General features: G+C 42.8%; 3 protein-coding genes and 1 long non-coding RNA gene across 10 annotated transcripts in view; 2 read left to right on the top strand and 2 right to left on the bottom strand.

Moving 5' to 3' along the window:
• LOC109907476 (phosphatidylinositol 4-kinase beta) overlaps window positions 1-20,356 on the bottom strand; it is a 32,617-nt gene extending 12,261 nt beyond the window's left edge. Inside the window, exons 1-2 of the mRNA XM_020505455.2 lie at window positions 20,208-20,356; window positions 10,076-11,427 (exon numbers count right to left, since the gene is read on the bottom strand). Coding sequence (XP_020361044.1) covers window positions 10,076-11,413 — 1,338 coding nt within the window. The 5' untranslated portion in view covers window positions 11,414-11,427; window positions 20,208-20,356. The remainder of the gene's footprint in view (window positions 1-10,075; window positions 11,428-20,207) is intronic.
• Window positions 20,357-30,516: 10,160 nt separating this feature from the next.
• LOC116354390 (uncharacterized) lies at window positions 30,517-31,621 on the top strand. The gene is made up of 3 exons (XR_004203579.1): window positions 30,517-30,641; window positions 30,804-31,000; window positions 31,226-31,621. It is a non-coding gene; the product is annotated as an uncharacterized LOC116354390 (long non-coding RNA).
• Window positions 31,622-42,161: 10,540 nt separating this feature from the next.
• On the bottom strand, window positions 42,162-60,333 carry LOC109907474 (DNA-binding protein RFX5). Of its 6 annotated transcripts, none has more exons than XM_031793561.1 (12): window positions 60,285-60,318; window positions 59,251-59,422; window positions 50,492-50,641; window positions 50,281-50,314; window positions 50,105-50,187; window positions 49,519-49,602; window positions 48,842-48,967; window positions 48,548-48,664; window positions 48,141-48,219; window positions 47,824-48,022; window positions 47,481-47,578; window positions 42,162-47,346 (listed from the first exon to the last, which is right to left on the bottom strand). In XM_031793561.1, the coding sequence occupies exons 2-12, from the start codon at window positions 59,280-59,282 to the stop codon at window positions 46,294-46,296; spliced, it is 2,055 nt and encodes a 684-aa protein (XP_031649421.1). In that variant the 5' UTR covers window positions 59,283-59,422; window positions 60,285-60,318; the 3' UTR covers window positions 42,162-46,293. The 6 variants fall into 6 exon arrangements, with proteins under 6 accessions (XP_031649421.1, XP_020361038.1, XP_031649423.1 ...); XM_020505449.2 differs by having other exon boundaries at window positions 47,484-47,578; XM_031793563.1 differs by lacking the exon at window positions 49,519-49,602 and having other exon boundaries at window positions 47,484-47,578; window positions 48,842-48,964; window positions 60,285-60,333.
• On the top strand, window positions 59,500-65,189 carry LOC109907475 (proteasome subunit beta type-4). Of its 2 annotated transcripts, none has more exons than XM_020505454.2 (7): window positions 59,500-59,516; window positions 61,583-61,789; window positions 63,440-63,586; window positions 64,056-64,137; window positions 64,504-64,620; window positions 64,746-64,834; window positions 65,025-65,189. In XM_020505454.2, the coding sequence occupies exons 2-7, from the start codon at window positions 61,590-61,592 to the stop codon at window positions 65,035-65,037; spliced, it is 648 nt and encodes a 215-aa protein (XP_020361043.1). In that variant the 5' UTR covers window positions 59,500-59,516; window positions 61,583-61,589; the 3' UTR covers window positions 65,038-65,189. The 2 variants fall into 2 exon arrangements, with proteins under 2 accessions (XP_020361043.1, XP_020361042.1); XM_020505453.1 differs by lacking the exon at window positions 59,500-59,516 and adding an exon at window positions 60,905-61,065.
• The last annotated feature ends 6,632 nt before the right edge of the window (window positions 65,190-71,821 follow it).

The following is a 71,821-nucleotide window of genomic DNA, read 5'->3' as shown; positions in this document are numbered from 1 at the left end:
TTGATTCATATTCCATAGGTTACCTCAAGGCAGATGTCCCAGGGACAGAATATGCATATGGCACTTTCATTTTTTTTTTAAGCAATCACAAGTAAAACCTCCCTTACTGAGCAAAGTTGATTGCATGTTCCTCACTGAAACATGGCTGTAATCATACTGTAGTGCCGCTCTTATTGAAGCCTCTCCTGTACTATCCGGTGAATTCTAATTAAATTACAAAAAATATTTAATTTTCATGAAATCACAAGTGCAATACACCAAAACACAGCTGCACTTGTTGTTAATCCAGCCGACGTGTCAGATTTCAAAAAGGCTTTACAGTGAAAGCAAACCATGTGATTATGTGAGGCCAGCTCTCAGCAGACAAAACATTACAAACAGCTAGCAGCAAAGTAGATTGCTTTTCTGAGCTTCATGACCCTTAAAATGAATGACTTACCTTCGATGATCTTCGTATGTTTGCACTCACGAGACTCCCAGTTACACACAATAAATGTTTGTTTTGTTCGATAAAGATTCTCTTAATATCCAAAAACCTCCATTTGGTTGGCGCGTTTTGTTCAGTAATCCACAGGCTCGTGCGGTCATGAAGGGCAGATGAAAATTCCAAATAGTATCCGTAAAGTTCGTAGAAACATGTCAATTTTTTTTTATAATCAATCCTCAGGTTGTTTTTACAATAAATAAATTGATAATATTTCAACCGGAGGGTAGCCTTTTCAATAGAAGAGAAGGAAAAGGTCTCGCTCCCGGCGCGCGTGCATGCAAAAATCTGAGGACATCTGGCTATCCACTGACACGATGTGATCATTCTCGCTCATTATTTAGAATAAAAGCCTGAAACTATGTCTAAAGACTGTTCACACCTTGTGGAAGCCATAGGGAAAGGATTCTGGTTGATATCCCTTTAAATGGAGGATAGGTTTGCAATGGAAAAGAGTAGTTTCAGAAAAACAGCACTTCCTGGATGGATTTTCCTCAGGTTTTCACCTGCCATTCAATTCTGTTATACTCAGACAATATTTTTGACAGTTTTGGAAACTTTAGTGTTTTCTATCCTAATCTGCCAATTATATGCATTTTCTAGCTTCTGGCCCTGAGAAATAGGCAGTTTACTTTGGGCATGTGTTTCATCCAAACATCAAAATACTGCCCCCTGAACTTTTATCAATTGTCCTTGAGAACTATGATAAAATCATTGTGTTGGGCAATTTTAATATTCATGTTGACAAAAGAGACAGACTCCAAGGCCATTGAATGTATTAATCTTTTGAGCTCTATGGACTTTATCCAACATGTTACTGGGCCCAACCCATACTCTGGACCTGGTTAATACCAAGGGGCTTTATATTGACATATCCTTTATTGTTGATGTATCTGATCCCCACTGTGCATTTTTTACTACCTTGTTGCCCATAGCACAGTGTAATACCTAACGCATTATTAAGAAATGCTTCCCTCTCTGAAGTTGCTACAGACTTTGAGTGCATGAACAATACTTCACCACTTATTCTGCCTTCCTCGTGATGATTTAGTTGATCACTTTAATAGCAAATTAAGAGCAACCATTGATGCCATAGCTGAAAGAGGCCACACCAAACAGAGAGCTCATTGGATGAGTGAGGAAACTAAATTAAAAGAGAAATTGCAGAAAGGCAGAGCAGAAGTGAAGAAAGTCAGGTCCATTATGATATGAGAGAGCAACTTGGCACATATAGTACAAGTCAAAAGTTTGGACACCTACTCATTCCAGGGTTTCTTTTTTTAAACTATTTTCTACATTGTAGAATAAGTGTGAAGACATCAACACACACATATGGAATCATGTAGTAAAAAAAAAAAAAAGTTCAACTAATCAAAATATTTAAGATTCCAAGTAGCCACCCTTTACACACTCTTGGCATTCTCTCATTCTTTTTATTGAATTTTTTTGTGTAGTAAATATTTTATCTTTTATTTATTGTATGTAAACACATTGCGTTGCAAGCCATGTCTGAAATGTGCTGTATAAATAAAGCTGGATTTGAAACAAACAGCTGACTGAAGATGGGACAGCCTGATGCATCATGAAACTTTGTTGCTGCTTGCTGAAACAAGCAATATGTTCTAGCAACGCCTCCCTCCCTGCAGCACCAGCACATGCAGTCAAACAAGAAAAATGAAATACAAAATTGTTGGCTGACCAAGTAATTTGACCAACCAACAACAGTCATTCAAAAGTCTATGACCTTCACAGTCCTAGTCGTTGTCGTTCTACAGTTGGGGTCAAATATATTGGCACCTATGCACAGAACCAAGAAAGTACTTTTTTTATGAAATAAAGAATTTTCACTTCAAATTTGTTTGGAGGCAGGTGATGATTCTCAGTTAGTGTAACTTCTCACCTGTGGTAAGTTGCAGGTGCCTACACAGTATAAATACTAATTCAATCAGTTTTGAAAAGAGAAACAGAACCTTCTGCACCATTGCAAAGTGCAAGGGTGGCAAAATATTTTGACTGCAGTTGCGGACACATTTTAAAGAACTGAAAAAAATGTCACGCTGATTGTTTCAGTGCTTAATCACACAAAATATTGTTTTTTTCTCTACAACGCAATGCATTTCAGGAGTTTAGCCTAAATGAGCAATTAGTCGCAGGATACCTTCTGGAATGTACCTGTACAGTCAGTAACTGCTCACCCAATAGACCTGTAACCAATGTACACATTGCTGATGACTTGGGGATAGAGTTGACAGGGAGGCTTGGTTACCTGCAGAACACAAGGTGCGGCAGAAATGCATTATCTATATGCATGGACGTCAGCAGTAGAGCAGACGTCCTTTGCACCTGTAGTCCAGGTGATTGTTGAACATATGGCCACGTGTTAGAATACCATTGCGCAAGGCAGAGCTAACCTGGTGACAACACATAGCTTCTCTGTACTAGTTTATCTTACAAGGAAGTCAGTCTAAAAATGTACAACTGATTTTACAGCAGTCAAACAAATCAATGTTGAAGCATGTCTGCCACCAAAATGTCTATTTTTAATGCAACCAATCCAACTACACTGAACAAAAATAAAAGCAACACGTAAAGTGTTGGTGCCATATTTCATGAGCTGAAATAAAAGATCCCAGAAATGTTTCATACACACAAAAAGATAACCTAAAATGTGCACAAACGTGTTCACATCCCTGTGAGCATTTCTCCTTTGCCAAGATAATCCATTCACCTGACAGGTGTGGCATACCTGTGCTGGGGACAATAAAAGGGGAGGTTTTGAGGAAGTGTGCAATTGGTAGCTACTTTGAAGAAACTCAAATATATTTTGATATGTTTAACGATTTTTTGGTTACTACATGATTCCATGTGTTATATCATAGTTTGTCTTCACTATTATTCTACATTGTAGAAAAATAGTAAAATAAAGAAAAACCCTTGAATGAGGTGGTGTCCAAACTTGTACACACACAGCGCATTCGGAAAGTGTTCAGACTCCTTGACGCCCCCCCCCCCCCTCCCATTTTGTTACATTACAGCCTTATTCTAAAATGGATTAAATAGTTTATTTCCCCAATGATGGCAAAGCAAAAACAGGTTTGTACAAATGTTTGCACATTTATTTAAAAAATTACTGAAATATCATATTTACATAAGTATTCAGACTCTTTACGCGGTACTTTGTTGAAGCACCTTTGGCAGGGATTACAGCCTAGAGTCTTCTTGGGTAAGACGCTACAAGCTTGGCACACCTGTTTTTGGGGAGTTTTCCCATTTGTCTCTGCAGATCCTCTCAAGCTCTGTCAGGTTAGATGGGGAGTGTCACTGCACAGCTATTTTCAGGTCTCTCCAGAAATGTTCGATCGAGTTCAATTCCGGACTCTGGCTGGGTCACTCAAGAACATTCAGAGACTTGTCCCAAAGCCACTCCTGCGTTGTCTTGGCTGTGTGCTTAGGGTCGTTGTCCTGTTGGAAGGTGAACCGTCGCCCTAGTCAGGTCCTGAGTGCTCTGGAGGAGGTTTTCATCAAGGGTCTCTCTGTACTTTGCTCAGTTCAGCTTTCCCCTCGATCCCGTCTAGTCGCCCAGTCCCTGCCTCTGAAACATCCCTACAGCATGATATTGCGACCATGGTTCACCGTAGGGATGGTGCCAGGTTTCCTCCAGACGCTTGGCATTCAGGCCAAAGAGTCCAATCTTGGTTTCATCAGACCAGAGAATCTTGTTTCTCATGGTCTGCGAGTCTTTAGGTGCCTTTTGGCAAACTCCAAGTGGGCTGACATGTGCCTTTACTGAGAAGTGGTTTCCATCTGTCCACTCTACCATAAAGGCCTGATTGGTGGAGCGCTGCAGAGATGGTTTTTCTTCTGGAAGGCTCTGCCATCTCCACAGAGGAACTCTGTAGCTCTGTCAGAGTAAATGTATTTTTTATATTTTTTTATATATACACATTTGCTAATATTTCTAAAAATCTGTATTCGCTCTGTCATTGTGGGGTATTGTGTGTAGATTTATGAGGAAAAACATTTAATTAATACATTTTAGAATAAAGGATGTAACGTAACAAAACGTGGAAAAAGTCAAGGGGTCTGAAAACCTTCCGAATGCACTGTATGTACAGTACCAGTCAAAAGTTAGGACACACCTACTCATTAATTTGTATTATTTTCTACATTATAGAATAACAGTGAAGACATCAACACTATGAAATATCAAATATGGAATAGTGTAGTAACCAAAAAGGTGTTAAACTTATCAAAATCTATTTTATACTCTTCAAAGTAGCCACCCTTTGCCTTGATGACAGCTTTGCACACTCTTGGCATTCTCTCAAACAGCTTCACCTGGAATGCTTTTCCAACAGTCTTGAAGGAGCTCCCGCATATACTGAGCACTTGTTGGCTGCTTTTCCTTCACTCTGCAGTCCAACTCATCTCAATTGGGTTGAAGTTGGGTGATTATTATTTTTATTTTTTAAAGAATTGTGGAGGCCAGGCCATCTGTTGCAGCCCTCCATCACTCTCCTTGGTCAAATAGCCATTACACAGCCTGGAGGTGTGTTTTGGGTCTTTGTCCTGTTGAAAAACAAAATAGTCCCACTAAGCGCAAACCAGATGGGATGGCGTATCGCTGCAGAATGCCTGTTAATTTAAACTCATTCCAGGTGACTACCTCATGAAGCTGGTTGAGAGAATGCTAAAAGTGTACCAAAAAAAACTGTCAAGGCAAAGAGTGGCTCCTTTAAAGAATCTCAAATATATAATCTATTTTGAGTACTACATGTGTGCAATTTCATAGTTTTGATGTCTTCACTATTATTATACATTCTTCTATGTAGTAAAGAGTAAAAATAAAGAACCTAGAATGAGGTTTCCAAATTTTTTACTGGTACCTGTATATATATATATATATATATATATATAAACTAATCATTTGTGTAAAGCGACAGTTGCATCTATAGTTAAACTTGTAATATATTTTCTAATGTATTTTACATTTAATACCACTCTGAATAAAAAAAAGGAGCCATCCTAATCCACCACAGTGCCACAGCCCAGCAGCTTTGTTGCCAAGACTACGCGGGGGGCAGGAAGAGGGAAGTAGTGAGTCGGAGGGGGCCTCCTGGACACTGACAGCTAAACCCAGACTTTAAACAAAAGCACCTTTATGCAACACCCACCCAAACTGCACGCCGGGGGCATCCCACTCACATTAAAGCGCGGCTCAAAATGGTAGACATACCCTGAGTGTACAAAACATTAAGAACACCTTCCTAATATTGCGTTGCACCCCAAATTTGTCTTCAGAACAGCCTCAATTCATCTGCAATGCTTGCCGTTTGGGGTTTTATGCTGGGTTTCTGTATAGCACTTTGTGACATCGACTGATGTATTTATAAAGCCCTTTTTTACATTTGATTTGAATTCGTCAGGGCATGGACTCTACAAGGTGTCGAAAAGGGATGCTGGTCCATGTTGACGCCAATGCTTCCCAGAATTGTCAAGTTAGCTGGATGTCCTTTGGGTGGTGGACCATTCCTGATACACATTGGAAACTGTTGAGTGTGGAAAAACCCAGCAGTGTTGCAGTTCTTGACACAAACCGGTGTGCCTGGCACCTACTACCATACCCCGTTCAAAGGCACTTAAATCTTGTCTTGCCCATTCACCCTCTGAATGGCACACATAATCCCTGTCTCAATTGTCTCAGGGCTTAAAAATCCTTCTTTAACCCGTCTCCTACCCTTCATCTACACTGATTGAAGTGGATTTAATGAGTGACATCAATAAGGGAATCGTAGCTTTCAACTGGGTTCCCCTGGTCAGTTTGTCATGGAAAGAACAACATAATGTTTTGTACGCTCAGTGTATTTCACAGCATTCGTCTTCCTCCTCACGGTGCTTTGTGTCCTGATGTTTTTTTCCCCTCACTGATGCAATCCAGCCAGAGGCCAAGTAAAAAGAGAAAAACCTAGTTATTCAATTAGGCCTATAACCAGAGCTGTGTTTGAATACCCATACAAACATACTGTATACTACATACTCAATTAGTATACACACACACTACATATTATTAGTTCATTTTAGCATCCTATAAACAAAAAGGTATCCTTTCAGCTACTGTAATGATGTGGTTTGTAAGGATAGCGTAGCTAACAAATTGTCAGCCAACGTAACGCAACTTATTTGAAAAGTCATTACCTTATTACATTGCTCAACATTTTCTTAAAAGCAGCCAATGTATCCGCTCTCGTTGTACTTTCACTGTATATTTTCCGCCATTTTCTTCTAATCTGAAATTGTTGTAAAGCCACGCCCATTTCCTGGAGAATTGCATTATGGGCCACTGCTTGTATACTTCGAATTTTCGCAATTGTAGTACGCCATATCCGGGAACTTTTGGCATACTAACTATATCCATACTATGACCAATAAGCATATTACAAACTCATTTTGTCACAAATAGTGCGGTTAGCATGAGTATTTGAACACAGCTCAGGACTAACAACTTTACTATAACCTTGTGAAAGGGAGACTGACACGTTTTTTATTTTAATCAAAAACGTTATATCGAAGGAGTGCCTTTGACAAGCACGGCCTGCACAAGCACAGTTCAGCACGACAGGGATTTCTATTGGAGATGCAGTTTCTGCCCATCTTTGCTCATACATCCTAAAGACCAGAGTCAATAGATTGATGTGCCCTTGAACTCCTTTGTGGTGTTGGTTGTGTTCTGTGGATCGTTATTGGGCTCCACCTGCCCTACAGGAGTCTTCACAGAGCACCGACATGGATCACTAAGCACCCAAAATCCCAGCGGGGAGGTTTGATGCAGGCACAACTGGCGAACGGAGAGGAGGAAAACAGAGTGAGGGACAGTGAAAGAAGGAGAGGATATTAGCCGAGAGAGGGCGGGTTAGGGGATATTAAAAAAAGGATGACAAAAACGGGAACACAAAAACAAAATGAAAAAAAAAGGCAGCAGAGCGAGACTAGAGTTAAAAGAGGGAACATTGGAAGTAGGGAGAAGACATAACACAACAAGATGTCTGGGAGAGTCCACTTGCCTAAAAAGTATATATAAAAAAACATTTAAAAGAAGGGGTGGAAGTGAGATGAGAGTAAAATATATAAAACGAGAGGGAATGTGACCATCTCTCTGCTCTGGTTCAGGACATTGTTCTGTCTTTCTCATAAAATAACAGATCCCCTGATGAGATGGAAGAAGGCTGCAAGCCAGATTTAAGTTCAGACAGTCAGCGAGACAGAAAGGCCAGAAAGGGGAAGCAGATAAACACTATCCCTGACATTCTTTCCCTGTGCACTCACAAGGAAACCACTGTTTGAAAGTGTCTCTTCCAACCAAGAGGCATGGCTTTCATGTGGTTTACCACAAGGCCCATATCCCTGGTCAACACTGACAAATCCTGCCTCAACACAAAACCATACTCACAATAGCATCTGGTAAACAATTGAATATCAGTAACAATAGAAAGTGACCCATTTTTACAACAAGCGCTCCAGTCGAGAGGGACTCAAACTCACTCCGACCTCTGACACCAGCTGCAGAGCAATCTGGCTGAGAAGTCCAGCCAAAAAGAAGAGGGAGTAGACTGCACATCCAAAACAATAGGGAGGGAACTCTGGAGATGTGGGACAGATGCTACCTAACCCCACCCCCTTCTTTATTAGTTGGTCTAGCCTCAGTCTATAGAAAGAGCTGGAATAGTGCTCCTGAAGATCCTAAATATGTAATCCTGTGCTCCCAAAGAATGTTCCATTTTGACAGAACAGTTTTTCCACAAGTAATATTATTGTGAGACAATGCCGTAAGTCGCAAGCATTCACTGCACCTGCGAAGAAAAGTCTTGCTGACCTGCCACGATCCAGTGTAGTTGAAAAAAATGTAACTTGCTGAATCCCAGTGTTATGTAAGACACGCATTTACTCCTGACACACAGATAGAGAAACTTGGTAATCAGAGTAGGGGCTCAGATTCCTCAACTAAAATCCAAACAGGGTTTACTCTGCTCGATCATCTACAGTGACTATTAACAAAGAGAACATGTATGCAACAGGCCTATTGAAGACATGATTAAAAAGAACATCTTCTATACTCTACAACTCAGATAACACTCGCCCCTCTTTTTGTATGACAAAAGATGTTAACTTCTTTGGGGTGGGGGGAGTATTTCCACATCCGGGTGAAAAGCGTGCCCAGAGTGAACTGCCTGCTACTCAGGCCCAGATGCTAGGATATGTATATTATTAGTTGATTTGGATAGAAAACACTGAAGTTTCTAAAACTGTTTGAATGATGTCTGTGAGTATAACAGAACTCATTTGGCAGGCAAAAACCTGAGAAAAAATACCAACCTAGAAGTGGGAGGTTTGTAGGTTTTCAAGTCTTAGCCTATCCAATAAAGTGTCTGTGGGGTCATATTGCACATCCTAAGGCTTCCACTAGATGTCAACAGTCTTTAGAACCTTGTTTCAGGTTTCTACTGTGCAGTGGGAGAGAATGAGAGCTGATTGAGTCATGGGTCTGCCAGAAGGCCATGTGCTCAGTCAGGCTCGCGCCTGTTAGAGTTAGCTCCGTTCCCTTTCATTTCTAAAGACAAAGAAATTCTCCGGTTGAAACATTATTGAAGATTTGTGATAAAAACATCCTAAAGATTGATTATATACTTCGTATGACATGTTTTGACGAACTTTAATAGAACTATTTTGACTTTGTCTGGACCCATTGCCTGCGTATTTGTATTACTGTAATAAATGCGCAAACAAAAAGGATGTATTTGGACATAAATTATGGACTTTACCGAACAAAACTAACATTTATTGTGGAACTGGGATTCCTGGGAGTGCATTCTGATGAAGATCAAAGGTAAGTGAATATTTATAATGCTATTTCTGACTTTTGTTGACTCCATAACATGGCGGGTATCTGTATGGCTTGTTTTGGTCTCTGAGCGCTGTACTCAGATTATTCCATGGTGTGCTTTTTCCGTAAAGCTTTTTTGAAATCTGACACAGCGGTTGCATTAAGGAGAAGTATATCTTTAATTCCATGCATAAGTTGTATTTTCATCAACATTTATGATGAGTATTTCTGTAAATTGACGTGGCTCTCTGCACTTTTTATGTTTTATAGGCTTAATATAACGTGCCAATGTAAACAGAGATTTTTGGATATAAATATTAACTTTATCGAACAAAACATACATGTACTGTGTAACATGGAGTCCTATGAGTGCCATCTGATGAAGATCAAAGGTTAGTGATTCATTTCCTCTCTATTTCTGCTTTTTGTGACTCCTCTCTTTGGCTGGAAAAATGGCTGTGTTTTTTTGTGACTAGGTACTGACCTAACATAAATCGCATGGTATGCTTTTGTCATAAAGCCTTTTTGAAATTGGACACTGTGGTGGGATTAACAAGTTTATCTTTAAAATGTTGTATAATACATGTATGTTTGAGGAATTTAAAATTATGAGATTTGTGTTTTTTGAATTTGGCGCCCTGCACTTTCACTGGATGTTGGTCAGGTCACGGACGTTAACCTCTCTAGGGTACGTGGGACGCTAAGGCACTCACCTCATCGTAGCCCCTTTCCACCTTGGGGTTGCTGGCTGTTCTCTTGAGGCTAGTCGCCAGGCTCGTGCAATGCGTGGCGTCCGACTTGGACCGCTGGTGTGTCCGCTTGGAAGGCGAGAGGTAGGCATCGGCAGGGATGATTTGGCTGTCGGGAGCCGGGGACAGCTCCACGGCGTGCCGCTGGTGAATCCGAGCACCGTCCCGCAGCCCAGGGCTGGCGGCTGCAGCACCAGCTGGATCTACACCTTTAGAAGCCGAGTGGGGCTTTAGTTCGTCGGAGAGGATTAGCTTGCGCAGCTTGGTGCCGCGCGAGTGGCGCTGGGTAGAGATGTGCATGTCGGAAGAGTAGGCGCCGAGCAGCCATGCCGTCTGCAGGGAGAAGGCAATGCTCTGGCGGCAACGGTGCACCACGTAGGGCCGGATGGCGTCACCCATATCCTCGTCCATGTGGACGTACATGTTGAGCAGCTGGGGTAGGTGGAAGTCCACGTCGTCGTCCGAGAAGCTGAAGAGGCGGTTGCCAATGTAGGCCTGGACGCCGGGCTCTTTGGACTTGTACAGGTAGGAGATGGCCATGGAAACATCGAAGAGCTTAGACTCAAATAACCGTAAAAGCAAGGACTGCTTGGCTGCTGCGGAGGACTGGTCGCCATTCTGTTGTTGCGACTGAGGGCATGTGCGAGTAATTTGTCGGGGAGGATCACGCTTTTCTTCCTCCTCTTCATCCTCCTCTTTAATCGAACCGGTGTCACAAGGAATATGTCGAAGAGCATCACTTTCTGCCTCCTCTTTAATGGAACCTGTGTCACAAGGCTGTTGTGACAGAGGGCATGGTAGCGTTATTTGTTGTAGAGGATCATGCTGTTCTTCCTCCTCTTTAATCGAACCCGTGTCGAAAGGCTCCAAGTATACTGTTCCATTGGGCAGCAGCCTTTGCGGGCTGCACTTTTCCAACAACTCTGGTTCTTCCTCAACCTTCAGAAGTTTGACATTCTGCAGGACCTCCTGGCAAGCCTTCAGGGCCACTTCAGGGTCGATGACCAGGTCCAGCTCCATAGCGTCCTCAGATATGATGTCCAGAGGAGGGCTGCAGCCCCGCATGCCATCGCTGCCGCTGCTGCAGCCACTGGGGCTGGAGCTTCTGGGACTGGAGCTTCTGGGACTGGAGGAGGACTGGTGCTGGTTGGGGCAGTCCGAGGAGCAGTCCGAGCAGGAGGATGAGGAAGAAGAGGATCCAGGTGAGGAAGGGCAGGAAAATGTAGAGGTGGAGGACAGTGAGGGGCTGAGATGAAGTGTCTCGATCTGGGCAGGAGAGATAGCCACTTCCATTTCAGCCATGGTGGCAGTTGAACCTGGGAGAAGGAGAGATGAGTCAGTGAAGCATGAGAGACCAGTGTACAGACAGGGGAAAAGTAGCATGTATTCATAACATCAGATTGATTCTTGAGGTTATGCTTTAGGCTAACCCTTGAAGTCATATATTCATTTTTTAAAATGAAATATTTAACTGAATGGCTCAATTAACATTTACCAAAAGAGCAAACTACCATCTAGAATATATACACTGAACAAAAATATAAAAAACATTTAGAACCATTTTACTGTTACAATTCATATAAAAAGGAAGTCAATTGAAATACATTCAGCAGGCACTAATCTATGGATTTCACATGACTGAAAATGGGCACAGTCATAAGTGGGCCTGGGAGGGCATAGGCCCATCCACTGGGGAGCCAGGCCCAGCCAATCAGAATTCATTTTTCACCACAAAAGGGCTTTATTAACAACTCCTCAGCACTCCCCCCACCCCTTCCCTCAGACGATCCCACAGGTGAAGAAGCCGGATGTGGAGGACCTGGGCTGGCATGGTTACATGTGGTCTGCGGTTGTGAGGCCGGTTGGACGTACTGCCAAATTCTCTAAAAACAACATTGGAAGCGGCTTATAGTAGAGATATGAACATAATTTTATCTGGCAACATCTCTGGTGGACATTCCTGCAGTCAGCATGCCAATTGCACGCTCCCTCAACTTGAGATATCTGTGGCATTGTGTTGATAAAACTGCACATTTTAGTTGCCTTTTGTTCCCAGCACAAGGTGTACCTGTGTAATGATCGTGCCATTTAATCAGTTTCTTGATAAACCACACCTGTCAGGTGGATGGATTATCTTGGCAAAGGAGAAATGCTCACTAACAGTGATGTAAACACATTTGTGCACAAAATGAGAGAAATACATTTTTTTTGCATATGGAAAAATACTAGGATCTTTTATTTCAGCTCATGAAACCAACGCTTTACATGTTGCGTTTATATTTTTGTTCAGTATGACCAAGTATTAAACATTTTAATCTATTCCAATACCTTTACCAAAATCAATTCAAAGCATGCATTTCCAATCATCATTAAATCTACTGGGTCACAAGGTCGCTTCTCCAGACATCCATGATCACACTCCTGCCATAACCAAATCCAAAGACGTGACAAACACAGTACTCCACGCAGCTGCACTCCCAAGATTTCCTAGAACGAGTCTGAGCCAATGACACAAGCCTCACAGATGTGCTTAAGGCCCTTTCCAATTCCCTCCGGGACCGAAAGGATTAGAGCGTTACATAACCAGGCAGATTCCCCTCATTGCTTGAAGGGGACGAGATTAATAATGCTTTATTGCACTGATGTGAGTGTCCACGACAGCATTTCCATTCAAAAGGCCTGGAAAAGTATTTGATAGGTCAAGATTTCACATTCATTGTGTGTCCATCATTCATGTATAGAAATGTCATGACAAAATGCTGGTCATTTTCAGCAAACAGAGGGAGATTGGCACTTTTCATAAAAGTTCTCTACTAAAACTAAGGTTTCGCCTTTAAAAACTAGCTAATAGGCAAGTATTTTTGGTGATTCATGAGGGGGGGGGGGGGGTGATATTAAAGCATGAAAGAAACCATCAGGCTAAAACTAGGCCTTTTAGACAGATTTCGGTAATGAGAACTTGGGGTGAAGCGTCAAATTCAGGTGAAAATGTCAAATGTGTTTGCCTTATTTTAAATTGCCATAAACTAAGCATCTTGGTCTTCAGAATTACAGTGGATTGTTGCAGATATATCATGGTTTTCTAACTGAATTTGCTACTGCCATGGTTAAAACTGGTTTCATGAGAATCTATCACATGCGTGTCATTCAACAGGTTTCAGCATGCAGTCAGCGACCGGGCTTTAAATTACAAGTGCGCGATAGGGGACTATGAATACCACAGGCTTGATCAACAACAGTGAAACAGAAGATACAGCCCTGCATGTTTGCCTTTATCAGTACCTTTAAGGTTTCGCAAATGTTCACGTCACCAACTGAAAGTGGACCTCTCACTTCCACAATCACCCAAACCTCTGGAGTAGATCTTCGGTTGGATTGAAGGTTTGATCAAGTAGACTTGAAGCACGTTTCACTTTCTAGAATAAAAATGGAGCCTATTTTCAAAAGGCATTTGGAGTCCTCTACCTCCCGAGTCCCTTTTAGAATGCATGTTGCGTAGCTTAGCTGGCTCTTTCAGCTGAACAATCCTCCTTAAAAGCATGTAGCCCTGACTACATATGTGTATTGCTCTCTATAAAAAATGATTTTTTAAAGGCATTCACTGAAGACCTAGGCTTACCAAAACAAACAGCGTATGGCTCAGGTTCCTAAATCAAATGACATTTTATTTGTCACATACACATGGTTAGCAGATGTTAATGCGAGTGTAGCGAAATGCTTGTGCTTCTAGTTCCGACAATGCAGTAATAACCAACAAGTAATCTAACTAACAATTCCAAAACTACTGTCTTATACACAGTGTAAGGGGATAAAGAATATGTACATAAAGATATATGAATGAGTGATGGTACAGAGCGGCATAGGCAAGATACAGTAGATGGTATCGAGTACAGTATATACATATGAGATGAGTATGTAAACAAAGTGGCATAGTTAAAGTGGCTAGTGATACATGTATTACATAAAGATGCAGTAGATGATAGAGTACAGTATATACGTATAGATATGAGATGAATAATGTAGGGTATGTAAACATTATTAGGTAGCATTGTTTAAAGTGGCTAGTGATATTTTACATCATTTCCCATCAATTCCCATTATTAAAGTGGCTGGAGTTGAGTCAGCGTGTTGGCAGCAGCCACTCAATGTTAGTGGTGGCTTTTTAACAGTCTGATGGCCTTGAAATAGAAGCTGTTTTTCAGTCTCTCGGTCCCAGCTTTGATGCACCTATACTGACCTCGCCTTCTGGATGAACAGGCAGTGGCTCGGGTGGTTGTTGTCCTTGATGATCTTTATGGCCTTCCTGTAACATTGGGTGGTGTAGGTGTCCTGGAGGGCAGGTAGTTTGCCCCCGGTGATGCGTTGTGCAGACCTCACTACCCTCTGGAGAGCCTTACGGTTGTGGGCGGAGCAGTTGCCATACCAGGCGGTGATACAGCCTGCCAGGATGCTCTCGATTGTGCATCTGTAGAAGTTTGTGAGTGCTTTTGGTGACAAGCCGAATTTCTTCAGGCTCCTGAGGTTGAAGAGGCGCTGTTGCGCCTTCTTCACGATGCTGTCCGTGTGGGTGGACCAATTCAGTTTGTCTGTGATGTGTATGCCGAGGAACTTAAAACTTGCTACCCTCTCCACTACTGTTCCATCGATGTGGATAGGGGGGGGCTGTTCGTCGTTGTTGGTAATCAAGCCTACCACTGTTGTGTCGTCCGCAAACTTGATGATTGAGTTGGAGGCGTGCGTGGCCACGCAGTCGTGGGTGAACAGGGAGTACAGGAGAGGGCTCAGAACGCACCCTTGTGGGGCCCCAGTGTTGAGGATCAGCGGGGTGGAGATGTTGTTGCCTACCCTCACCACCTGGGGGCGGCCCGTCAGGAAGTCCAGTACCCAGTTGCACAGGGCGGGGTCGAGACCCAGGGTCTCGAGCTTGATGACGAGCTTGGAAGGTACTATGGTGTTAAATGCCAAGCTGTAGTCGATGAACAGCATTCTCACATAGGTATTCCTCTTGTCCAGGTGGGTTAGGGCAGTGTGCAGTGTGGTTGAGATTGCATCGTCTGTGGACCTATTTGGGCGGTAAGCAAATTGGAGTGAGTCTAGGGTGTCAGGTAGGGTGGAGGTGATATGGTCCTTGACTAGTCTCTCAAAGCACTTCATGATGACGGAAGTGAGTGCTACGGGGCGGTAGTCGTTTAGCTCAGTTACCTTAGCTTTCTTGGGAACAGGAACAATTGTGGCCCTCTTGAAGCATGTGGGAACAGCAGACTGGGATAGGGATTGATTGAATATGTCCGTAAACACACCAGCCAGCTAGTCTGCGCATGCTCTGATGGCGCGGCTGGGGATGCCGTCTGGGCCTGCAGCCTTGCGAGGGTTAACACGTTTAAATGTTTTCCTACACCTATTAAAATGAGCATATGCCGTAGCTCTCATAGGTTTCATTGGGTTGTGGACCTATTAATATTGAGCATGTGGCCTTGCTCTCTCTCAGGTACAGTTCACTTTGTAAGACATCCTGATCCTCTGTCACCAGATCTGATTATGTTGTGGAGAGGTCCCGCCCCTGCTGTGTCAGAGTGTCAGGCACTGATACTGAACAGTTTGTAGAATACACATTGCCATTCCAACCTCAACTTTGAGAGAACAAAACACTCAAGTAATCTACTTCCCTCTCGGTGTGTGTTTAGCCTACACATTAAAACAGACCACGATACAATATTCTGATCTGCTGCTTCTGACACCCATTCCAGGCCCCAAAAGCACATTGTGCTATTACGCTAAGCCTTTTCCTATTACCACAGCTTTAGAGTCAAAGGTATAGTCTAGGCCAAGACTAATTAATTAACTCCACAAATGTTGTTTTAGAAGCTGATCTGAGATTAGCACACAATGGAGATTGACTTTCCCTTGTATAAAGGCCTAGAGTATCAATTAACGGTGACACGTGCCCAAAGCACTGATATGATATCACTGGAGGTCAGTGTGTACCCACAATTATGTTATTAAATGTTTTAAATGGCTAAGAGACATGAGATAGGCCTACCTAATATTTATTCAGATAAATGTTTAACCGACTTTACAAGCTGTAACCTAGAACATGACTCATTCTTGTGGGATGTGCTTGATGTTCCGATTTCATTACCGATACGCCAGTTGACACCATCAGAAATTCTTTAGGTGGAATTTCAGGAAGTAAATGTTTCTAGCAATTGGGAAAAAATGATTAGCAAGGCTCTGTGTGGTTGTAATGATTGCAAACTCAGCCAACTGTAAAACACAACCCAGATGAGACACAGTCACGATTAATAAAACACAGGTGACTGACGTAATGGAGCCTGTGCCGGCTCCTCCAGGCCCACCGGGGCCCTGTCAGGCAGGGGTGGGACGATGGCTTCCAGGTGTGGGGTTTGAGGCTGTAGGGGTGGGCGCCTGCCACCTCTCTTCCTCCACACAGCTGCTGCTCCACAGAGCCCTTTATGGCATCAAGTCTGTGTGTGTGTGACATAGTTAATTAAGGCAGTGAGAAGGTTATTTACCAGACCAAGGGTTTGAGGCAAATGTGCACTTGATAATTGAGTATTCGTGCTGGCATCTCCATATCTTTTAAGGAAAATATGACAACTGCCAACTGGGCTTGAGATATTTGCAGGACAGACCATGGCAGTACAGCCTGGCCTTCAAGCTTATTTAATGTGGCCCCTTAACGTGGTTGTGCACAAATATTCACTGCGTGCTGGCATGAATGGCCTTTATCATTGTTGTGGTTGGATGGTAAAGTCTGGAGTGAAATGCGGGATGTTCCCTAAAATGTTTGCATGTCACTGTTACCAATTAGATCAATGGTGAAAAATCTCTCACTCCAAACACTAACGACATCTGACCTAATTGGACTGACCAACCAGCGATGTAGCAACAGGAGTCAATTTGCAGTCCTTGCCTCCTGAACTCCGACCCTCGGTTATCAGAAATCTAGAGCTGTACACAGAATTATCACCCCTTAAACAAACAGCATATAAAAACTTGCTGGTAAATGACCCTTCCACTGTCCACATAACATACGTACGTATATACTCTAAAATGTCATTACCACAAGTGAAGGCATTTTCAGCAGGTGTGATGAGATATCAGCCTGCATTTCCATCTTTAATTTGTTTCCCTATTTAATTTCTATAGAGTGGCTACTGGACAGTGAAAACAACAGGAAGGGCAGTCAGTGTGTCAGTGGGGTGGAATATCAAGCGCACAAAGCCCTACCTCTCCCGATGTATTATTTAATGGGATAGTGGCACAATGAGCTACTCAGGCGGAATAACGCTGATTGGCGTCTCGCTCGCTCTCCGAAACGTTGACGAGCAGGATCAGTTGCACACTTCAGTCTTTCCATCACAGCACAGACGGTAAAGTTTCTCTGCTATAGCGGGGGAGTGAGTAATCTGGCACTGGTTCAAATCACGATCTCTCACACATTATGACTTCACCAAGAACATCCCCCCGCTTTTAGAATACGTACATTGAATAAACAATGATACATCATGCTCTTTTAGAGTTGGAATGTGTGGTTGTGTCGTCAAATCAACAAAGACCCTCCAACACACATCTCCAGAAGGCAGCTTGTCCATATACAGTGCATTCAAAAGTATTCAGACCCCTTGACTTTTTCCACATGGTTACATTAGTCTTATTCTGAAATGGATTCAATTGTTTGTCCTTACCAATCTACACACAATACACCACAATGACAAAGTGAAAACGGGTTTAGAAATGTTAGCAAATGTATTTAAAAAAAATAACAGACCCTTTGCTATGAGAGTAGTAATTGCACATCCTGTTTCCATTGATCGTCCTTGAGTGGTTTCTAAAACTTGACTGGAGTCCACCTGTGGTAAATTCAATTGATTGGACATGACTTGGAAAGGCACACTTGTCTATATAAAGTCCCACAGTTGACAGTGCAAGTCAGAGCAAAAACCAAGTCATGAGGTTGAAGGAATTGTCCATAGAGCTCAGAGACAGAATTGTGTCGAGGAACAGATATGGGGAAGGGTACCAAAAAAATTCTGCAGCATTAAAGGTCCCCAACAACACAGTGGCCTCCATCATTCTTAAATGGACATTTGGAACCAACAAGACTATTCCTAGAGCTGGCAGCCCAGCCAAACAGCAATCGGGAAGAAGGGCCTTGGTCAGCTGGGTGACCAAGAATCCGATGGTCCCTCAGAGAGCTCGAGAGTTCCTCTGTGAAGATGGGAGAACCTTCCAGAAGGACAACCATCTCTGCAGCACTCCACCAATCAGGCCTTTATGGTATAGTGGCCAGACAGAAGCCACTCCTCATGACAGCCCGCTTGGAATTTGCCAAAGGCACCTAAAGGACTCTCAGACCATTGGTCTGATGAAACCAATATTTAACCCTTTGGCCTGAATACCAAGCATCAAGTACAGAGAGATCCTTGAGGAAAACCTGCTTCACAGCACCTCAGACTGAGGCAAAGGTTTACGTTCCAACAGGACAACGACCATAACGCAGGAGTGGCTTCGGGACAAGTCTCTGAATATCCTTGAGTGGCTCAGCCAGAGCCCGGACTTGAACCCGATCTAACATCTCTGGAGAGACCTGAAAATAGCTGTGCAGCGACTCTCTCCATCCAACCTGACAGAGCTTGAGAGGATTTGCACAGAATTGGAGAAACTCCCCAAATACAGAAGTGCCAAGCTGGCAGCGTCATACCCAAGAAGACTTGAGGCTGTAATCGCTGGAAAGGGTACTTCAACAAAGTACTGAGTAAAGGGTCTGAATACTTATGTAAATGTGATGTTTTTTTAATATACATTTGCAAAAATGTTGAAACCTGTTTTTGCTTGGTCACCATGGGGTATTGTGTGTGGACTGAGCACTTCCTTATACTTACGCTCTGGAAGAGATCTTGAAATTCAGTGTCAGGTTGAACACAGATGGGCAGGTCTACAATGCCTGAACTAAATGTTACATTGTCACCATATATTAGACTAATACAAGTAATGTCTGCAGTGAACTTGAGGTTTCCGAGTTCAGATGTTTTGAACGCGACAAGTCAATTCGCGTTAATGATAAACATCGGTGTGACGTTTCAAATTGTACAAAGTGTCAAGAGGCACGTGCAGTTCAAAACAGTCCGCAAAGGTAACCATCAGTCATGTGACTCAACTGGCATGATCTCGTCGGGAACCCCCCGGCAAACCCACTCGTTTCATTCTCAACGACTCGAACGTGGGTAACCCTAGAGTAACGTTAAGTGGTATCATGCACACTTTTCCTCACCACTTGAATCCTACCGTGGTTAGTCATGATGCTGGTTAGGAGCACTTCCCAAACGGCATGCCTAACTACTTCGCATATAGTTGTTTTTGAAGTACATACACAAACGATATGGCTTTTTAACTAAAGTCAGTTGGCTATAGCCATGGAGGAATAGGCGAAACCAATAAACGAATATTTACTATGGCTAACTACTGTAGCTAGTATACCAGAACCTATTGGCTTTCAAGGAGTGCCAACACTCCATCGTTAGTCAAAACGCTTAGTTAGCTATCAACCCCCCACACACACACACACAAAAAAAAAAAACACTGCCCAGTGCCCACCTGAGAATGTCTAGCATCCTAGCTCTATTTAATACTCCGTCTCAATCGTGCTTTACATTTTTTAGCTAATGCTTTCATAGACAACAAGCAACTGGGTCACGTGAGTTATTGTTTGCCATCTACTTAGCTAGCAGCGCGAGCCAGGCTAGCTAGCCGCCTAGCCCAGCAGCTAGTAAACTAACACTTGAAGATCCTAAATGCTACAACAAGCGTTAGACAGAATTCGTCACGTCACTGGCTTCAACCTCCAATCGTTAAAAAGGACAAATACATTCCTACTGCTAAACTCAATAAATAAAAGCATAGCTTCTGACTGATTTTCTCGCTAACTAGTAGCTAGTATTGTTAGATAGCTACTGCGTCGATTGGAAGAGGAAGCATTCCTTAAAACGACTAGCCACAGCTGGGACCGGGAGCAACACATATCAATTGAATCCTGTAACGTTAGGTAAATTAGTTATATAAATAAACAACTTACCCTCTTGACAATATTTTTTGATTTTAGGGTCTCAATCTATCCATTGGATTTGTAATTCCATTTGGAAAGACTCTAGCACCCCAGCTCAAATCTCATTCTGATGCTGCGCAAATCCGAAACCTCTAGCCAACGGATCCGCCTCAAAATATTTAAAAGGACCGATGACGCCAGCATTATACCATAGTGAATATGATGCCGCGTTGAAAACAACTGGGAACTTGGAAAACGAGGTCAAATAATGACGTCAGTGATCTTCAGAATTCTGAGTTGGATGACCGTTTACAACTATTTTTTCCAGTCGGAGCTCATTTTTCCTTTGTTCCCAGTTGTCGTGAACGCGGCATAAATGAACACATCCTTTTCCACCAAGATAAGGTACAGTGTGATGCGTTCTATCTGTTCATTACCAAAACCAACCATACATATACCCAAATGATGGTTTATGGTCTGTACTTTATATTGTGTGATTTGAAAAGAGGAAGCTCAGAATAACCAATGTTGGAAATAGATTACATTGGAATATTAACTTGATATGTCCCATTTTCTCGTAGACCATGAGTCTTTGGATTCTTCCTAACTGAGTTGACTTCTCGGTGTGTTTCTGGAAGATTTTATATTTGCCTTGTGCACTCACTGCATTGATTTGCATTAACTAAATGTATGTCTGTGGATAGTCTGCCACCCGGTGGCCAATGTGGGAAAATACACCAGTCCCTGAATCCTGGGTCTATTTAATTAGGGAAACGGTCTACCATTTAAGAACGAAACGGAAGCAAACAGAATGAAACCGAGAGGGCCCTACCTGCAATGGTCAAGTATAAACTCAACGGGTGTAGGTAGACCTTACAGTGAAATGCTTACTTACAAGACTTTAACTAACAATGCAGTTAAGAAAAATAAGTGTTAAGAAAGTAATCACTAAAATAAACTGAAGTAAAATATATATATATAAATAATACAAATTAAAAATAAGAAAAATGGAAAAATAACAAATAATCAAAGAGCAACAATGAAATAACAATAACAAAGCTATATACAACGAGCACCGGTACAGAGTCAATGTGCGGGAGCACAAGTTAGTTCGAGGTAATATGTAGGTACAGGTAAAGTGACTATGCATAGATAATAAACAGAGCGTAGCATCAGTGTAAAAATGCGGGGGGCAATGCAAATAGTCCGGGTAGCCATTTGATTAGCTGTTAAGGAGTCTTATGGCTTGGGGGTAGAAGCTGTTAAGAATCCTTTTGGGCAAAGACTTGACGCTTTGGTACCGCTTACCGTGCGGTAGCAGAGAGAACATTCTATGACTAGGGTGGCTGGAGTCTTTGACGATTTTTAGGGCCTTTCTCTGACACTCCCTGGTATAGAGGTCCTGGATGGCAGGAAGCTTTGTCCCAGTGGTGTACTGGGCCTTACGAACTACCCTCTGTAGTGCATTGCGGTCGGAGGCCGAGCAGTTGTCATACCAGGCGGTGATGCAACTGATGGTGCAGCTGAAGAACTTTTAGAGGAGTTGAGGACCCATGCCAAATCTTTTCAGTCTCCTGAGGGGGAATAGGCATTGTCGTGCCCTCTACTACTGTCTTGGTGTGTTTGGACCACGATAGTTAGTTGGTGATGTGGACGCCAAGGAACTTTTACCTCTTGACCCACTCCACTACAACCCCGTCGATAAAAATGGGGGCGGGCTCTGTTCTCCTTTTCCTGAAGCCCTCGATTGTCTCCTTTGTCTTGATCACATTGAGGGAGAGGTTGTTATCCTGGCACCACACTGCCAGGTCTCTGACTACCTCCCTATAGGCTGTCTCATCGTTGTCGGTGTCATCGGCAAACTTAATTATGGTGTTGGAGTCATGCTTGGCCATGCAGTCATGGGTGAACAGGGAGTACAGGAGGGGACTGAGCACGCACCCGAGGGGCTCCTGTGTTGAGGATCAGCGTGGCAGATGTGTTGTTACCTACCCTTACTACCTGGGGGCGGCCCGTCAGGAAGTCCAGGATCCAGTTGCAGAGGGAGGTGTTTAGTCCCAGGGTCCTTAGCAAGTAGTCAGTTGTCTCACCTACACACACAAACAAACAACATTTGGATATCTTACTGCATATTGGAAATATAGATCTGTAAACACACAGATACAATGGGTTGAAATATCAACTGTGATTATTCATGATGAATGTAAACTTCACTTTTTGGTAGCTGTTCAATAGACAACCTTCCAAGTCAAATTTGCTTTCATTCACAAATTTGCTTTCATGCCATCCTGAATCTCCCAAAACATCCTCGATAGGCCCAGTCCACCATCAGTCCTCCTCTCAGACAGTTACTAGAGACAGAGAAACCATGGAACTGGACTGCCACATGTCAGGAGGCCATTCAACAGCAAAAATGCACTGGAAATGGCTGCTGTGCATTGCTCTAATATGTAACTATTTTGCTACCAACTATGGCTGGCCAGCCCATATGATAACTGAACTGGACTCACAATGTGAAGAATGGGCATTCATGCTGGGGTGACTCATGCATTGGACTGAGAAAGTGCAGTAATCTCAACATCCTCCCGAGTGGCGTAGTGGTCTAAGGCGCTGCAACGCAATGCTAGCTGTGCCACTAGAGATTCTGGGTTTGAGGCCAGGCTGTACTGTGTTTCTTCTGACACATTGGTGCGTTAGTGGTCTTTGTGTACAATGCTTGATCAGAAATAACACATATGGAATCATGTAGTAACCAAAAAAGTGTTAAACAAATCAAAATATTTTTTTTATTTGAGATTCTTTGAAGTAGCCACCTGTCACACCCTGACCATAGTTTACTTCGTATATTTCTATGTTTTGGTTGGTCAGGGTGTGAGCTGAGTGGGCATTCTATGTTTCATGTCTAGTTTGTCTATTTCTATGTCTGGCCTGATATGGTTCTCAATCAGAGGCAGGTGTTAGTCATTGTCTCTGATTGGGAACCATATTTAGGTAGCCTGGGTTTCACTGTGTGTTTGTGGGTGATTGTTCCTGTCTCTGTGTTTGCACCAGATAGGACTGTTTCGGTTTTCGTTACGTTCTTTGTTTTGTAGTGTTTGTATTGATTCGTGTTTTACGTTTGTTTATTAAACATGGATCGCAATCTACACGCCGCATTTTGGTCCGACTCTCCTTCACCACAAGAGAACCGTTACACCACCCTTTGCCTTGATGACAGCTTTGCACACTCTTGGGATTCTCTCAACCAGCTTCATGAGGCAGTCACCTGGAATGCATTTCAATTAACAGGCGAACCTTGTTAAAAGTTAAATTGTGGAATTTATTTTCAACTTAATGCTGTTTGAGCCAAACAGTTGTGTTGTGACAAGGAAGGGTTGGTATACAGAAGATCGCCCTATTTGGTAAAAGACCAAGTCCATATTATGGCAAGAACAGCTCAAATAGGCAAAGAGAAACAACAGTCCATCATTACTTTAAGACATGAGGGTCAGTCAGTCAGCACACATAATCCAAAATGAACAAGGGCTACTTATATGTATGCAAAGATGTTTGAGTGTAATCATGTTTGCCATATTGGATTCAGAATCAAATTGATTTACACTATAGGCATGAGTGTTGTACACAATTCTGAATAAGATAATTTGTGATGGCCCCTTGATTTAGGGCTCTATTTAATCACGGAAATTCATCGTTACAGCGAGAGTGAAATTAAAAAGGCAGTTCTCCCGCGTCAGCAGAGACTGCATTCACAGCTCAAATGGAAATTATCTTTACATTTATTTCTCACAAACTGTAACGCTTCAGCGATACAGATTGAATAGAGCCCTTAATTGCACGTCTAGGGGCTAAGGGAACAACCCCCCCCCCCCCCCTCCCCCTCCAACCAGGCTATATTGAGTTACGTGGGCAGGTGTGTCATATCTATCAATTTAAACACTTTGGCAGTAAAATATTTTTACACAACCATCCATTTCATATATGGGAGCCCTTGATGAGATAGAAAAACATGGTTGTGTTTTGTTATACCTCGGGTAGGGGTTATCTCTATAATATTCTGAGGGACTTGCCACTAGCCTAACTGAGCCGAGCCCTTTCTTTGAACAAGTGGGGCATTCATTTCCTTTTTACTACTTTGGTACAGTAAAATCACTGGTACCAGTAAAACTGCTGATTTTCTGTACATTGGGTGATCAATGGGACCAGAAAGTGCATTGTGGTAACTTGAAAGAAGTGTGCCAGAGCCCTATACTACGAATCAGGTTTGAAGAGTTGGCAAGGTAACTTTGGTCAACTCTCAGTTCAACTCGGGATAACCGGTAACATAAAAGTGGCTCATCATTTAGCCAGTTAAATTTCTATGGCAATGAATCCTGCTCTGGGCAGGCTAACTCCACTTACCCTGAATGAAGTGTCTGAGCCACAAGTTGAGGACCAATGAAATCAGATACCTCCCTCTCCCAAAGATTGTGTCATCACCCCCTTCATTTGAGGAATTCTACTCATTAAATATTTAAAATGTTTTTTTTTTGTGTGTGTAAAAAAATTGTCTATGACATTACACAGTTCGTAATGACAGCATTTGCTTTCCAAACTTAGCCTACATTTTTTTGCGCGATTGTATTTTAAAATTTGTGAAAGACATTGACAGCTGTTTACCAACCATAGACAGACATGTATGAGCTAATCCGTAGATGGCAGTTCAAGTCAAGACTGGCAGCCATTTGAGAGTTTGGGACTAGGCTATAAGGTTCTATCTGCATTTTTGTCAAAATGTTATTGACATACTGTGGGGCAAAAAAGTATTTAGTCAGCCACCAATTGTGCAAGTTCTCCCACTTAAAAAGATGAGAGAGGCCTGTAATTTTCATCATAGGTACACTTCAACTATGACAGACAAAATGAGATTGTAGGAATTTTTATGAATTTATTTGCAAATTATGGTGGAAAATAAGTATTTGGTCACCTACAAACAAGCAAGATTTCTGGCTCTCACAGACCTGTAACTTCTTCTTTAAGAGGCTCCTCTGTCCTCCACTCGTTACCTGTATTAATGGCACCTGTTTGAACTTGTTATCAGTATAAAATACACCTGTCCACAACCTCAAACAGTCACACTCCAAACTCCACTATGGCCAAGACCAAAGAGCAGTCAAAGGACACCAGAAACAAAATTGTAGACCTGCACCAGGCTGGGAAGACTGAATCTGCAATAGGTAAGCAGCTTGGTTTGAAGAAATCAACTGTGGGAGCAATTATTAGGAAATGGAAGACATACAAGACCACTGATAATCTCCCTCGATCTGGGGCTCCACGCAAGATCTCACCCCGTGGGGTCAAAATTATCACAAGAACGGTGAGCAAAAATCCCAAAGTAACAAAGCCTACCATCAGTAACACACAAAACACACACAAATCCTGCAGTGCCAGACGTGTCCCCCTGCTTAAGCCAGTACATGTCCAGGCCCGTCTGAAGTTTGCTAGAGAGCATTTGGATGATCCAGAAGAATATTGGGAGAATGTCATATGGTCAGATGAAACCAAAATATAACTTTTTGGTAAAAACTCAACTCGTCGTGTTTGGAGGACAAAGAATGCTGAGTTGCATCCAAAGAACACCATACCTACTGTGTAGGTTTTTCTGCAAAGGGACCAGGACGACTGATCCGTGTAAAGGAAAGAATGAATGGGGCCATGTATCGTGAGATTTTGAGTGAAAACCTCCTTCCATCAGCAAGGGCATTGAAGATGAAACGTGGCTGGGTCTTTCAGCATGACAATGATCCCAAACACACCGCCCGGGCAACAAAGGAGTGGCTTCGTAAGAAGCATTTCAAGGTCCTGGAGTGGCCTAGCCAGTCTCCAGATCTTAACCCCATAGAAAATCTTTGGAGGGAGTTGAAAGTCTGTGTTGCCCAGCAACACTCCCAAAACATCACTGCTCTAGAGGAGATCTGCATGGAGGAATGGGCCAAAATACCAGCAACCGTGTGTGAAAACCTTGTGAAGACTTACAGAAAACCTTTGGCCTCTGTCATTGCCAACAAAGGGTATATAACAAAGTATTGAGAAACTTTTGTTATTAACCAAATACTTATTTTCCACCATAATTTGCAAATAAATACATTAAAAATCCTACAAAGTGATTTTCTGGATTTTCTTTTCTCATTTTGTCTGTCATAGTTGAAGTGTACCTATGATGAAAATTACAGGCCACTCTCGTCTATTTAAGTGGGAGAACTTGCACAATTGGTGGCTGACTAAATACTTTTTTGCCCCACTGTATGCTTGTTCTGTTCAATGTTCTCTATCGATATAGTACTCTAAATACCCCAATTCATGTTCTTAAATTAAAAAGAATACAATATAAAAATTACTGACACCATTCAAACCACCGAGGGTTCGGAAACTTAAAGCCAATTATCTCAGAATCCGATTTTTGCAGAAAGAACCTTATTGCATTTCTAGCATTTTTTTATATATTTTTTATTTCACCTTTATTTAACCAGGTAGGCTAGTTGAGAACAAGTTCTCATTTGCAACTGCGACCTGGCCAAGATAAAGCATAGCAGTGTGAGCAGACAACACAGCGTTACACATGGAGTAAACAATTTACGAGTCAATAACACAGTAGAAAACAAAGGGGGAGTCTATATACAATGTGTGCAAAAGGCATGAGGAGGTAGGCGAATAATTAAAAATTTGCAGATTAACACTGGAGTGATAAATGATCAGATGGTCATGTACAGGTAGAGATATTGGTGTGCAAAAGAGCAGAAAAGTAAATAAATAAAAACAGTATGGGGATGAGGTAGGTGAAAATGGGTGGGCTATTTACCAATAGACTATGTACAGCTGCAGCGATCGGTTAGCTGCTTAGATAGCTGATGTTTGAAGTTGGTGAGGGAGATAAAAGTCTCCAACTTCAGCGATTTTTGCAATTCGTTCCAGTCACAGGCAGCAGAGTACTGGAACGAAAGGCGGCCAAATGAGGTGTTGGCTTTAGGGATGATCAGTGAGATACACCTGCTGGAGCGCGTGCTACGGATGGGTGTTGCCATCGTGACCAGTGAACTGAGATAAGGCGGAGCTTTACCTAGCATGGACTTGTAGATGACCTGGAGCCAGTGGGTCTGGCGATGAATATGTAGCGAGGGCCAGCCGACTAGAGCATACAAGTCGCAGTGGTGGGTGGTATAAGGTGCTTTAGTGACAAAACGGATGGCACTGTGATAGCAAACTGGATGCAGTCTGAGTAGAGTGTTGGAAGCCATTTTGTAGATGACATCGCCGAAGTCGAGGATCGGTAGGATAGTCAGTTTTACTAGGGTAAGCTTGGTGGCGTGAGTGAAGGAGGCTTTGTTGCGGAATAGAAAGCCGACTCTTGATTTGATTTTCGATTGGAGATGTTTGATATGAGTCTGGAAGGAGAGTTTGCAGTCTAGCCAGACACCTAGGTACTTATAGATGTCCACATATTCTAGGTCGGAACCATCCAGGGTGGTGATGCTAGTCGGGCATGCGGGTGCAGGCAGCGATCGGTTGAAAAGCATGCATTTGGTTTTACTAGCGTTTAAGAGCAGTTGGAGGCCACGGAAGGAGTGTTGTATGGCATTGAAGCTTGTTTGGAGGTTAGATAGCACAGTATCCAATGACGGGCCGAAAGTATATAGAATGGTGTCGTCTGCGTAGAGGTGGATCAGGGAATCGCCCGCAGCAAGAGCAACATCATTGATATATACAGAGTAAAGAGTCGGCCCGAGAATTGAACCCTGTGGCACCCCCATAGAGACTGCCAGAGGACCGGACAGCATGCCCTCCGATTTGACACACTGAACTCTGTCTGCAAAGTAATTGGTGAACCAGGCAAGGCAGTCATCCGAAAAACCGAGGCTACTGAGTCTGCCGATAAGAATATGGTGATTGACAGAGTCGAAAGCCTTGGCAAGGTCGATGAAGACGGCTGCACAGTACTGTCTTTTATCGATGGCGGTTATGATATCGTTTAGTACCTTGAGTGTGGCTGAGGTGCACCCGTGACCGGCTCGGAAACCAGATTGCACAGCGGAGAAGGTACGGTGGGATTCGAGATGGTCAGTGACCTGTTTGTTGACTTGGCTTTCGAAGACCTTAGATAGGCAGGGCAGGATGGATATAGGTCTGTAACAGTTTGGGTCCAGGGTGTCTCCCCCTTTGAAGAGGGGGATGACTGCGGCAGCTTTCCAATCCTTGGGGATCTCAGACGATATGAAAGAGAGGTTGAACAGGCTGGTAATAGGGGTTGCGACAATGGTGGCAGATAGTTTCAGAAATAGAGGGCCCAGATTGTCAAGCCCAGCTGATTTGTACGGGTCCAGGTTTTGCAGCTCTTTCAGAACATCTGCTATCTGGATTTGGGTAAAGGAGAACCTGGAGAGGCTTGGGCGAGGAGCTGCGGGGGGGGCGGAGCTGTTGGCCGAGGTTGAAGTAGCCAGGCATAGTCAAATTGCCAGGGTTAGAGGTTCCAAAAGCATATCCGCGGGAAGTTGGGGTGCTGCAGCACCTGAAAACTCTGAATTTAAAAAATATATTTATAAAAAAAATATATATATTCTTCTCACAAAATGATGATATAAACATCAGTAGAGCGGGCAAAATTGTTTTCAGCATATACACCTTGGCAAAAAAAGGTAGTTGTATAATTAAGAACAATAGTTGGAATTGTAAGAGTTCTTTCCCTGTCCCTTTCTCTGCAATTGTCATTCTAATGGAATCCAGAAAGAACAAAACCCTTTTTTACTATGTATGTAACGTTAGCTTTCTACCAGCGAAACAATTTTCATAGCTACCGGCACAAGGTTAGCTCGCTAGGTAAAGTTAACGTGTTCTAACTAGCTCAATGCGATGGCCAAAAATCAGCTGCATTTGGTAGTCAAACCTATGATGGGAGAAATGTGCATTATTGTAACGACTGTTTTTTGATAACATATTTTGTCTGCGCATTTGTTGGATATATCTCATTTGACAATGTGTTACTAGCTACGTAAACTATGCTAGCTAACTTGTAAGGTTTTATTTCTTATTTCTTGCTAACTTTAGCTAGCTAACATAAGAGAGCTTATGCTAGCTAGATAACTTTCTAAGCTAGGCTAACGTTAGCTAATTTAGGTTTGTCTGCCCATATGCATTATAGGAAGCTAGCTAGTGTATCCACAACTCCAAACTGGTGGGGTGTAGTCATGTGTCAGCCGTTGATTACTAACTGACGTTAGCTAATAGCTAGCAAATGGGTGATGTTTTCATTTATTTTCTCTGTTTGCTCGCGGTGCTCGCTCTGACAGTAGACCAATATGATGGTCTGAGTTTTTTAACCCAGCTTTGCTTTCTTTTCTATGTCTACATTTGACTCTTTGGTATATATCTAGCTAGCTAGCTTATAAAACCATCGATGTAGCGAAATTATGAATGCTTGTTATGTGAGGTCCATGTAGCCGAGTCTTTGGCATGGAAGGATATGGAAATAATTAATACATTTAGTGACACACACTTTGTAGCTACTTGTTGTAGTTGCAGGGTCTTGATAACATGTGTTAATGGTTAATCATCTATATTCTTCTTGTGCCTCGTGGCTGATTTCATATTATCTCAAAACATAAAGGTATGTACATCTCAGCATATTGCATTCAATTATTGCACTTGTGTGGGCTAATTAAACATTTCATGACATATACCATCTTACTGTTGGATCATGATTATGAAAGGGATTTATGCCGACCGCAATGTTCGCAACTAAACATTTTTTTAAACCTTTCGCTTTGGTTGTAATTCGTCAATAAGCATTCAATACATGCATAAATACTGTTTTACCTCAATTAGCTACAATCTTTAGTTGAATTCATAATTTTGTGGTAAGCCATTTTGGATACAAGAAACACAGATTTTCTGTTTTGTGAGCCAGACTAATTAGAATAACGCACTGCCCAGCATTACCGCCCGCACAAGTGTGGTGAGTTGACATTTGCCCTAGCAGTTTTCAATAGGGTGGGGCACCGCTCACTTTGCAAGGCAGGCTCAATGACTCCGGGGGAGAGCAAAAAGAGAGAGATAGCAAAGATGTGGTGCACATGTGTGATGTAGTACTCAATTTTCGGGTGCCACATTTGGCTTGTGAGTACCACTTTCTGAACCAGTGGCCAAACCGGTGGCATCATTATGTCACCTATCCGGCCTCTAGGTCACCAGGCTGCTCGTTATGGCGCGCACCTGTGAGTCATCAGACTCATCTGGACTCCATCACCTCCCTGATTTACCTTCCCTATATATATATCACTCCCTTTGGTTCATTCCCCCAGGCGCTATTGTTTCTGTTTCATGTCTGTGCGTTGTTCTGTATTATGTTTTCATTTATTTACGAAATTATTCCAACCCCAAACCTGCTTCCCGACTCCCAGCGCACACGTTGCACTTTAAAGGTAGCATTTGACTAAGGTAGGCAGTGCTTAGTCAAAATTGGACTAGCTACTATGGTGGAAAATTACAAACTCTTATATACATGTGCTGTATAAGCCTCAACCTTTACTTTTCCACTATCTGTTTGAAGGTCATGTACGAAGCTAGTAACTTTTCCACTCGTGTCTTTGTGTTACTTAGTCATGCGATCGAGGGCCGTTTTAAGGGGGACCATGGTTTTGGTACATCCTGTTCTTTTGGTATCTGTCAAGGACACAGCTGTGTGGAGCCAAGGTTTATGGCCATGCTGGACCAGTACACCCCTAAGCTGTTGTCCTTATTCCAAGGGAGTAGCACTTGGACACAGATTGAGGGTCATGCTGGATGTCCTACTCCAGGTACAGTATTTTCAGGAAAAATTCAGTTTTATATTTAGCTGGCTGATGTTTGGTGCTACAATTTAAGCCACAGGCCCTGCTCTGCTACCCATGCATTGTATGTATTTTAGTAATATACTTTGATTGGTGAATGGATAGATTTCACTCCTTCACATGCACAGATTCAATCTGTAGTGTTACTGAGCAGTTAATGGTATGTGGTTTGTGTTGAATACCTAATTTCAGGACCGAAGCAGTACCCCCATTAAGACCAGTGGATTTGTTACTTAACCACCTGGCTGAAGATGAGCCCTGAATTACAGAAAATAAATGCAAGCATATAGTCAAAATGACTCATCAGTAAACGGGGTCTTCTAAGCATTCCGAATTGCCCTAGAGGCACCAAAACATTACATTTCTGAACATTTAAGATTGTTCCACTAATGTCAAAAAAGCTGATTTACCTAAGTTAGTAGAGACCAAAAGGTGTGGTAACTCGTATGTTTAAAGTTTAGTAATGTTAGGTACAGTGGAACTTTTTGAAAAAGTATCAACCTACGTGACGAGGGCCAACCAACTTTCTGGTCGAGAATGCAGTGATGAGTGCTAAAACTGTTGCCTGTAATAAAGTGCATCTAACGGCTTTAATGAAGTAGCAGCTGCGTTCATATAGTCTAGGACCAATAGGAACGTTAACTGAATGTTTACCGAGGCAGGACCTATTTCTATCAGAAGAATTCCATTTTTATTCTCCGCTTCTTAACCCAATATGCTTTTTAAAAGACATTTTATTTGCTCAGATACTTGTAAGCAGGGACATGATCAATATGGATACTATCCAAAGTACATATGCTTAAATCAGACTTTATGCACTCTGGAGAACATATACTTAGTTTACATGGGGCTCCTAAGTGACGCAGCAGTCTAAGGCACTGCATGTCGGTGCTAAAGGCATCACTACAGACCAGGGTTCAATTCCAGGCTGTATCACAACCGGCCGTGATTGGGAGTCATAAGGGGGGCCAGGATTAGGCCATCATTGAAAATAAGAATTTGTTCTTAACAGACTTGCCTAGTTAAATAAAATCGAACCTGCATTCAATACTAATTTCAAGTCTTTCTGTAAAGCAATGAAAGACTGTAGTTGGAGCTTGGTCAACCGTGGAGGCAATAGCAAACAGTTTCATCGTGCAGGTCACAAGTTTATAGGCAAGTCGATATTGTTAACGTAAAAAAGTACAGGACTCAAAACCCCTGCGGCACACCTTTAATATCCCAGAAACCTGATTTAACACCATCGGCAGATATGCATAGTTCTGTCAAGTAATTTTTAAACCAGTTACATGCAGCTAGGTCTAGGCCAATTGAGGGAAGCCTCTAAATTAGAGATGCATGATCAACAGTATCAATAGCCTTTGACAGGTCAATGAAGAGGGCAGCACAATGTTGCCTTTTACAGTGCCTTGCGAAAGTATTCGGCCCCCTTGAACTTTGCGACCTTTTGCCACATTTTAGGTTTCAAACATAAAGATATAAAACTGTATTTTTTTGTGAAGAATCAACAACAAGTGGGACACAATCATGAAGTGGAACGACATTTATTGGATATTTCAAACTTTTTTAACAAATCAAAAACAGAAAAATTGGGCGTGCAAAATTATTCAGCCCCTTTACTTTCAGTGCAGCAAACTCTCCAGAAGTTCAGTGAGGATCTCTGAATGATCCAATGTTGACCTAAATGACTAATGATGATAAATACAATCCACCTGTGTGTAATCAAGTCTCCGCATAAATGCACCTGCACTGTGATAGTCTCAGAGGTCCGTTAAAAGCGCAGAGAGCATCATGAAGAACAAGGAACACACCAGGCAGGTCCGAGATACTGTTGTGAAGAAGTTTAAAGCCGGATTTGGATACAAAAAAATACTGTTTTATATCTTTATGTTTGAAGCCTGAAATGTGGCAAAAGGTCGCAAAGTTCAAGGGGGCCGAATACTTTCGCATGGCACTGTAAATGAACCACATTTATGACTATGGATGCAGCAGAGATAGTGCCTGGTCTAAAACCCAACTGATGTGCATTTAGAATACATTTAAGATAAAGAGCAAAGCTGAGAATTTAATCAAGGAATCTAATATTTTAGCTAGGCAAGAGGGTTTAGAAATAGGGCAATAATTATTTAGCAACTTTTGAAGGGGGATTACATGGGCCGCCTTCCAAATCTTGGGGATAGTACCAGATATGATCTTCAGGTAAAAAAAAAAGAGAATGATTCAGCAAATCGGGAGGCAGAGAGTTGCAGCAAAAATGGATCAAGCATATCAGCCCCAGTGGATTTTTTAAATATCAATCTTAAGGCATCTAGCACATCAGATAGTAAATTGTTGAAGTTAAAACAAAGATTCACCAGATATAACTCAACGCGAAACCCAGATGCAGACACAGGAGGCCGATGGTTGAAGTCGTCGATGTTTAAGAATCCAAAAAGGAGTAGGCATGAGAATGGTCGCGGAAGGGCTAAAGGTCAAAAAAAGATCAGAGTCCAGGAGGTACAGAGTGGCAGGCAAGTACAGAGTCCAGAAACAGGCACGGGTAAAATCCGGGAGGACTAGCAAAAGCAGGAGAACAGGAAAAACAACTGGTTGACTTGGACATACAAGACGAACTGGCACAGAGAGACAGGAAACACAGGGATAAATACACTGGGGAAAACAAGCAACACCTGGAGGGGATGGAGACCATAACAAGGACAGGTGAAACAGATCAGGGTGTGACACCAAAAGTTGGATGGTAACCGTTGTGTTAGCTAGAGTCTGGCAGAGGGAAGAGCAGTCGATTGACTGACCAGGGTCAATTAAACCACCGTTTCTCTCAAATAAAGTCTGCCGAGATAAAATTATGACTAAAAGCTTCACTTATCCCCTTCTAATCAGTTATGATGCCAGAGTCAGACAGAACTCACTTAGGCAGGGAAGAAGATACATTTTTGCACTTCAGTGCATTTACTGTTTTCCCAAACTTAGAAGGTTCACCAGCAGTCAGAGATAGAGATTAAGAAAGCTAAATCAAGCAACTTTTTAATCAAGATAGTATATGGGTCAAAGACGAGACGTGTACATTTGGTGTCCGAAGGCCATTCATTTAACATAAAAAGATAAATATGTATAAATGTAATCAACTCTTAAAATCTGTTATGGCAAGGCGATCCCCTAGGGGAACTCCCCCGCCCCCATTCAGCTGAAAAGGTGGCGCAGGGAATTCAAAAATATTCTTTAGAAATATTTAACTAATATTTAACCTTCTTTTGACCCTGTCACGACTCCCACCGAAGGTGGCTACCCTGCCTGTTCGGGCGGCTCTCAGCGGTCGTTGTCGCTGGTCTGCTAGCCACCACCGATCCCTTTTTCCTTTTCTGTTCATTTGGTCTTATTGGTTGCACCTGTCGCTTATTTTGTTTCTTGATTCATGTCTATTTAAGCCTGTTAGGCCCACCTATTTTTGTGCAGGATTGTTTTCTGTTAGTCCGGGTGTGCGTGGTCCTGTCCGTTTCTGTCTATTTATCGCCTATTGTTTTGGGCGTTCGTTTGGGAATCCCAATAAAGATGGTTTCCCCAGTTCCTCTGCTCTCTGCAATTGATTCTGCACTCACCACTCCAGGCGATTGTGACAGACCCAGCCATATTTGTGTTGCAAACTATTAAATTAAGGAAGTTATTGAACTCTAATATGTCAAAATGTCCTTCAGTGTAACTGTCCGGGATAAAATTCTAATGACAAAATGTTTTTACAATTTAGAAATTCATCCTAAAAATATAAATTAACACCCATGGCATAATTGTGTTAGTGTTTGCAGCAATATATAGAATAATGGGTGACATACAGTATCTAAAAATATTTTAAAACTTGAATAACTTTTATCTGGACTTTTGCACTTCATCAATATCATTCAGTATAACAAAGGTGAAAAGCCATTTTAACATCCCAAAAAAGACCAATTGAAAACCCTCTATCAATGAGGTGAGTAAATCTCTCTGAAATATTTGATTTCACATTTTCCCCCTCTAGTAACTTTTGTAACAACACATATCCGTACAACACAGAAAACATACTTTTAATGTTATTATTTTATAGAAAGCTATATTAAATATGAAAAGTAAGGATAATCTTTTATAGGTCAAGGTCATTACTTTATATATGTGGCCGAGAAACAGCCTGTCAAATATGTTTATGTATGAAATATGTCCTTCAGTATCATGCTTTTGTCCTTCAGCACAACAAAAGTTTCATGTTATACCACAATGTCACCCGTTATGCTGAATGACAGTAGCTTTGTTATCCCATGTAGCTTTGTTATCCCATCCCAACATTTAATAATGTAATTCATATTTATTTGTTGTATGAATACTGAATATTATAATTTTTTACTATTTTAAGGCATTTTAAGGTATTTCATGGCACATTATCTTTATACTGTAGATGCCATTGTCTAATGAGGATAGGGCTGCACGACACAGACAAATGATTAACGCAGATCCAGTTGCTAGGGAGGAAAGACTAGCCAGAAGAAAAGCAAGGTGTGTTAGGAGTGTGTATTGGAGGCGAAGTCAGGTGCAGGAGAGCAGAGTGTAGTGAACAGCCAATCTTTTTATTCCGATCCAAAATGACAGCACAAAGTAACATAAAATGTGCCCAAACACGGAACATGGACAAAAAGTAATGTGCGTAACAATATCCACAATTCCAAAATACACGTAACACAAACAATCTTACACAAAGACATGATGGGGAACAGAGGAATAAATACATATGGATTGATTGGGGAATGAAAACCAGGTGTGCAGGGAACAAGACAAAACAAATGGATACATGAAAAATGAAGCGGCGATGGCTAGAAAGCCGGTGACGTCGACCGACAAACGCCGCCCCAACCAAGGAGAGGAGCCGACTTCGGCGGAAGTCAAGACAAGGTGTGTCTTTTCATGGTTTCATGCTACTGTCAGCAACAGAATAGAATATCATAGGATATAAAGCTGGGTACATAACACTTAACATTAAGTTGCACGATTACACTGTAGTTAAGGTTTTATTGTACTGCAGTATAACTGATGGATTATATTGGTTAAATCAGAGGAGGCGCTGTGAAAAAATCTAACAAATGAATGTGGTGATGAACTCCAGTATCGGGCAGTGCTCTGCGGTCGATGTCACCGGTCTTCTAGCCATCATTGATCCATTTTTCATTTTCCATTTGTTTTGTCGTCTTCCTACACACCTGGTTTCAATCCCATTCATTACCTGTTGTGTATTTAACCCTCTGTTTCCCCTCATGTCTTTTTTCAGAGATTGTTTGTTATTTGTGTTGGTGCGTAATCGGGTCCTCGTACCCTCTTTGTTTTATTTATTACATTTAGTGTTGGAGTTCTGTTTTCATCTGTTATTAAATACTCCATTACACTCAGTTTGATTCTCCTGCGCCTGACTTCCCTGCCACCTATACACACGACTCTGACAGAAACTGTAACGGCTGTCGTCTGTGGAAGAAGGAGAGGACCAAAGCGCAGCGTGGTTAGTGTTCATCTTTTTAAAAAGAAACTGAACACTTAAAAAATACAAAACAACAAAGTGACAACCGAAACAGTTCTATCTGGTGCAGACACACAAAGACTGAAAATAACCACCCACAAAACACAATTGAAAACAGGCTACCTAAATATGGTTCTCAATCAGGGACAACGATAGACAGCTGCCTCTGATTGAGAACCATATCAGGCCAAACACAGAAATAGAAAATCATAGAAAAACTAACATAGACAACACACCCAACTCACGCCCTGACCATACTAAAACAAAGACAAAACAAAGGAACTAAGGTCAGAACGTGACAGAAACTCTTTTTAGCAGCCCCTTGAACAACTTGTACAAGTACAACATTAATCCTAGATTAATTAAATTGTACCTCATGTGTCACTTAAACTATGTTGCATAGGTTTTACTATGTTCTTTATGTGTGTGGTGTATGGTTCATTTCTCTCTCTTTCTCTAGTATGGAAGCGATCTAAGTTCAGCTAGCCTGCACATTTTAAAATACAACTTTTTTGTTGACTCGGAGACAAAAACAGATCTCAAAGAATAAAATGGAAGATATTTTCATAGATGTTTGCATTTTGTTCAGTGTAAGGCAGGAAGTTTTTGTAAAGTTTTTGTACCCGTGACACATCAAATATGTGGTATTCAAATTGAACTTTTTTTTCTTCTTCTGGGTAGTTATATTTCTGCCAGTATAAGCATGGATATACAGTCGTGGCCAGAAGTTTTGAGAATTACACAAATATTAATTTCCACAAAGTTTGCTGCTTTCAGCATCTTTAGATACTTTTGTCAGATGTTACTATGGAATACTGAAATAAAATTACAAGCATTTCATTACTGTCAAAGGCTTTAATTGACAATTACATGAAGTCGATGCAGACTCAATATTTGCAGAGTTGACCCCATTCTTGCATAATCAATGCTTGGAGTTTGTCATAATGTGTGGGTTTTTGTTTGTCCAACTGCTTCTTGAGGATTGACCACAAGTTCTCAATGGGATTAAGGTCTGGAGAGTTTCCTGGCCATGGACCTAAAATATCAATGCTTTGTTCCACAAGCCACTTAGTTATCACTCTTGCCTTATGGCAAGGTGTTCCATCATGCTGGAAAAGGCATTGTTCGTCACCAAACTGTTCCTGGATGGTTGGGAGAAGTTGCTCTCGGAGGATGCGTTGGTACCATTCTTTATTCATGGCTGTTCTTAGGCTAAATTGTGAGTGAGCCCACTCCCTTGGCTGAGAAGCAACCCCACACATGAATGGTCTCAGGATGCTTTACTGTTGGCATGACACAGGACCAATGGTAGTGTTCACCTTGTCTTCTCCGGACAAGCTTTTTTCCAGATGCCCCAAACAATCAGAAAGGGGATTCATCAGAGAAAATGACTTTACCCCAGTCCTCAGAAGTCCAATCCCTGTACCTTTTGCAGAATATCAGTCTGTCCCTGATGTTTTTCCTGGAGGAAGTGACTTCTTTGCTGCTCTTCTTGACACCAGGCCATCCTCCAAAAGTCTTCGCCTCACTGTGTGTGCAGATGCACTCACACCTACCTGCTGCCATTCCTGAGCAAGCTCTGTACTGGTGGTGCCCCGATCCCGCAGCCGACTCAACTTTAGGAGACGGTCCTGGCACTTGCTGGACTTTCTTGGGCGCCCTGAAGCCTTCTTCACAACAATTGAACCGCTCTCCTTGAAGTTTGTTGTCCATTTTGCCACAACTTTGGAAATATGCTTGGGGTCATTGTCCATTTGGAAGACCCATTTGTGACCAAGCTTTAACTTCCTGACTGATGTCTTGAGATGTTGCTTCAATATATTCACATAATTTTTCTTCCTCATGATGCCATTTATTTTGTGAAGTGCACCAATCCCTCCTGCAGCAAAGCACCCCCACAACATGATGCTGCCACCCCAGTGCTTCATGGTTGGGATGGTGTTCTTCGGGCTTGCAAGCTTCCCCCTTTTTCCTCCAAACATAACAATGGTCATTATAGCCAAACTGTTCTATTTTTGTTTAATCAGACCAGAGGACATTTTTCCAAAAAGTACGATCTTTGTCCCCATTTGCAGTTGCAAACCGTAGTCTGGCGGTTTAGGAACAGTGGCTTCTTCCTTGCTGAGTGGCCTTTCAGGTTATGTCGATATAGGACTCGTTTTACTTTGGATATAGATACTTTTGTACCTGTTTCCTCCAGCATCTTCACAAGGTCCTTTGCTGTTGTTCTGGGATTGATTTGCACTTTTCGCACCAAAGTACTTACATCTCTAGGAGACAGAACGTGTCTCCTTCCTGGGCGGTATGACGGCTGCATGATCCCATGGTGTTTATACTTGCGTACTATTGTTTGTACAGATGAACGTGGTACCTTCAGGCATTTGGAAATTGCTCCCAAGGATGAACCAGACATGTGGAGGTCTAGAATTTTTTTCTGAGGTCTTGGCTGATTTCTTTTGATTTTCCCACGATGTCAAGCAAAGAGGCACTGAGTTTGAAGGTAGGCCTTGAAATACATCCACAGGTACACCTCCAATTGACTCAAATGATGTCAATTAGCCTATCAGAAGATTCTAAAGCCATGACATCATTTTCTGGAATTTTCCAAGCTGTTTAAAGGCACAGTAGACTTAGTGGATGTAAACATCTGACCCACTGGAATTGTGATACAGTGAATTACAAGTGAAATAATCTGTCTGTAAACAATTGTTGGAAAAATTACTTGTGTCATGCACAAAGTAGATGTCCTAACCAACTTGCCAAAACTATAGTTTTTTTTAAAGAAATTAGTGGGGTGGTGAAAAACGAGTTTTAATGACCCCAACCTAAGTGTATGTAAACCTCCGACTTCAACTGTATAAACTTGTGATTATGAAAAATGGGCATAAAATTATTTTAAAACACTTAATGTTATCCTGAAAGACATTTTATTAGGGTACATTCATATGAATCAGATCATATGCAATACTAGACAAGTAGTTATGGGGGTTATTAGTGAGAATTAAATCAATCAATGCCGGGGATATATCAAGCAAGTATTTTTATATTCCATAAATATTATCAGATTAACTGTTCTGCACAGATAATTATCAGATTCAAGTTACAAATGCTGGTAAACACTCAAATACATTTAGTTGAAATGTTTTCACAAAAGTAGTGCACCGGGCATTTACTAGTCCTGTATTAGCGGACTGATATAGATCTCTTCAGTATAGTCGTTTTTTCCCCCAGTTCGTTCATACAATGTTTCAATATTCTCATAAACACCTTGTTGATGCAATGCTTCAATATACGCAGAATGTTTCCCTTCCCTGGCGAATAATGCAGACAGGCAAATACAAAAATGAGCTGGGCGCACACATTATAAGGAACACCTTTGAATGCAGAGCAACCATTTTGGTGGGAATAGCACGAGACAATGACACTCATAGTACATTGTATGCGACTTCATATAGCCTGTAGCACGGGGTCTGCAACCTTTTTCATATGAGTAACAATTTAAAAGAGTTCCTACAATTTCTAAAGATCTGCGTGCCAGTTGTGGTTTTCATAAACATTGTAGGCTATCTCAACTGTGCCCACAAACTGAATATCCTAATTCTACCTGGCTACGAGACAGAGTATGTCCATTCATCCACACCGCACGGAGCTCCCTGGTGCTGAATCATGGGCGCGGCCTTAATGTGTAGATTCTTCTTCATTCCTTGGTCGAGTTTGTTTGTCTTTATGCGTCCTTGTCGATTGTAAGCGAATTGCAAACGAATTATTTTGATGTATGCCTTTTATTTCAATGCATGTGTAGGATTTATCTGACATAGTTTGCATTCGCAGTCAGCTGTTTTATGTTCTGGTTACTTTCACATTGATGTCGGTATTTGAAGTCGTCCTTGATACCGTGTGTATTATGCATCTATTTCATGTTGCACTGTAGTGATGGGTCGTTCGCGAACGGCTCCGGCTCTTGTACGTGAACGTTGGGATCCGGCTCGCATATCAGAAGAGCCGAATCTATTTATATATATATATATATATATATATTTTAATGAAGATATGAATAATCTAAATATTTACATGAATATAATTAACTAATTCAAAGAACGAAAAAATAAATAAAATAATATAGGCTTAAATGCTCAACCGCACACACATTCGTTCTGAAACATCTGCAGATCCTCTGAGCTGGTGGAAGAACAAGGCCTCTGTCTACCCACGGCTTACTAAAGTCATGACAGGGAGACTGCATAGTGGCCACATCCGTTCCCTCTGAGAGGGTCTTCTCGAAAACGGGACAAATAATTACTGACAGACGAAACCGCATCAGCCCCTCAAAAGTAAGGCAGCTTGCGTTTCTGAATGCAAATCTCTCATAAAAGCTAAATCTGGTCAGCATTGCTGTGTGCTGCTGGTTATTACATGGCAATAAAGAAGAGAGAGAAAAGAGGGACCAGTTTAATGTTTTAAGTGGGATGCTGCAGTTTTGCACATTATTTATTTTTCTTTATATGGTGCAATATTGTATTATACTGTTCAAATTGTATTCGTTTTGAATTGTTAGATTTATATGCACTTTGTTTACATTACAACGTTACACTTTAAATGCAAATGTTTAATAGCATTCTTTTTCACAACAAACCAATGCATTTTTAAATACATTGTGGTTAAGGTAGAGTATGATTTAATTATAATTGTTTTAACACCAATCATAGCCAAACTACCGCAAACTGTTTGACTTGAAAAAATACAAAACATATATTTTTTTTAAGAGTCGTTTTGGAGCCAAAAGAGCCGGCTCTTTTTGGTGAGCTGAGCTGAACGAGGCGGCTCACTGAAAAGAGCCGGAATGCCCATGAGCTAATGCACTGTGCCACAAGTAGGCTAAATGAATGAACGTAGCCTATGGATAATGAGGTTGAATAGTACAATGTACACGCCAAACCTAATATATACCTAATATCGAGGTGATAATATCTGGGGGACATTTGTTTGTTTTTACTGTTCTCCAAATATAATTTTAGAGTTTTAATATTGTGTAGAATTGCAGTAAATGAGATTCAACTGGTGGGTGTATTTCTACTCACCCCACTTTGACATACCCTCGTTTTTTTCCAATAGTCATTGACTGAGTTTGACTCTTAGCATCTGGTTTGGAAGAGCTTAATATGGGTTCCGAAATTAGGAAGAGCTCAAAACAGCTCCATTGCCTCAATGGATTAAAAACTCTCTCCCTCTCATCTCCCTCCCTTAAAGTCCTACTGCAGTGTCATTTTCAGCTCATTTAACACCTGATTTACTTAACAAAGGGCACATCTTAATAGGTGATCCAGGTGTCCTCTTTTAAGTGTGTGTGTGTGTGTGTGTGGAGGCTTTCCTCTTTTGTTCTGTATTGTTCCTCAAGCAAGTGGGTAGGCCGATGACATCAGAGGGCCATCGGACCAACTACTTGAATGGCCTACTCCATGAAGTTTACACTATTTCTCTCGCTCAAATTTATATGTGGGATATTGCTTTTCAACAGGGAAAGTTTCAAAATAGCTGGAGTGCGTGCGTCTTTAAGAGAAGAGTAAAAAAAAAATACACAAATGATCAACACCCAACATCTCTCCAATTACCCTTTAACAACATTTATTACAGTCAGCATAGGAAAATATATTCACATTAGTTGTTGTTGGCATCATTTTGTTTAGCTGTTTTTTTAAAAGGAAGCATAGATGTAAATGATGCAACTCTGAGACAATGATTTAGAAAAAAACAATTCAAACAAGGGCATTCAGAGTTGCACGTATAAAATCACTAACATGTAAGGTGCAATTCTTAATGATCAAATCAGGATTCTGTTTTTTATGTGCACACCAAATGCACACCAAATTGTAAATGATTTAATCTTCAGGTATAAATAAAGTGCAAAACACAACCTGGGGGAATATAATGTTAAACTAAAACAGATAACTTAACACATCTCATTTTTAAACCCTTAGTCAATACATTTTATGGTTTGACGTATGCTTTCTAATCTAGGAGAGTAACAGTTTTGTTTTTATTGAATCTTAGAATAATATAATTACTGTCACATAAAACCATGCATGGACAGATTTTTTAAAAACTGTAAGTGCCTTTGAAATTCACAGACATTCATGTTAAAACTGGACTTCAAATGACCTGTACAATGAATGAAACTTTAATGACTCACATCAACAAAAGCACATATGATAAATCATGTTTTTATAGATTTGATAAAACAACAATAGCAAAATGACTAATTTGCAATCTTCTTATTTGCATGACTCAAACGAACCGCAAAGCAAAGCTATGAAGCTACTTAACCACTACATAGCTAGCCGGGCTGGTTTACAGAGAGTTACCACCATCAACAGAGCATCTACAGAGCTTGACCGTGGTCGGTCATGATGTGGTTTGACCGCCAGTTATGGTCAAGGCTCTGCTACCCGGATCCCGATCCTTATCTTTGATTCTCTAACCCGTTTCTTTTGAGCACCGTGGCTCCACAGTGAAAAAGTTCTCCCACTCACTCATTCACTTACTGCAACACTCATTTAACTGCACACTAAAGGACCTGTCCCCTGGGCCTCCAGTTTATCAGTAGTTTTCATTCAAAGTAAAACCCACCTCTTACTGATATTAACTTGATCTGTCAATTGACTAATACAACTCTGAGATCATTGCTAGCTCATACTCCAATGTCATCAACGAGGATAAGTTGAGTTACTATAACTATGCACATGTAATTACACAATTAACAGACCAATAGAATATACTAGATCAGGGGTGGCCAACCCTCCTCACAGCTACAAGGTATGCACTGCAGGATTTCATTCCAGCTCTGCTCTAACACAACTGATTTACCTAATCATGAGTAGCTGATTAGTAGAATAGAATCAGGTGTGTAAGAACAGGGCTGGGACAAAAGCCTGCAAGCAAGAAGGTTGGCCACATGTATGTATATGGTTGGTCACCCTTGTACTACATACTGGTTGGGGAGAAAATCTATTAAGACAGACATAGGGAATCCCTGTTTTCCCAGGAAATAGTGTAGTGTGTAGACAAACTTGTGTCCTCACCAATACAGTACCAAATGAATGCATCATGAATTTACATAAAGTTTCTCTCTTCATAAGCCCATAGTTTACAGAAGGACAATAACATGGCATAGGCTAATAATAAAGTCTAATTCCGTAGTGCTCATTCTCAATTCAGTCAAATTTCACCATCAACTCTAATGAAAAATAAAGCTAACATAGCCTCATCTAAAACTACCTCAAGCATATAGCAGGTTTTTAATCATTGTTTTAATTCCTAGTAATCACTACTATTATATGTTCTAACCAACAGGCTCTTCCCTTTTTGATTTCTTCATATCAGTGCAAATATTCTTGTTGTCTGCTTCAATTTAATTCCAAAAGGGCTGAGGCTGGGGATTACAAATTGAAATCGCCCATTGTCAAAGGACAAAGGTATAAAAAACACAAAACCAGCCTATTTAAGGTTGATGATACTTTGGATGATATGCTGGGTTTGGATTGAAGGGTATCAATATCTTACATTATCATGTACTGCTATGTATAGCAATATGCCTCAGTTCAGCACCAAAGATGTATGCACCCCTAGGCAAAGCCAGAGGCTGAAAGTTTGGCAAAGGGTGACTAAAAATAGTTGTCTCTGCCAGACAGTTTGAAAATGTAAAATGTATATAATATTTATACACTCTAGGACTAAGGTACAACATCCATAACTTATTAAAAAAAAGGGCTTGGCATCCTGCATTAGCTTAGCATCAGGCTAAATGATTTTCTAAATCTGCGCTAATATTTCATTATGTCTCTTTGCCGCGCTCAAGGTTTTACACTAGGCTCACAGGTTTGTGCTTTGACGCTTTCGCCCGAGGTGATGCAAGTTCAAAATAGGCATATTTAATGACTGTTTGTCATAGTCTAGCCTATATGGTGTCTACGTTTCGTAATCTATGCTAAATCGCTAACAGGAAGTGCTGTAATATTGGCATGACGACCTGGTAAGTGCTCGCGTTGTCACACTCCAATTTAATGGATTTGGAGAAGGGGGAGGGGGCAAACTCACAATCTTGTCACACAATTATTTACAACACTGTGGCAGACCCAGTTCTGATGCTTGAGGGGGGCATCATTTAAATGCAGCTCCACCAGCAGCGAGTCATGCATTCTCCTTTACTCTGGAAGTCTATTTGAAAGCACAACTACAAACATTAACATAACACAACCAAAGATATACAGTCGGAAGTTTACATACACTTAGGTTGGAGTCATTAAAACTCGTTTTTCAACCACTCCACAAATTTCTTGTTAACAAACTATAGTTACGGCAAGTCGGTTAGGACATCTACTTTGTGCATGACACAAGTAATGTTTCCAACAATTGTTTACGGACAGATTATTTCGCTTATAAATCAAGTCTGGTTCATCCTTGGGAGCAATTTCCAAACGCCTGAAGGTACCACGTTCATCTATATAAACACCATGGGACCATGCATCCGTCATACCTCTCAGGAAGTAGACACGTTCTGTCTCCTAGAGATGAACGCACTTTGGTGCGAATCAATACCAGAACAGCAGCAAACAACTTTGTGAAGATGCTGGAGGAAACAAGTGCAAAAGTATCTATATCCACAGTAAAACAAGTCCTATATCGACATAACCTGAAAGGCCACTCAGCAAGGAAGAAGCCACTGCTCCAAAACCGCCATTAAAAAGCCAGACAACGGTTTTTGGAGAAATGTCCTCTGGTCTGATGAAAGAAAAATAGAACTGTTTGGCTATAATGAGTCATCGTTATGTTTGGAGGAAAAAGGGGGAAGCTTGAAAGCCGAAGAACACCATCCCAACTGTGAAGCACAGGGGTGGCACAAAATGGCTTAAGGACAACAAAGTCAAGGTATTGGAGTGGCCATCACAAAGCCCTGACCTCAATCTTATAGAAAATTTGTGGGCAGAACTGAAAAAGCGTGTGCGAACAAGGAGGCCTACAAACCTGACTCAGTTACACCAGCTCTGTCAAGAGGAATGGGCCAAAATTCACCCAAATTACTGTGGGAAGCTTGTGGAAGGCTACCCGAAACGTTTGAACCAAGTTAAACAATTTAAAGGCAATGCTACCAAATACTAATTGAGTGTATGTAAATTTCTGACTCACTGGGAATGTGAAATAAAAGCTGAAATAAATCAAATGTTATTCTGACATTTCACATTCTTAAAATAAAGTGGTGATCCTACTTGACCAAAGACAGGGAAGTTTTACTAGGATTACATGCCAGGAATGATGAAAAACGGAGTTTAAATGTATTTGGCTAAGGTGTATGTAAACTTCAGATTTCAACTGTATATTATTAAAAGAAAATAAACACTGAGGGGAGTTCCTCTCAGGGAGAGTAGCACTTAATACCTTAAAAGGTCCGAACCCGTAAATACCCCCCCCCCTCTCGTCATAAGAACTATGGAACCGCCTTTATCGCTCTCTCTGCTCACAATTACAAAGACAAACATGCAGTTAGAGTCACAGCAAAGAGTTTTATAAACGGAAGGTCAACAGGGATTAATAGTGTTTAGGCTTCATCGATCCTTCTTGGCTCTCTGCGCTACCAATCTTGGATTTCCACCAATCGGGGAGAAGACGCTACCTGGGAGAAGATGATTGGGGGTGGTTATCCTCCCCCTAAGGGTAGTATAAAGTCCCTTAGTGCTCCTTAGTCTCTGGGACAAGGAAGGCCAGGGCTAGGTTCTTTAGAGCTGTCATCGGGTGTGGGGCCACCCTCCGAGCTAGCCTGGGCAGTGGGGGTCGAGCTAGCCTGGCCAGTGGGGGTCGGCAGATCGTCCGAAGGCTCCACGGGGGTGAGGGTGATCTCCACCTCCCCTCGATCCTCCAGCACAGTGGGCAGGGGCAGGCGGTGCTGGGGGGTAGACTGGGAGTTGTTGTTCTTGGTGATGATGGTGGGTGGTCTCGGGGCCCTCTGGATGACCTCTACCATGGCCCTGCCCATGTCCCAGTTTGTGTGACTGGCCCCTGACAGCAGCAGCACGGGCCGTGGGTCAGTCTCGAGCACCATGCCCCGGTGCTCTGGGTCACCTGTGTCCGCTACCGAATGCAACTGACCTAGTACCAAGGCCTGCTGGTCCTGGAATACGACCTCCACCACCTGGGAGGAGGAGGAAGAGCAGGCTTTCTGGATCACCCCTCCGGTGAGGGAATTCATAATAGGGGCTTGGTTGACCGAGGGTAAGGGTGGAGGGGGCGGCTGCGGGGGGGTGGTGTCCTCTGGCCGTGGCTTCCTGGGTCGTCCTCGTTTCCGTTTGGCCGGCGTGCCTCCCGGCCCGGGGCCCCCACTTGCTGCCTCGGGGGCCCGTTTGCCCGCTGCGCGAGCCCTCTGCACCACCGACGTTGGTGCCACGGGCGCCATAGTGATTGACGGGGCTTTTTCCCTGTCGGGGTAGGAGAGGCTGACGCTCTGGGGGAGGATCATGACGGGGAGAGCGCCCCCTTGCTGCTGGGGCAGGGCAGTCATTGTGATGACTTTCATGCCGCCTGCGTCTTTGGGCGCCAGCGAGGGAGGCGAGGAGCGCACCGAAAGCTGGGACTTTTCCGGGACAGAGCTGCGAGGCAGGATTCGGGGCAAGTGTTTCATCAGAGCCTCCACCTGTAATTCGCGACCCCCCGGGCGTACCGACTCCGCCCCTTTCATAGGCTTGTCACTGGACTGCAGTTTACCTGGCAACGACTGATCCCCAACGTCTTTATCCCTCTGAGAGAAACAACATCATTGTGTTACATAAAATCAATATAAGTAGACATGGCTCATTATTACAACTTCCAGCCCAGCAGTGTGTTCATGTACTTTGCGTTTAGTCTTTGAAAGGGTATTGTTGATGCACTCACTACCTTAGCTTCAGAGCCGCTCCCTTCCGTCTCTGGCCCACCTCCTTTGGATGGTACTGGGTTCTTCTTGATCACCTTGTGGGGCTTTGCAGGACCTCCTGTGAGACAGAGAAAAATCACAAGAAATTCCAACCATAAGATGGTTGCGGATGGTATTGAAGATGACTGAACACAGTGTAACGAGGACGACTGAACACAGTGTAACGAGGACGACTGAACACAGTGTAACGAGGACGACTGAACACAGTGTAACGAGGACGACTGAACACAGTGTAACGAGGACGACTGAACACAGTGTAACGAGGACGACTGAACACAGTATGATGGAAACACTGAGACTCACCTGCCATAGCGGCAGAAGTGACAAGTTCAGCCTGGCTGCAGCGCGGATTGACGATGTGCTCCTGCACAAGAAAACGGGCGATCTCGACCACTGTGTCAAAGGAACGCTTGAGGATCTTCTGGGCCCAATCACAGATGAGCTCACAAGCCGCCTCCGTCACCTCTTGCTTGTAGGTCTGCACCAGCTCCGTCAGCTCCGACTACATGGACGTACAGCCTTAATCACTACTGACAGTCATTTTTGCACTTAGCTATAGCAAAAGCAATGGTAGTGTGCTATCATCTAAACAGGAAGTGCAGTTGGCTAGTCATACATACTGGGTCGTTCTTCAGGTCCAGGTTTGGCAACAGTGGCATGTTTAGCACCGTCTTCCTGCGGATTCCACTATAACAATACGTGTCAGCGGGAGTTAAGGAATAACTGTAGACAGAAAGGGGAACCCCACCCTCTCCACTTATCAATAGATTATGGTAATACTTTTTGATCCTTTGTACTCTGTGGCATTATTCTATCCACATTTCCCATATTGTGCAAAAATATAAAATAGGATGCAAATAGGATGCATTGAAGTATGGGTGAATCCCTGAATTCCATCCAGCATTCAGGAAGACGCTTGAATATTTCATTTACAGGTGTCAATGCAGTTGTGGCAAACAAAAGTAAAATTGCGTTAAAATGCTTAAAGGGCCTCCCAAAACAACCTCGTAACAGACTGAAAGGATATTTGGATTGTCCCCTGCCACCGAGCCTCCGGGCTTTGATGTTGGGGAAGATGTCACGGATGATCTTCCCAAAATTGGCAGCACTCAGAGGCCGGTGCTGCAGGTTTTCACAGTATCTCCTGGGGGATGAGAGTGTAAGAGATCATAACATTAGCTGGGTTGTTTTCATTAGGGCACACCGTAGCAATGTGTTTCAAACGGGAAAACGAACATTTCCTATTGATGTTCAGGTAGTCCGGGTTCACGAGTACATTTGTAACTCACAGTCACAGCTGTGCCTCATGACATGAACTTACTTGTATGTCTCGTAGACGTCTTGCTTGGGCAGGCAGGTGTCTACGTGCTCCTCCAGGTGGCTGCGGATCCAGTTGCAGGTGTGCAGCTGGTCAGCTGTGTTGAAGGAGCTGGGGTCACTGCTGCTGCTGCTCAGGACAAACACAGCAAAGCAGTACATCTCAGCAGCCATGTTTTGCTGATACATTTTTTCTTTCTTTCTTGTGGCGGGAAACAAAGCGACAGTTCAATGTAGACATTTTGAAACAAGTTAAGGCGGTGAACATTAAAAAGAAAAAAATCTAATGAGGAGATTTACACATCCCCAACTTCTCAACCGGTGCCACCCCCCCCAAAAAAAGGAAGATGAAAGAGCCAGCACAAGGTTCATGTTGCTGCTGTTTTATTCCAGCTCAAACATGCATTGCTGCCCTGGCAATAGTAATAATAATCCATATGCACTCACATTTTGGCAAGCAACTAAATTACCATCACAAAATGTCAATCAGTGTCAACTGTTTATAACAGATTTATAAACTATTAACTAAATAATTTATAGTTTATAAACTACTTATAATAGCATTTATGAATCGTTTTAAGTGTAAAGTGTTATTGGGGGAAGTCAGTATGTGACTGGGTTATTGAGCTTTGTATACATGTTGACAATAACACCCATGAAAACGTGGACCTCTTCCCTTACCTTGGCAGTGTTCTCTCCTCCAAAGCTGACATCGATGCAGAAATACACCACCGCCTAAGTTGTGCCAGCGGGGCCATTGCCAGACTGAGAAAAAGAGTTTGGGGAATTTGGAGATGCGTGCATGTTCGAGATGCAGAGATTCAACAGACCATGCAGATCTATGTATCTCAAACGCACACAATTAACATCCAGATCAAAACTAAACTTAAAACCACCAGCAGGTAGGTACAATGCACCCCCTTCTGGATGGACCACTGCGGCAACGCTTGCTTGCATGACACCTAATGTTTCTCTAATGGACTGAATGGAAATAAAACTAAATGGAGGAAGGCCATCCACGGTAGGGCTGCACATCATGAAAAAGACCTCCACCGTGCCACTGAGGACAAGCGGCAACAACGAAAGGAGAGGATAAACATCAACCACTATCAGCCACTACCACCACACACACACTGGCCTCTTCAGTGGGATTTGTGAGTCATACATCAGCCTCTTCAGTCATCTGAAGAGCCACAAATATGTCCCTCCAGGAGGACAATCATAGAGTGCTAGACCCAGAGTGATTTCTGATGATAATGATGCTCACCTTTTCTCCCCTGAACTGGGACCAGAAGGCAGCTGGAGGTAAAGGTAGAGTTTGTCGTTGTCAGAGAAGCGCTGCACATCTTGCTGTGGGTAGGTGAGACATAGGATACAATCTGGGTCATTCATAGACAAGGCAATTCATACACAGAGCAATACCAAAGATGTCTTGGCACTCACCAGGATAACGTCCACTTTGCCCTGTACATTCTTACTGCGAAAAGAAACTGCTATTACAAACACATTTCTGCAGACTTTCTAATGACACTGATGGATAAGCTGTATGAGATAAATGGCAGGAAATGCTGCAGAGGGTGCTGATACTACACAATATTTTAGTACATTTTGATGATTTAAGCAGTGGCTGTGTGGACAGAGGGGTGGGACTTACGAGATGTTGCTCTTTAGTTTCTGCAGCAGCAGGCTGGGCTCTGTGTCTCCCTCTACTGAGTCCAGCCCCTCCCGCTTGGAGGGGTCCGCCTTCAGCCTGTCCTCCGTCATTGTTTGCTCACACAGAGGTGGCAAACACACCCTGAGGCCTCTGAAATGAGGAGAGGAGGGTAAACGTTATTTAAAATTGTAAAAAATTATTTCACCTTTATTTAACCAGGTAGGCTAGTTGAGAACAAGTTCTCATTTGCAACTGCGACCTGGCCAAGATAAAGCATAGCAGTGTGAACAGACAACACAGAGTTACACATGGAGTAAACAATTAACAAGTCAATAACACAGTAGCAAAAAAAGGGGGAGTCTATATACAATGTGTGCAAAAGGCATGAGGAGGTAGGCGAATAATTACAATTTTGCAGATTAACACTGGAGTGATAAATGATCAGATGGTCATGTACAGGTAGAGATATTGGTGTGCAAAAGAGCAGAAAAGTAAATAAATAAAAACAGTATGGGGATGAGGTAGGTGAAAATGGGTGGGCTATTCACCAATAGACTATGTACAGCTGCAGCGATCGGTTAGCTGCTCAGATAGCTGATGTTTGAAGTTGGTGAGGGAGATAAAAGTCTCCAACTTCAGCGATTTTTGCAATTCGTTCCAGTCACAGGCAGCAGAGTACTGGAACGAAAGGCGGCCAAATGAGGTGTTGGCTTTAGGGATGATCAGTGAGATACACCTGCTGGAGCGCGTGCTACGGATGGGTGTTGCCATCGTGACCAGTGAACTGAGATAAGGCGGAGCTTTACCTAGCATGGACTTGTAGATGACCTGGAGCCAGTGGGTCTGGCGACGAATATGTAGCGAGGGCCAGCCGACTAGAGCATACAAGTCGCAGTGGTGGGTGGTATAAGGTGCTTTAGTGACAAAACGGATGGCACTGTGATAGCAAACTGGATGCAGTCTGAGTAGAGTGTTGGAAGCCATTTTGTAGATGACATCGCCGAAGTCGAGGATCGGTAGGATAGTCAGTTTTACTAGGGTAAGCTTGGCGGCGTGAGTGAAGGAGGCTTTGTTGCGGAATAGAAAGCAGACTCTTGATTTGATTTTCGATTGGAGATGTTTGATATGAGTCTGGAAGGAGAGTTTGCAGTCTAGCCAGACACCTAGGTACTTATAGATGTCCACATATTCAAGGTCGGAACCATCCAGGGTGGTGATGCTAGTCGGGCATGCGGGTGCAGGCAGCTTGAAAAGCATGCATTTGGTTTTACTAGCGTTTAAGAGCAGTTGGAGGCCACAGAAGGAGTGTTGTATGGCATTGAAGCTCGTTTGGAGGTTAGATAGCACAGTGTCCAATGACGGGCCGAAAGTATATAGAATGGTGTCGTCTGCGTAGAGGTGGATCAGGGAATCGCCCGCAGCAAGAGCAACATCATTGATATATACAGAGAAAAGAGTCGGCCCGAGAATTGAACCCTGTGGCACCCCCATAGAGACTGCCAGAGGACCGGACAGCATGCCCTCCGATTTGACACACTGAACTCTGTCTGTAAATGTAATTGGTGAACCAGGCAAGGCAGTCATCCGAAAAACCGAGGCTACTGAGTCTGCCGATAAGAATATGGTGATTGACAGAGTCGAAAGCCTTGGCAAGGTCGATGTAGACGGCTGCACAGTACTGTCTTTTATCGATGGCGGTTATGATATCGTTTAGTACCTTGAGTGTGGCTGAGGTGCACCCGTGACCGGCTCGGAAACCAGATTGCACAGCGGAGAAGGTACGGTGGGATTCGAGATGGTCAGTGACCTGTTTGTTGACTTGGCTTTCGAAGACCTTAGATAGGCAGGGCAGGATGGATATAGGTCTGTAACAGTTTGGGTCCAGGGTGTCTCCCCCTTTGAAGAGGGGGATGACTGCGGCAGCTTTCCAATCCTTGGGGATCTCAGACGATATGAAAGAGAGGTTGAACAGGCTGGTAATAGGGGTTGCGACAATGGCGGCGGATAGTTTCAGAAATAGAGGGTCCAGATTGTCAAGCCCAGCTGATTTGTACGGGTCCAGGTTTTGCAGCTCTTTCAGAACATCTGCTATCTGGATTTGGGTAAAGGAGAACCTGGAGAGGCTTGGGCGAGGAGCTGCGGGGGGGGTGGAGCTGTTGGCCGAGGTTGGAGTAGCCAGGCGGAAGGCATGGCCAGCCGTTGAGAAATGCTTATTGAAGTTTTCGATAATCATGGATTTATCGGTGGTGACCGTGTTACCTAGCCTCAGTGCAGTGGGCAGCTGGGAGGAGGTGCTCTTGTTCTCCATGGACTTCAGTGTCCCAGAACTTTTTGGAGTTGGAGCTACAGGATGCAAACTTCTGGCCTTAGCTTTCCTGACTGACTGCGTGTATTGGTTCCTGACTTCCCTGAACAGTTGCATATCACGGGGACTATTCGATGCTATTGCAGTCCGCCACAGGATGTTTTTGTGCTGGTCGAGGGCAGTCAGGTCTGGAGTGAACCAAGGGCTGTATCTGTTTTTAGTTCTGCATTTTTTGAACGGAGCATGCTTATCTAAAATGGTGAGGAAGTTACTTTTAAAGAATGACCAGGCATCCTCAACTGACGGGATGAGGTCAATGTCCTTCCAGGATACCCGGGCCAGGTCGATTAGAAAGGCCTGCTCACAGAAGTGTTTTAGGGAGCGTTTGACAGTGATGAGGGGTGGTCGTTTGACTGCGGCTCCGTAGCGGATACAGGCAATGAGGCAGTGATCGCTGAAATCCTGGTTGAAGACAGCGGAGGTGTATTTGGAGGGCCAGTTGGTCAGGATGACGTCTATGAGGGTGCCCTTGTTTACAGAGTTAGGGTTGTACCTGGTGGGTTCCTTGATGATTTGTGTGAGATTGAGGGCATCTAGCTTAGATTGTAGGACTGCCGGGGTGTTAAGCATATCCCAGTTTAGGTCACCTAACAGAACAAACTCTGAAGTTAGATGGGGGGCGATCAATTCACAAATGGTGTCCAGGGCACAGCTGGGAGCTGAGGGGGGTCGGTAGCAGGCGGCAACAGTGAGAGACTTGTTTCTGGAGAGAGTAATTTTCAAAATTAGTAGTTCGAACTGTTTGGGTATGGACCTGGAAAGTATGACATTACTTTGCAGGCTATCTCTGCAGTAGACTGCAACTCCTCCCCCTTTGGCAGTTCTATCTTGACGGAAGATGTTATAGTTGGGTATGGAAATCTCTGAATTTTTGGTGGCCTTCCTGAGCCAGGATTCAGACACAGCAAGGACATCAGGGTTAGCAGAGTGTGCTAAAGCAGTGAGTAAAACAAACTTAGGGAGGAGGCTTCTGATGTTGACATGCATGAAACCAAGGCTTTTTCGATCACAGAAGTCAACAAATGAGGGTGCCTGGGGACATGCAGGGCCTGGGTTTACCTCTACATCACCCGTGGAACAGAGAAGGAGTAGTATGAGGGTGCGGCTAAAGGCTATCAAAACTGGTCGCCTAGAGCGTTGGGGACAGAGAATAAGAGGAGCAGGTTTCTGGGCATGGTAGAGCGGAGGTAAGCCCAGGCACTGGGTGATGATGAGAGAGGTTGTATCTCTGGACATGCTGGTTGTAATGGGTGAGGTCACCGCATGTGTGGGAGGTGGGACAAAGGAGTTATCAGGGGTGTGAAGAGTGGAACTAGGGGCTCCATTGTGAACTAAAACAATGATAACTAACCTGAACAACAGTATACAAGGCATATTGACATTTGAGAAAGACATACAGCGAGGCATACAGTAATCACAGGTGTTGAATTGGGAAAGCTAGCTAAAACAGTAGGTGAGACAACAACAGCTAATCAGCTAGCACAACAACAGCAGGTAAAATGGCGTTGAGGATATAACACTGTTCTAAGCACTTGTGAAATTTGCTGGGGGCTGTCATTTGATATTTTAAAAGCAACTTTTAGTTTTAGTTGAAGATGTTAAATCTATCCCTCCACATCCAATAACGCTCTTTATTGGACATGCACAATGTTAGTGAATTTTCAACTGATAAGCTGCCCAACAAGACAAGACAGAAGAAGCCTTCATTTCGTTTCATTTAAATCCAAATGGAAATTATGGATTATATCTGACTATGATGACGGTAGTACTGATAGGAGTTAGTTTCTGATTAAATCCACCAATGGAGTGGAGCAGAGACCAGGCTTGGAATTCAGCTCCAATTACATCGATTCGCCCAAGGTCAATACTTCAAAAAAATAATAATCTATGACTAAACCCTTACCTATGTTTATCCTCTGTAGTTGCATGCCTTTCTTTGATTGCTGAAATCCATACTCTTAAAAAATAAATGTCAAATACAACCATTGACTGTTTGCTCAGTGCTCAACAGGTTAGAGCGTTGGGCCTCTTCAGTCATCAAATCCCCGAGCTGACAAGGTACAAATCTGTCGTTCTGCCACAAGGCAGTTAACTCACTGTTCCCCGGTAGGCCATCATTGTAAATAAATACATTTGTTCTTAACTGACTTGCCTAGTAAAATAAACGTTAAATTAAAAAAATATGATGGCAACACAAATGCGTATGTGCCAATTGAATCTCAACAAGGAAACTGTCCGTGAGTATGTGATTAACATATATTGAAAAGTGGTACAAAAGTCTGGAAAGTTGCATCAACTAGGCTGGATTCTGTGAGAGAATTAAGGCTATTGGCTATATGACAGGCTCACTTTGCCGTTTAACTCGTCATCTTTCTTCTCGAATCCGCAGGACATAAAACAATATAGAGGTAAGATGGATATCAATTTTGAGACATGACATGTAGTATTTTCTTATTTTAGTATACACTTTTCATATTAATTCAAAATCCCTTATCTTTTTTTACAAGATTTCTCACAAAAACAAGCGTATCTCTGTGAAAATGTCAACGGAGCACTGAGCATATACCAAGATTTTTTTCAAATCCGTTTACATTTAATTCAGCTCGTGTCATGCTAATTTAGATTTTTGTGACCTGCGTTTGCATGTTGAGTTTGTCTATTCCCACCAGACGTGATCAGGACACAGAGGTAGAAATATCAAAATTAACTCTGAACTATATTCATTTGGGGACAGGTCGAAACTTATGAAACATTAATGGATATTTAGCTAGCTAGCTTGCTGTTGCTAGATAATTTGTACTGGGATATAAACACTGGGAATTACATGTACAGGGTCCTTTTCTGCTGGATCTTTGTAGAATATGGACCTATTTTGAGTCACAAAATCATGTGTTCTCTAGTCCGACAATTAATCAAAAAATAAAAGGGGAAACCTAGTTAGTTTCTAGTAATCACTCCTAGTTCAGTCATCTTCTTCTGTGGATTTTATATGGCAGTTGGCAACCAACTTTAAGGTGCTTTACTGCAACCAACTGGACTGGAGTGTGGACCTCGTTCATCTTTCAATCGCCCACGTGGGTATATGCTCCTAAAAACCAACGAGTAGATGGGAGAGGCAAGACTGACAGGGCATCTAAAATAGAACCAAGTTCTATTTTAGCACCTGGCTACGCAGACACTTGTTGATGCGCACGAGCAGTTTGGATGAAATGATTGAATAACATGCATGGGTACATATATTTTGAAATGCTTGGGGACGCAATGCGGCCAGTGTTGTCAGCATGTAAGTGATTTTAATTTTGGAAATCTGTTTTGGAATATGATATATGATATATTCCAACGCATAATAGAGATATACAGGCGGGCAAAAAAGTATTTAGTCACCCACCAATTGTGCAAGTTCTCCCACTTAAAAAGATGAGAGAGGCCTGTAATTTTCATCATAGGTACACTTCAACTATGACAGACAAAATGAGAAAAAAAATCCAGAAAATCACATTGTAGGATATTTAATTAATTTATTTGCAAATTATTGTGGATAATAAGTATTTGGTCAATAACAAAAGTTTATCTCAATACTTTGTTATATACCCTTTGTTGGCAATGACAGAGGTCAAATGTTTTCTGTAAGTCTTCACAAGGTTTTCACACACTGTTGCTGGTATTTTGGCCCATTCCTCCATGCAAATCTCCTCTAGAGCAGTGATGTTTTGGGGCTGTTGCTGGGCAACACGGACTTTCAACTCCCTCCAAAGATTGAAAAATCTATTGCAAGACCTGAAAATGGTTGTCTAGCAATGTTCAACAACCAAATTGACAGAGCTTGAAGAATTTGGGAAATAATAATTGGCAAATGTTGCACAATCCAGGTCTGAAAAGCTTAGAGACTTACCCATAAAGACAACTGTAATCGCTGCCAAAGGTGCTTCTACAAATGTTTGACTCAGGGGTGTAACAAGTTCTTCCACTTCAACTATCTCGACAAACCTTTTCTGTATGGACCTCGCTTTGTGCACGGGTGCATTATCATGCTGAAACAGGAAAGGGCCTTCCTCAAACTGTTGCCACAAAGTTGGAAGCACAGAATCGTCTAGAATGTCATTGTATGCTGTAGCGTTAAGATGTCCATCACTGGAACTAAGGGGCGTAGCCCAAACCTTGAAAAACAGCCCAGGACCATTTTTTGTCCTCCACCAAACTTTACAGTTGGCACTATGCATTCGGGCAGGTAGCGTTCTTCTGGCATCTGCCAAACCCAGATTCTTCCGTCGGACTGCCAGATGGTGAAGCGTGATTAATCACTCCAGAGAACAACTTTCCACTGCTCCAGAATCCAATAGCGGAGAGCTTTACACCACTGTAGCCGACATTTGGCTTTGCGCATGGTGATCTTAGGCTTGTGTGTGGCTGCTCGACCATGGAAACCCATTTCATGAAGCTGACGTTGCTTCGAGAAGCAGTTTGGAACTCGGTAGTGAATGTTACAACCAAGGACAGACGATTCCTACACGCTTCAGCACTCGGCGGTCCCATTCTGTGAGCGTGTGTGGCCTACCACTTCGCGGCTGAACCGTTGTTGCGCCTAGATTACACTTCACAGTAACAGCACTTACAGTTGACCCGGGGCAGCTCTAGCAGGGCAGAAATTTGACTGACTAACTTGTTGGAAAGGTGGCATCCTATGACAGTGCCACATTGAAAGGCACTGAGCTCTTCAGTACGGTCCATTCTACTGCCAATGTTTGTCTATGGAGATTGCATGGCTATGTGCTCGATTTTGAACACTAGTCAGCAACGGGTGTGGTTGAAATAGCCCAATCCACAAATTTGAAGGGGGGTTTTTTCAATAAATTTGCCAACATTTTTAATAACGGTCATTTTCACTGTCATTATTGGGTATTGTGTGTAGATGGTAGAGAAAAATATATATTTTATCCATCTTGAAAATAGGCTGTAATAAAATGTGGAATAAGTCAAGGGGTATGAATACTTTCTGAAGGCACTGTATATTATTTTATACCAAAAAATTGCTCAGAGAAAGATATTTTGTTGAAACAAGTAATAGTTTTTTCTCGCAAAAAGGTAGGGGTCAAAATGATTAACACCCCTAAAGATTCTTATAAATAAAGTAGTCAAAATGTAGGATTTGGTCCCATATTCCTAGCACGCAATGACTACATCAAGCGTGTGACTCTACAAACTTGTTGGATGTATTTGCATTTAGTTTTGGTTGTGTTTCAGATTATTTTGTGCCCAATTATAAATTAATGGTAAATGTATTGTGTCATTTTGGAGTAACTTTTATTGTAAATAAGAACAGAATATGTTTCTAAACACTTCTACATTATCCTAATATGGATGATTCCATGATTACGGATAGTCCTGAAATGAATAGTTAATAATGATGAGTGAGAAAGGAAGTTACAGAGGGTCAAATATCATAACCCCAAGACTTGCTAACCTCCCCTGTTATTGGTAATGGTGAGAGGTTAGCATGTCTTGGGGGTATGATCATTCAATCTCATTTAATTTCAATCTTGTGTCAATATATTCAATGTATCATTATGAGCATATTTTTTTAATGAGAAAAATCTGAGTTTGGTGTGTACTGTATAGCCAAAATCAAGTACAGTGATGCGTGCTACAGCTACACAGAAGGGTGCAATTCGGGACATTCCTGCATCTGCATTACCCTCTTTCTATTGCTAAATGATTAAACTCGGACAGGTGGGAGCGCTCCAGTACAGTAGGTGGTATTAATGCACAGTAATGTTGGATGCCAGTCGCCAATACACCCCACAGAAGAAGGGGCAGGGGCGACAACGGTAGTTAGCTAGCCGTACACCGGTAGAGAGTGTCTTTCGTCCCCACCTGTCATGCACTGTTATCCTGCAGTTCTGTTAACTACGATGAGGGCAGGCGTTCGGCGGGCGGGAGCGAAGGACACAGCAGGCAGGAGCGACACAGTGTGCTAGCAAGCGCACGGTGTCCCTAACTATCAAGTTAACTAACACACGGTGTCGCCCCAGCCTCCCGCCTGCTGTGCTAGCGGGAGGCGGGGGCGACCGGTAGAAACTGTATTTCACCACCGCCTGTCGGCCCACAACAGAAAGCTGTTCCCGACAGGCAGGGGTGAAGGACACGACTTCCACAGCAGGTGGGAGGCGGGGGCGACACCGTGCCCTAGCTAATTAGCAAAGTAGCACACAGTGTCGCTAACAAGCTAGCTAGCACATGTTGTCCCCCCAGCCTCCCGTGCTAGCAGGTGGGGGCGACCGGAAGACAGTGTCCTTCGCCCTGGCTTGTTGGGCACTGTTTTCCTGCAGTTCTGTTAAAGACAGTGAGGGCAGGAGGGAGCGAAGGACATCGAGGCGGACTCCGCCAAAAAACTCACATAATACTTGTACTTTCCTTTTGACTCCACATTCAAAAGTGTCATATGCATGAAGACATCGAGGAGGGGGCATTTATCCAGGAACCAATTGGATGCTCATGGGTGGCCACATGCAGGAACACCCCGAATTGCGGGCTGCAGCTGCACACTATTGCAGCTACAAGGCTGTCCCCTAAATAGAAAATAAGTCAATCAGTTGAACAGCCAGGGACACTCCCACTACGGCACCCAACGCACTATCAGTGTCTGGAAAAATAATGATACTTGTGAGTGAAACATGCACGATGCTGTCTGCTTTTCCAAAACATGACAAACTGGCGATTACGTAGGATAATTAAAAAAGAAGTGTTCCTAATTATAAAGCTTGATTGGCATAATACAATGGCGCATTGACAGAGTGCAGCCGCTGTCAAGCTGGTTTACCCGGCTGTCACTAGCACGGTGCCGAAATACTATGAGGCATGGTTTTGGCGTACCAATACCTGCCATGACATGGGTCTTTTTCTCACAAGCGTTGCAAACTACTCGCTTCACTCTCAGCTAGCTAGTGACTTCCATTATTTGAGATGGTTAACAATTGCTTTTTCATGTCACAGCTTGTGCTATTCTATGGTCATGCGCTTGCAATTTGCATACTTCCCGCTTTATCGACACAACATGTTTCAATTCACCGTAGCTAGCTTGCTAGCTAGCCATCTGGCTTGGCACACACTGGTGGTCAGTTTTTTGGGAATAGAAAGCACATATAACAAACGAAGAACAAATAAGCTAGTTTGATAGGCATTTAACACATGTAGATTCACTGAATACTAGTATTTCATCTTAGCAAGTGACTAACGTTAGCTAAACTTGATAGCTAGCTAGCTGGGCTAGCATTACCAAGCAATGAAACACCTTTTGAAACATTAATTGTAACAGAATTCAAACTTTTTCAACAATATATCAAAGTAATGTTTAAATTGCGCATATTATTCGGCGATATATATAATAAAAACCTATTTGACTATTTATTTTATAAAAGAAAAAGAAAGTACCTGAGCCAAAGATACAGCAAAAATCCCCTTTCAGATTTTTTTTGTGATTGGACAAATATGTCATGTCTGCCTGACTACAAAGCAAACGTAAATTCCAATTGGTGGATTGTTCTAATTCTACTCGGATACCAAGTGTAAGTTAAATTCTATTGGTTCAATTGCTTTATTTTCTTGCTAAATATTATTCTGATAGGAGGCGTTATGGTTGGTCTGCCCAGTAACTGAGCTGATGGCTCGTCTAAGAAAATTCTGCCTAGTGACAGAAACTTGATTGGTTTACCCATATATGAATATTTTATTTCCTTTTGGGCTAACTTACCCCATGCACAGATCTAGAATCAGTTTACTACAACACTATCCTAACGTCGCCTTCTAAACACAGGAAACGTAAACCTGACCTTGGATCAGCATCTAGTGCAATTTAACTCCCCTCTGATTTTACTCCTTTCCTTCTGACTAAATCATCGAATATTTATAATAAAACTAACAGTTATTGATGAGTTTCTTGTTTTATTTATTATACTTCGGGTTAAGGTTTACATGTGGTTATAAATAAGATACATAATGTTTGGCTTTTGTTAGAACTGTCTGCTTCCTGTATCCCATAATCTTTGCAAAAGAACACAACACGAGCAGCTGTGTCGTCACATCCGCAAATTTGTAACATGGATCCAAGCGGTTTGAAGCTCAATTTCTGGGAGAATGGACCAAAACCCGGACAATTTTATTCATTTCCTGGCAGCAGTTTAGCCCCAGTATGCGGACCTATCAAACACACTCTGTAAGTAAATACTTTTGAGTTGAGACCCTAATAATGTCATCCCACTTTCGATTTCCTCGGTACGCTGCAGTGCTGTATCATCATGGTGGAGCTAGCCGATGTAGTTAACGTTAGCTCACTGACTACTGCCCTATTATTTAGTTGGGATACTATAGTTAGCTAAACTGAATATGTTCACGCGCTATCTTATTCTATTTCGCACAAATTGACTGACGTGATAAGTTGTCCATCTATGCCTCGCCAGTTATCTACCTAATCATATTGCGCTTACGGTAGTTAATGCTAGTATGACATGGCAGTGAGGTAGCTATCTAGCTAACAAACTCACCATCACGAAGGATACTATAGAAGCATATTATGTAGCTAGTCCTACTCCCGCCATAAGTTATATATGCGCGTGCATGAGCCTAAATTGACGTTCAGCATGCATTCCTCTGTATTGCATTTTTAGTGTAACGTTAGCTAATAAAACTTTCCCATGACAAACTATCTACATTTTCCCCTCCCTAAACTTTAGAAACCCCATGGTGACGGGAACATCAGTGTTGGGAGTGAAGTTTACAGGTGGAGTCATCATCGCAGCTGACATGCTGGGCTCCTATGGTTCCCTGGCACGGTTCCGTAACATCTCTCGTCTCATGAAGGTGAATGACACCACCATCCTGGGCGCTTCCGGTGACTACGCAGACTACCAGTACATGAAGCAGATAATCGAACAGATGGTGTAAGTTTGAGGTTTCTTTCAGAAAAATCGGATATGCTGTCTTGATCCTTTATGGTGAATATTTACATTAATGTTTTAAAAGTATATATATGTTTTTGTTTTAATTTATTTATTGTTGACTCTTAAAAGGCACATACACAGAAAATGGAGTAGTTCATAATATAGTAGCATTCATAATAATAGGTTGGTTCTAGAAAGGAGAAACTGCAAGAGATGCCCTTAGCTTTGTATGCTTAACTCACTGACATTGGCACACAGAAGCAGATCTGACTATCTCTGTCAATGACATCAGTGCGTTTGCATATGCTAGTGTCAACATTTTTTATATACAGATATTATCCATTGACAGAAGTATATGAATATGCACAACATGAGAGGAAATAATTAAGGAATGAGGTTGAGTTAAACTCCAACTTTTTTCCCTACTCAGCCAAATTGAAAGTTGCTAGGATGAGGTCTTTACTAGAAGAGAATACATTTCAGATGCGAGACCTCTTTTTCTAAGCAGTAACTTGTGAAAGGGATGGGGATTAAACTTGGTTTCCCAAGGTATCACATAGCCGCTCCTAGCCGAACGTAATTGTAAGTAGAAGAAAATAAAGTGCTTCGGCAGGTTGTGCTTTTGTTGGACATCTTGGAATGAGCCATCCCCCATAATTTTTTTACGTACTTGGGTTTTTACCCCCTCCAGATACATGGAGATTAAGAAGTACATTTTTTCCCAAGACAATTCTTTTTGACAATTCCTTTGTTTGTTGACAATTTGTTAAAAATGTAACCTTATTTTAACTAGGCAAGTCAGTTAATTAAGAACCAATTCTTATTTACAATGACGGCCAAACACACCCTATGGGACTCCCAATCACGCTGGATGTGATACAGCTTGGAATCGAACTAGGGACTGTAGTGATGCAGTGCCACTGCGATGCCCCGCTGTGCCATTCGGGAGCCCAGGTGGTGCTACAGGGAGCATTGATACTGAAAAAAATTGTGGAAGGGTGTTCATTTTAACCACTGAAAAACGCAATAGAATTTTATTATTATTATTACATAATTTATGTACATTTTTTTTTTTTTTTTTACATGATTCAGTACAATATTTTGCAAGGAGGGATACATTTGTACTCCCAGATATCTAAAATATTGGACCACTGGGATGTTTAACGGAATAGATTACTCTCGTCTATTGTTCAGTGGTAGTAAAGCAGACTTCCCCCAATTGATCTTTTATCCTGCAATTTTGCTAAAAGTATTAAAGATATCTAAAAGGTGGGGAAAAGAGTGAGAAACAATCTGGAAGAATAATATGTCATCAGTATAGATATTTGGTGCCATAGATTGTAATAGGATCATAGCAGACTGACTACGGGTTTGAGAGAAGGCAATTAACAATGAAGATGACATCCTTGGTGTGTACTTCTGGAGATGGAAAACTAACGGAAGCAGATGTTTGCAGATAGATTGGAGTATAGGGTCTGGATCATTGATTGAAAGTATAATAATGGGTTTTAAGGAGATTGGGGCAGGATCTTTGTTTTAATGGTTTCTGGCAATAAGGAGTCATTTCCCTCACTTGGGGTGCTGAAACCTTTTCTTGGTTATCTCCCTGAGGACCACCACTGATCAGGTGTGTGTGTGTTTGCATCCCAGGATCGATGAGGAGCTCCTGGGGGACGGTCACAGCTACAGCCCCAAAGCCATTCACTCCTGGTTGACACGGGTAATGTACAACCGCCGCAGCAAGATGAACCCACTGTGGAACACTGTGGTCGTTGGTGGATTCTACAACGGCGAGAGGTGGGATGATTTTCCAGCAGATTTTTCTGTCCTTATCAGAAGTTATGCCGAGATGTGGAACTCTTGAAATTGCTTAGCAATTTAGGAGTGCCCGTTGACAATGTTGTCATGTTAGATCGAATAGTTTAACCATGACCCTGGTTAGTTTTTGCCTTTTTTATTTGACCTTTTATTTAACTAGGCAAGTCAGTTAAGAACAAATTCTTATTTTCAATGACAGCCTAGGAACAGTGGGTTAACTGCCTTGTTCAGGGGCAGAACGACAGATTTGTACCTTGTCAGCAAGGGTCCGTGTTGAACTCTTGCAACCTTTCGGTTACTAGTCCAACGCTCTAACCACTAGGCTACGCTGTGGTTCTCCTCATAGGTCTTGATGTTAACATCAAACTGACTTGAGACCTGCAGCTATAAATATTGTAACTAGCTACGTCAACATAAATGCATAACTTGTCATCTTGTATTTCTCTAGCTTCCTGGGCTACGTGGACAAGCTGGGTGTGGCCTATGAGGCACCTACAGTGGCGACAGGGTTTGGTGCTTACCTGGCCCAGGTGAGGACAAATAAGCTAATGAACACACATGAGGGGACTAATATTGAGACGCAGTAATAACTTCTATACATTTCATAGTTTAGAATGTATCTTTTATAAATCAAAGATAAAATGCCATAGTTTCTATTCCCATGATTGGCTGGAGTAGTCATTTATTTTTAAAGTCGTCGAGCTACACTTTTTCATAGAAATAGTGGCAACCCCTTCAGGGATAAGAAAAGGAATGAGTGTAATCTGTACTGCATGATGTATCTACTACTTCATGGTAATACTGTATGTAAAAATGAATGTTCCACAGTTGGAGTTCAACAAAGACCCTTGCAGTACGTATGGGTTTGTTTAAGGTTATTCTGTGTGTCCATGCAGCCCCTGATGAGGGAGGTGGTGGAGAACAAGGTGGAGATCACTAAGGATGAGGCGCGAGCGCTGATTGAGCGCTGCCTTAAAGTGCTGTACTATCGCGATGCTCGCTCCTACAACAGGGTGAGTCGTTAGTCTCGTAACACTCCTGAATTAGTTATTTTCAATAGCATATAGTGAATTTCTGTTTTTGAAGCTACCAGTCTCATAGCCATTTGTGACATGACTGATGTTTTGACTGTTTTTAGCATGAGATTGCCATTGTGACAGAAGAAGGTGTGGAGATTGTTGGCCCCATGTCCTGTGAGACCAACTGGGAAATTGCCCACATGGTCAGGTAGGTTATAGCCACATGACTCATCGTGACTGGCATGTTTAGTGTACTTGTGTGTAGTACATCACTTGATAGGAAATGGTTGTTTAAAGCTGTCATTTGTCCTAAATTGATTATAGCATTTAACTGAAGATGCATTGTAGTTTAGTTCATCTTAAGTGATATGAAAATGTAATTTTCTTTTCTTTTGCAGTGGGTTTGAATAAGGACGATGTTGGCGATTCAGGACTGTACGTTAAGCCACACTATCGGTCTGTTCCATGACATTCTAAAATGTTAGCGCTTTGATAAGGCTGCTATGTAACCAATTTAGTTTTTCCCACTTTTGTAATATGAAAAATAAATGTAAATTTCTGAATGGGTGAGTTATTTAAACTTGAATGACAATCAGGCTTAAAATAAATCTGGTGAAGTTCTGAGAAATTAGATTTATGTTCTGTAATTGGAAAGGTCCACACACAAGCAGAGCTAAGGGTAAAGGTTCTTGGGGGGACACACACACACCTAAACTTGTTTTTGGTTCAACCAAACAGAACTATGCTGTTAGTACCTCAAAGGAAAACCCACCATTAAAGCAGGCTTGACACTTTATTTCTTATTTAAAAATGGAGAATCATTCAGGTGATAATAAAAATACAAAAATATGTAAATGAGCCCAGGGGTAGGATGTAATCCAAGAGAAAGCAGTCGGTAAGGCATCGACATCTGAGATTTCCTTGGAACGCATAGTTGGTTTTCTTGAGGTAATTTATCGCTGTGGACGATTTCTTTAAAGGCTAGATTGCTTTTAGTACATAAACAAAAAGTAGATCAAATGAAGCAATGGCCTGTCTATCTACTTATGTGATAAAAACAGAGAAGCCAGTCTTTGGAGGATATTGGCACCGGTGTTAGGTGAAGCATACATTTGTCATTTAGCAGACGCTCTTATCCAGAGCAACTTACAGTAGAGAGTGCATACGTTTTCATACTGGTTCCCCTGTGGGAATCAAACCCACAACCCTGGTGTTGCAGGCACCATGCTCTACCAACTGAGCTACATGGGGCCATACAGAATCATACAAGTGAGTGAAGTTAAATACACTGCTCAAAAAAATAAAGGGAACACTTAAACAACACAATGTAACTCCAAGTCAATCACACTGTGAAATCAAACTGTCCACTTAGGAAGCAACACTGACTGACAATACATTTCACATGCTGTTGTGCAAATGGAATAGACAGGTGGAAATTATAGGCATTTAGCAAGACACCCCAATAAAGGAGTGATTCTGCAGGTGGGGACCACAGACCACTTCTCAGTCCCTATGCTTCCTGGCTGATGTTTTGGTCACTTTTGAATGCTGGTGGTGCTTTCACTCTAGTGGTAGCATGAGACGGAGTCTACAACCCACACAAGTGGCTCAGGTAGTGCAGCTCATCCAGGATGGCACATCAATGCGAGATGTGGCAAGAAGGTTTGCTGTGTCTGTCAGCGTAGTGTCCAGAGCATGGAGGCGCTACCAGGAGACATGCCAGTACATCAGGAGGCCGTAGGAGGGCAACAACCCAGCAGCAGGACCGCTACCTCCGCCTTTGTGCAAGGAGGAGCACTGCCAGAGCCCCCTGTAAAATGACCTTGTTTTAAGGACATTACATCAAAGTTGGATCAGCCTGTAGTGTGGTTTTCCACTTTAATTTTGAGTCCAAATCCAGACCTCCATGGGTTGATAAATTTGATTTCCAGTGATAATTTGTGTGATTTTGTTGTCAGCACATTCAACTATGTAAAGAAAAAAGTATTTAATAAGAATATTTAATTCATTCAGATATAGGATGTGTTATTTTAGTGTTCCCTTTATTTTTTGAAGCAGTGTATATCAAACGATCCCTACTAGAAGTGACATTTTGCTCTTTAAAAAACAACTTCCTCCCCAATTTCATATCCAATTTGGTAGTTAGTCTTGTCCCATCGCTGAAACTCCCCTATGGCCTCGGAAGAGGCGAAGGTCGAGAGCCATGCGTCCTCCGAAACGACCCTGCCAAGCCACACTGCTTGCTTAACCCTTGAAGCCAGCTGCACCAATGTGTCGGAGGAAACACTGTCCAGCTAGCGACAAATCAGCTTGCAGGCACTCCCGGCCCGCCACAATGAGTCGCTCACACATGTCGCTACACCCGTAATAACATCTGCTAAATGTGTATGTGACCAATAAAATGTCATTTAAAGCACGATGGGACAAGGACATCCCAGCCGGCCTAACCCGGACGACGCTTGACCAATTGTGCCCCACATCATGGGTCTCCCGGTCACGGCACAGCCTGGGATCAAACCGATGCAGTGCCTTAGAGAGCAAAATGTTGAGGTCTAAGCCAGCCTATGAATGACAGTTTCAATCAATTCTAAGGAGTTTGAGTACAAGTTATTTACAAAGTCTTTAGTCTACAGTGTTGATGGAAAGAGACTGATTAATTGCATAAAACAGGTTAGTCATATTTAATGATTTAACCTTAGGGTTACACGTAAAGACAAAAACGTGTACAACAGCAGCTTGTGATAGAAAATGTACAAAAACACTTCATTATGTGAATGTTCCACCCACAAAATAGCAAAAGTCACCTCACCTTCCCAAGAGAAAGGAATGAATGTGTGCACACAGTTAACAGGGGTTTGGTAAAGTCTCCAGAGATATTCAATTTCTGCTTCAAATGTCATGATTCCCTTGGTTTGAAACAGTGTTGAATGATCCATGTCCGTAGTCTACTGTGAGTTGCGAGTCCGCAAATGATCAATCTCAGTTTCCTCAAAGCCATGGAAAGATTCCAGATCGCTGTCCTTCTCAAACACCTGTTTAAGAGCTTGAGGGTTGGGTGTCGGCGAGGGCAAGGTGTACTCAGACGTAGTGTCCGAGACCACCCCTTTGTCCTCTGGCTCCACTTTCGTTAGCGCTTCAGAGCTCCTCTTTGCCGACTTTGCTTGAGAAAGGCCGACCAGAGCCTCGGTCAGGCTCTGCGCCAGTTCAGCTGGACCTTCCTCTCCTTCCTCCTGTGGCGGTGTGCTGACCATCATGAAGGACTGCTGGAGGATCTTGGGCTGCGTGGCCAAGCACGAGACCACGTCACCCAGACATTCCACCAGAAGTAGAGCCAGGTCACCCGGCCCCAGAGCCACAGCTCCTTCATTCTGGGTGTGCATCTCGCACCAGCGGGCCTGCAGGAACTCCTTCATAACAGGTACTACGCACAGCTCCAGGGGCTGCAGGCGACAGGAGCAGCCGATGGGGATCACCGCCGGCAGGGTGTTACTGCTGTTGAGAGCGGCCAGAAAGTCATTGGCCAGGTGGCCGTGGTGGGTGTCCATGATCAACAGACCTTTTCCCCCCGCCTGGGGGTTCACGTGCTTCTGCCACACCTTAGAGAGCCACAGCTGGAGCCGCTCGTCGTCTGTAAATCCCTCCCGGCGCGCCTCCAGGATGACAGAGTTCGGGATGGCCTTGTGGAGGTATGGAGGGTTGCCTTTGAGGAACACCATGGTGGGCAGCATGGTGCCATCGGCCAGCCCTGCTAGGACCACCTCTATCAGGGGCTCCCCGGTGCCGATCAACTGGAACGCCTCAGGGCTCGTCTTGAGCTTATCCAGGTCCAGGAACACAGAGAGCTCGTCGACGCATCCCATGGAGGGTGGCCGGAAACCGACATCTTTGACCTGCTTGCAGACAAAGCGAGTGAAGATGCGGACGCTCTCGTAGACATTGCGCGGCAGCGGGCGCTTGGCTGAGCAGGTGGCCTGCAGGCTGAGGTTGTGGCGGAGCATGAACTCCACAGCCCACTCGTAGAACTCACCGATCTCATGCGACTCCTCCAAGGCCTGCGTGGCTGTCTGGAGCAGGTTTTCCTCTGTGACTGGCAGCTGCTGCTCCCGCTGGCACATCACCCACTCTGCGATGCGGTCCGTGCTCCAGATCCAGTCCTTCTGAAGGCGCTGGTTCTCCAGCTGCAGCATCCAGTCCTGGATGAGCTCTGGCTGGGTGCCAAAGCGCAGGGATGCCTGGGGGAAGCCACTGCATAGGGCGTAAAGCAACACCTTCAGCTGACGCAACGTCAATTTGGTTGCCCCTTCTTTCCTGGATTTGCCCATCCTGGCCTCTCCTCCATGGAACAGCTCTCCGTTGGACCCGTGGGACTCCACTGCCTGGTGTTCCATCACATAGCCCAATCCTCTGACCTTGGGGGTTGTCCAGACACCATTGGATGCAGCAGTGGAGGGCATGGTTTTATTAGGACCAAGGACCGTGATAGTCATGCTGGGTTTGGAGGATAGGAGCGGTTTGATAGAGAGCTGGGTGGAACTATTGCCAGCTGGTAGCAGATGGATAGGCACAAAGGACCCTCCTTGACCCGGGCTGATTTCCCTAATTACAAAGCTACAGGAGGAATGAAAACATGTTCATTATTACATTTTTCAGGAAGCTCAGTAAATGACACACACATTTGATAATGTAGCAATGGAGTGTCGCAGTGCAACCAAAGTGTAAATAGACTTGAGAGCCAACTCCAGGTCTGTCCAGCAGTAAGTAATTTCACTCAATATGTAAAAGGATATTAAATACCTTTGAGAACCCTCCTCGGGAACTTCTGGATGGAAAAAAGAAACATAAAAAAGTTTGACGTACAAAGATACTTAAATACCAGAACGTGGAACTCAAAACAATCTGGTCTCGTGTGGCTCAGTTGTTAGAGCGTGGCGCTAGGTTTGTGGATTTGATTCCCACGATTCTCTGGATAAGAGCATCTGCTAAATGACTAAAATGTAATGTAATTACCTTCCACCTCTGGCATGCTGAAGCTTGCAGCATCATGGTCTTGGTGATCCACCAGGTGGTTGGCCATCATATCTCCAACCTTGGTCTTGTAGTTACAAGACGTGCACCTCATCTCATCCATTCTGACACGGGACCAACAGAGGGTTTAGAGCAGTCCGTATTAAATAAAAACACACTATATTCAGTTAAATACAGCTCAACAAATTCGGACTAAATGATTGTTACCTTGGGTATGACTCATACATGGCCAGGTATTGGGTGGTGCTCTTACGAGTCACGTGGTTACTGCAAGTGAAAAGAGACAGAACCTGTGTCATACACCCTTTTCCAAACCCACATCATTTCAATGACCCTCTATGATGGAAGAAATCACTTGGGAAATGTTGAGTTGACAAAATCTTGAGGTGTTGAGCGACATCACTCACTTGATCATGTGGTTGGCATAGGCGCGGGAGCAGCATGTGCAATAACGACACAAGGAGCAGTGGACGTAGGTGGGGAAGTGGTTGGCAAAGTCAGGAATCTTAAAGGCGCACTCCATGCAGTTCTGTTGGGCCAGCGATGCACTGTGGGGAAAGGAGGTGAAATGAAGGCAGAGGCAGGTTACCCATAGTGCACAGCGATGGAATGTCCAAGCTTATCCATTTTACACATTCAATTTCTATCTGCAGCATTCCAGAACACTGCTCTGAATTATAAACTGTCAACAGTTTTACTGTCTGACAAAAGCTAAACACTGTTTACAGTATTTATTTAAACACAATGGAGTCTGAATAAAGCTTGGAGTCAATTCCATATAAAATCAGGGTGAAAAACATCAATCCTCTTCTACCTCATCTGGAACTTTGTGAGCAGCTCCATCAGGCTCTCGACAGGCTTCTTCTTGGGCTCAGGTTTTTGGGGAGCAGATGGAACGTCAATCACTTTGGAGGGCCGGAGGTCTCCTCGGCCAGAAGACTCCTGATGGAAGTACTGCTTACCCTGCAGCGCGTAGGCCCTGATGGTCACCTGGAACAGAGAAATATTCTTAGACCACTCTACTAATATACATGACTAATATTCCCATTATGCACAGGGAAAATGTATACATCACAGCAATAGACTTTCCCCATCACAGAGAAAGTACAGACAAAAATGACGATTATAAACTGGTGGGTCGAGCCCTTGAATGCTGATTGTCTGACTGCCATAGTATATCTGACAATATACCATGGGTATGACAAAACATTTTTACTGCTCCAATTACGTTGGTAACCAGTTTATAATAGCAACAAGGCACCTCTGGGATATGTGGTATATGGCCAATATACCACGACGTAGGGCTGAATCCAGGCACTCTGCGTTGCGTCATAACAGCCCTTAGCCGTGGTATATTGAACATATACCACACACCCTCGGGCCAAATTGCTTAAATATCACACTCCAGCAATCACTCACACGTGCGCACATACATAGACAAACACACACTCCTCACCTTGGTCCCAGGCTTCAGGCCCTCCAGCTGCCTTGGCTTGAGGTGGGTCTTGTGGTACTGCACCTTGTGCTCTGCCCGGTCCTTGGCAAAGAGGAACTGCAGCCGGCACCGGTCGCATTGAAACACTGTTTTTTTCTGCACATAAACACATAGGAAGAAAAACACAAGGAGGGTTTCAGAACGAAAATGGAGTGGAATAGATGCTGCCGAACGGCCATATATGTAGCATGTCACCTCATTGAGTTTACCTGGTGGCGGCTGTAGTGGTTCTGGTAGTTGCTGCTGGAGCGGAACAACTTGAGGCAGTAGGGGCACAGCAGATTGGCCGTGCCGTTGTGGACCTCACGGAAGTGGGCGAAAACGTCCACATACAGGGACGAGCGGTAGTCGCACACCTTCACATGAAACCATGAGACTATTTTAAGGGTGAATTGCATTAGGAGACACTACATGTTGATATAGTGAGCTTTCACCCAGGACAGGACATTGCATCTAAATTTATATAGACTTGGTTTGGACATTTAGGCTTAGCCCTCAAGTGTTCACTGAAGTTGTGTAATAAAACAGCCCTCTCAAGTGATTAACAGTGAGTGAAAGTAAAAGAGAAAAGAGTGCAGAGAGATTCACCGTGTGAAAGGAGGGCGAGTGGAAGAAACGGTAGAAATAATGACCAAGTGGGCAACGTTTACCTGGCAAATGTAGGGCATCTCTCCT

Source organism: Oncorhynchus kisutch, linkage group LG17 (assembly GCF_002021735.2).
Source record: "Oncorhynchus kisutch isolate 150728-3 linkage group LG17, Okis_V2, whole genome shotgun sequence".
Taxonomy (NCBI): Eukaryota; Metazoa; Chordata; class Actinopteri; order Salmoniformes; family Salmonidae; genus Oncorhynchus; species Oncorhynchus kisutch.
Note: the sequence above shows the minus strand (reverse complement) of the source record. Positions and strands in the feature narration are given on the sequence as shown.

Bases quoted from the DNA above. Each gene is read 5' to 3' on its own strand.
- LOC109907475 (XM_020505453.1), top strand. From the start codon at position 60,950: ATGGATCCAAGCGGTTTGAAGCTCAATTTCTGGGAGAATGGACCAAAA. The intron at 61,066-61,582 runs GTAAGTAAATAC...CCTAAACTTTAG, and splicing joins GGACCTATCAAACACACTCT to AAACCCCATGGTGACGGGAA. The intron at 64,621-64,745 runs GTGAGTCGTTAG...GACTGTTTTTAG, and splicing joins ATGCTCGCTCCTACAACAGG to CATGAGATTGCCATTGTGAC.
- LOC109907474 (XM_031793561.1), bottom strand. From the start codon at position 59,282: ATGTGGAGTCAAAAGGAAAGTACAAGTATTAT. The intron at 50,642-59,250 runs GTGAGTTTTTTG...TCCTCATTTCAG, and splicing joins AAGGAAAGTACAAGTATTAT to AGGCCTCAGGGTGTGTTTGC. The intron at 49,603-50,104 runs GTGAGCATCATT...TCTTTTTCTCAG, and splicing joins CCCAGTTCAGGGGAGAAAAG to TCTGGCAATGGCCCCGCTGG.